This window comes from Rosa chinensis, chromosome 2 (genome assembly GCF_002994745.2).
Source record: "Rosa chinensis cultivar Old Blush chromosome 2, RchiOBHm-V2, whole genome shotgun sequence".
In the NCBI taxonomy this organism is placed as follows: domain Eukaryota; kingdom Viridiplantae; phylum Streptophyta; class Magnoliopsida; order Rosales; family Rosaceae; genus Rosa; species Rosa chinensis.
Window position 1 is genome coordinate 80,155,290 of NC_037089.1, and position 70,460 is coordinate 80,225,749.

At 39.4% G+C, this 70,460-nt stretch overlaps 6 protein-coding genes and 1 long non-coding RNA gene across 8 annotated transcripts; 3 read left to right on the forward strand and 4 right to left on the reverse strand.

Annotated features, from left to right (window-relative positions):
- The first annotated feature begins 30,591 nt into the window (after positions 1-30,591).
- On the forward strand, positions 30,592-33,302 carry LOC112190949 (cytochrome P450 85A). The gene is made up of 9 exons (XM_024330467.2): positions 30,592-30,856; positions 31,013-31,334; positions 31,424-31,573; positions 31,677-31,928; positions 32,013-32,099; positions 32,193-32,271; positions 32,666-32,772; positions 32,864-32,982; positions 33,089-33,302. Exons 1-9 carry the CDS (start codon positions 30,630-30,632, stop codon positions 33,180-33,182), a joined length of 1,437 nt encoding a protein of 478 aa, XP_024186235.1. The 5' UTR covers positions 30,592-30,629; the 3' UTR covers positions 33,183-33,302.
- Positions 33,303-34,943: 1,641 nt separating this feature from the next.
- Positions 34,944-37,042, forward strand: LOC112190422 (probable UDP-arabinopyranose mutase 2). Of its 2 annotated transcripts, XM_024329854.2 has the most exons (5): positions 34,944-35,329; positions 35,865-36,115; positions 36,204-36,372; positions 36,465-36,805; positions 36,837-37,042. In XM_024329854.2, exons 1-4 carry the CDS (start codon positions 35,018-35,020, stop codon positions 36,789-36,791), a joined length of 1,059 nt encoding a protein of 352 aa, XP_024185622.1. In that variant the 5' UTR covers positions 34,944-35,017; the 3' UTR covers positions 36,792-36,805; positions 36,837-37,042. The 2 variants fall into 2 exon arrangements, with proteins under 2 accessions (XP_024185622.1, XP_024185621.1); XM_024329853.2 differs by having other exon boundaries at positions 36,465-37,042.
- Positions 37,043-37,289: 247 nt separating this feature from the next.
- Positions 37,290-40,568, reverse strand: LOC112190421 (protein COBRA). The gene is made up of 6 exons (XM_024329851.2): positions 40,269-40,568; positions 39,329-39,408; positions 38,720-39,176; positions 38,473-38,632; positions 38,088-38,359; positions 37,290-37,905 (listed from the first exon to the last, which is right to left on the reverse strand). The coding sequence occupies exons 1-6, from the start codon at positions 40,348-40,350 to the stop codon at positions 37,613-37,615; spliced, it is 1,344 nt and encodes a 447-aa protein (XP_024185619.1). The 5' UTR covers positions 40,351-40,568; the 3' UTR covers positions 37,290-37,612.
- A 2,164-nt stretch (positions 40,569-42,732) lies between these two features.
- LOC112190698 (solute carrier family 25 member 44) lies at positions 42,733-45,694 on the forward strand. The gene is made up of 6 exons (XM_024330165.2): positions 42,733-43,101; positions 43,432-43,813; positions 43,897-44,093; positions 44,640-44,778; positions 44,880-45,030; positions 45,265-45,694. The coding sequence occupies exons 1-6, from the start codon at positions 43,040-43,042 to the stop codon at positions 45,288-45,290; spliced, it is 957 nt and encodes a 318-aa protein (XP_024185933.1). The 5' UTR covers positions 42,733-43,039; the 3' UTR covers positions 45,291-45,694.
- Positions 45,695-45,718: 24 nt separating this feature from the next.
- LOC112185132 (probable methyltransferase At1g29790) lies at positions 45,719-47,395 on the reverse strand. Its single transcript, XM_040513616.1, has 2 exons — positions 46,348-47,395; positions 45,719-46,215 (listed from the first exon to the last, which is right to left on the reverse strand). Exons 1-2 carry the CDS (start codon positions 47,393-47,395, stop codon positions 45,986-45,988), a joined length of 1,278 nt encoding a protein of 425 aa, XP_040369550.1. The 3' UTR covers positions 45,719-45,985.
- Positions 47,396-47,705: 310 nt separating this feature from the next.
- LOC112188379 (uncharacterized protein C9orf85 homolog) lies at positions 47,706-48,878 on the reverse strand. The gene is made up of 3 exons (XM_024327483.2): positions 48,444-48,878; positions 48,274-48,321; positions 47,706-48,166 (listed from the first exon to the last, which is right to left on the reverse strand). Exons 1-3 carry the CDS (start codon positions 48,795-48,797, stop codon positions 47,975-47,977), a joined length of 594 nt encoding a protein of 197 aa, XP_024183251.1. The 5' UTR covers positions 48,798-48,878; the 3' UTR covers positions 47,706-47,974.
- Positions 48,879-69,342: 20,464 nt separating this feature from the next.
- On the reverse strand, positions 69,343-70,263 carry LOC112189529. The gene is made up of 3 exons (XR_005805969.1): positions 69,763-70,263; positions 69,641-69,673; positions 69,343-69,557 (listed from the first exon to the last, which is right to left on the reverse strand). It is a non-coding gene; the product is annotated as an uncharacterized LOC112189529 (long non-coding RNA).
- Positions 70,264-70,460: the final 197 nt, after the last annotated feature.

Consider the following 70,460-nt stretch of genomic DNA (forward strand, 5'->3'; position numbering starts at 1 on the left):
TTGTTGAATGTGATTTTTGTTTTTTTTTTTTCAATTGTGATATTTCGAACCATAATAGAAATAAAAATGATTTATGAAACCCTAAAACTCAAATATTGTGGTCTAACCCTAAGACCTTGAACCATACTAAATTTTATCTTATTAATTAATTATTCTCATTAATTTGAATTTATATTATGGTTCAAAAAAATGTTGAACAATTGAATTTCAATTGATTGATTGTAGATCAAACATTGACCAATATTGCTACAATTTATGTTAATCGGCAAAAACAAAATTGATGAGAATAATTAACCATAAACATCAAGTGATCTATATTGTATATTTATGTTGTTGGGAGATTAGGAATGAGAACCAACTCCTAAACAGACTAACAATCATTTATTTGAGTCAATTTGTATTAGAAGATACTGGAGCATTGAAGAGACAACAAGTTATTATTTTGTTTTGTGTTTGGGCTGCATTTATTTTATTTTTTTATATATTTTGTACATCTTAGGAAATCTGTAGAAGTCATTCATAATAAAGTATATAGATTTTCATGAATCAATAAAAGTCTGTTGTTAAAATCAATGGTTTTAAGAAATCCATAATAATCTATCAACTTTTTAAAGAGTCTGTGGACTTTTCAAAAAGTCTGTCATTTAAAAAAAGTCTGCACAAATCCAAATACAATACACCCTCATAAATAAATAAATTCTGGAGAGGATATTCTCCCCAAGGCAGGGCCAGTCCTGAGATTGAAAATGCCTGAAGCGAGTGATGCGCTGCAAGCAAGCGCATAATTTAACCCTGAAATATCGTTAGTAGTATAAGCAAATAGGGATCGTTCTATTCCGGGGATTGAGGGTACACCTGTCATTGTCAAACAATTAAACAATTAAAATTAAAACAAAGTATAATATTCACAAAGATATTCACAACTATAAACATTATTTACGAAAAAAGGGGGGATTTTGTTTTTGGATTTTCGAAAATAAAACTAAGTTAACAAAATAATTAAAATGCAAAAACATAAAAATACGAATGGAATGAGAGAACAAAGATCAAAAACCGAAACATATGATTAAAATTGATTCAAACCCTAATATTGTTCATCTAAGTCATGAGAGAGGAGTTGATCATGTGAAACGTTAAAAGCAAACAATTTCCCATATTTTACTTTTCAATGCTAATTAATCTAAGTGAAAGCACCTAGATTAATCCTATTAAACATGCAATCAAACCCTAGAAAGCTAGTCAATCATGTCATGTTTAACGCATTACACATAGAGAAAGGCTATCAACTCAAGTGTACAACTTAGTATGGAAAAGTCCACCTAATTGCAATCCTCTTTAATTAAATTCGGTCTTTGCACAAAACTTTTACTACTTTGATTCAAGTTTACACAAAACGAAAAGTCGATTTCATGTTCTTAAACCTAGCACCATTCATATCAAAACCCTACGTGTTTGCAACCACATAAGATTAAAATACAAAAGTTATCTATAACGCAAATTTAATTAAACAAACTCACATAAGCAACTCTCGAATCACAATATATGAATCTGAAAATTCTCAATTAATCATAAAGCAACATAAAAATCAACATATAGAAATCACAACTTTATCTCAAAACATATAAACGGGCTTTAAAATTTGCCCTTAACATTATTTGTTAACTAGAATTCATAGTTCTACAAATCTAAACAAAGAAAACCAAAAGAAATTACAAGGAAAAAGATAGAATTACACCATGAAGGGAGTGGATGATGAAGAGCTTGAGACATTGATCTTGAATCTTTAAAGAAAGACTTCACTATCACGGCACAAGGTGGATGATGACGGCTAGGAGGCTTCATGGCTTCTTCTTCTCTTCTTCTCTTTGCTTAAAAATGCAGAAACTTAAAACTAGAGAATGGAGAGAAAAATGGAAAGGAAATGGAGAGACAAAGAAGATGAGATGGATGAAGGAAGATGTTTTAGAATGAGAGGAGAAGGTGTTTATGTAGGGAAGAAAAAGAAGAGTGAAATGATGAGTGGAAGAAAAATAATGAAAGTGGAGTATGAAAGTGATTTGTAGAATATGGAAAAGAAAGAGAAATGATGAAATGAAAGCAAAGCATGAAGGTGCAGCAACATGGAAGTGATGATGATCTATTAAAGAGATTGTAGAAAAAATATATCCAAGGAAAAAGAGAAAAGCATCTAGCTTTCTTCATGTGGGTGGGAAACATGAATATGTGGTGTTGAGCTGTTTTCAGGTCAGTTTCTGCCCCTTTATTCCTTCAATTATTTCTCTATCAAAACTTCATATTGGGCCTCCGATTTCTTCATATCAAATGTTCCTCTATGAGTGTAGATCATCCTGACAAATTTTCAGAGCTTCAATCCATGTGGTTGGGCCGGAAATGCTGCTGGACCTCTTACAGGTCCAGTTTTCCGGTTTTGCTTCTGTAGAAAATTGGGCTGATTGTTTGAAGGCCTTCCACTCATATTTTGCTCTGGCACTCTTCATAAGAAATGATCCTTTGGGTGTCTAGAATGGATCTGGAAGGTTTCAGCTCATTTGAAGTTCATTTGGTCAGGCGGCCGCTCCTTCTTCTTTGCTTGGCTTGGTTTCTCCTAGCCGGAGTAGGAATATGTGTAAAATTGATCTTTTAGTACATTTCCATTTTTCTCCATCATTTCCAGGTAATTATGGACCTAACGCTCATTTCACCTTCATCTACTCCAATGTACCTAAAAATAGAAATTGAATTAAAAATCGATTCAGTTAAGGAATTAACTAAGCAAAATGTGAGGAATTAACTATTAAAATATCACATTAAAATGCTCCTATCAGCGAGCAATTAAAATGTAGCCTTACATGAAGTTTTCATAATTTTTTTCTTTAAATAGCTATAATCTATTTTTGAAATTTAGTGAGTATAAATATAATAACAACAAAAGAAATATATAAAATTTACATCAGTATTTGTAGATTTATAAATGAAAAAATTGTAGACCTGAAAACATACAAAAGGAAGAAAAAAATATATGAGACACTAATAAAAAAAGAACCTTAAAAACATGGGAAAATCGTCCAAACAGTGTCTGAACTTTTCCAGACTATTAATTTTCATACCTATACTTTGAAAAACATCGAAATGGTACCTGACGATTTAAGCCCGACACAATTTCCATACCTAACAATAGTAAAAATGTTACTTCGTTAACTTTTGAGGGGTAAAACCAGTACTTCATGTATTTTGGTACAGTAAATCAATTTTAAATATAATGAAAATCCAAAATAATCTCATGATTTTAAGATTGCGAAGACTCGAACCCATCCCACATATATGCAAACCAAAGCCCCAACCACCAGAATACTTGCACGGTATTAGCATGAGGCAACCAAAAATTGTATATGCATATCATTTAGTTTAAAAACACTTTCTCTTTGACCATTCTGTCATCTTCCTTCTCGTGTTTTGCAGTCTCTGAAAGTATCTCTCTCTATCCTCCTCCTTCATTCTAGATCTCCAGCTACAAAGTTTCCTACCATTAATTGGAGAAGGAAAACATGTACATCCATTTAAACTCTTCGATACAATACTAGTTCTTTCCAACACCATAAATCAACAACAATAACAAATCCTTGACAATTGGATTCTTCAACAAAAATCCAAAACTCTTCATTGATCTAACCACACCCAAAAGTTTACAAAATCCAAGTTGGGCATCACCATCAACACCGCAAAGCTCGTGAAGCCCTGAATCCAGTGGCCAGAGCACCAATCTCAGCTTGCAAAGCCTAAACCCGACTCCACCACTCTTCTTCTTCTTCCCAACCCAACAATCCCAGCCCCATTGCTTCACGAATAAGTCAATCCACACACCTCCGGTCAGAGAGAGAGAATTAGAGAGACCATATTCTTGATTAAATTGTCCTTGTCCTCATCCTCGTCCTCTGGCTGCTGATGCATTTTGAAGACATAAAAACATCCCTGTGCCGGAGACTTGATTCTCTGATGGAGGAGGGTTGGTCTGGTTCTTTGCCTTGACTGCTTCTCTGCTCTTCTTCCCCATTGTGGTTGTCTCACTGGTTTTGGAGAGAACCCATTAACTGGCAGCGAGGTGGGTCGGATTCCGGCGAGGTGGTTCTATGGGATCTGCTCTGGGGATGGATCGGGCACACTCTGGATTCAAGCGTGGTGGGGTGATCTGGAGTTAATTGTGTTGAGTTAATCGTCAGGTTTAATTTATGACATATTGATTGAAAAAAGAGAATGATTAATTGCAAACAATTGTTGACCCAATGGCTGAGATATTGAGAAGTGAATTAATCTGCCCGAGGTCGAACCATGGCAAGCTCTTTTTTTTTTTTTTCTCTTTGTATTTGTCTAGTTTGGAGAAGATGAATAGTAAAATGACGAAAATATCCTTCAAAGTTAACGTTTTTACTGTTGTTAGGTATGGAAATTGGGTCGGGCTTAAATCGTTAGGTACCATTTTGATATTTTTCAAAGTATAGGTATGAAAATTAATAGTCTGAAAAAATTCAGACACTATTTGGATGATTTTCCCTAAAAACATACAAATAGAAGAAAAACTTTAAAAAGCCCTCACTAGAATTCGAACCGTAGTTGAACTGGTTCAATCACTGTCATACGACCACACTACGCTAATGCAAATGGAACATGACTTACATGCAAAGTTTATACAAAAACTACATTGAAAATCAGATATTTAGAGGCCCTCCGAATCAGGCGGCTGCCTCAGTTGGCAACCCTCAGGCCAGCTCTGCCTCATGGTAAAAGTGTAAAACCCAATAACTCACTAAGGGAGTAGTAGTAAAGTATTTTACAACTACAAAAAGTTGTTTGGATTCTGCAATTCTTGTCAGATTCAAGGCTGTCTACTTTTGAATTTTGAGTCGATCAAATTCATCACGACTGTGGCCTAGTTCATTTTTCTCTACACATTAGAGTTATAGCATTGTTCCCGAAAAGTCTGAAGTCTTTGGTGCTAAGCTACTTAGTCAAGTTTAGACTTGGGTAGAAATTAAGGTTTAGAATAAATAACTTGTTTTAGTAATCCAAGATCCTGCTTTTTTGGCATCACCTGGATAAATAATCGTTGAATATACAAAGAGAATCACAAATAAGAAAGATTATATACGATCTGAGACGTATAATTGGTTAATTATAGGATTAAGTAAAGCTTGATAGGTGAAGAGCATGTGAGTTGGTAGGTTAGGAGGCATCCAACACATGCTAGCAATCTTTACAAAGCAATAGAAATTAGTATTGATCATATACTATATTTATAAAATCAATGTCTATTAGGCATTTGTTATATAATTAATGGATATGAATAATAGGGATATGAGATCTGCTTGATTACCTAATCTGATTAATATATGATTAGTTTCACTAGGTAAGTTAGTAACATGCATGCTTCGATGTTGCTTTGCGAGGGAGAATAATGGGCTTCATGTTATTGGTGTAGAAAAACACATTAGAGAAATAAAAGAATGAGCCAATGAACAAGAGGGAGATATCCGTGTTTTTTCTTGATTGGATTCAGACTATGTGATCATGGGCGTGTAGTGGATTTGATTTTAATACTATTTACGTACTCGTGTTGTTTTATGCCATTTTGACTATTGTGCTTTGTTCGTGGAGTAGTACTCTTGTCGTCAACGCACTACTAAAGAGCTATATTGATTAAGAAATGCACCAAACATCAATTATATATAATAATTTTCAAAGCATAGCTCAAAGTGTTGTATAATTGTGGGTGGGGTATTCTCTTATCGACAGCTAGCCTCTTGTTTTCTATAAAACTACATTGATAATACACATCGTAGCAATCTTTAAATTTGAATTCTCACAAAAAGTAACTAATCTCTCAAGTACATTGTAACTTCTGTTATTTTTTTACATTTTTAAACAAAAATATTAATCAAAACGTATAATTAAGTATATCATATATGATTACGAGATCTCAAAAGAGTTTTTGAAATGCATAGTCGTAAAACCTTTCGTGGTGTAATAAGAATATAAGATAAAGCCAACATAGATAGTCACATTCCTTCGCCCAACGGACATTTATTTTTACAATCAAATTTTGTTGTAAATGTTACTAGTTTTGTAAAAATTATGGAAATATGCGTTTGTTCAAGTTTATGATTAAAGGATAATATTAGACAAACAAAACAAGCAATTAGTTTCTTGAAGTGGCCTATATTACTCTCGCAAAAAAAAAAAATCCTAAATCCCACATATATGGTCACGATCAACATGGAATATATAGTACATGTACGTTTGTTCCGTTCCGGAATGAATTTGTTGTTCATCATAGCAAAAGTGAATTGGAATTGATGGTTTGGCATGGTGGTAAGGGGGTTGGGGTGAAGGATGGATCACTTAGCTATATACACATATCTAAGTGGCTGTCAGGTACTTGTCAAAACATGCACAAACGTACCAAGGACGATTACGATACACCCACGAGGGGGTAACATGCTCTTGGGGCAACATCATCATCCACCATCGTTTCCATTGTTGTTTGTTATACAACTTATAAGAAACTAAGACTACTCAAGAGTCCCAACCCTAATCTCTCTGTCGAATCGATGCCAGCCCCACCATAGTTGTATACATATAACAATGGAGTTTGATGCCCTAGCTCAAATCTCCATCCTTCGATCCCCATTGTGGCCAAGCACACCACCCGATCACGTGGGTTTTGGGGCAGCCCCGGCCTGGCATAACATATAAGGTTACCTAATGTGGACGTACCCTTAGCCCTCAAGTCTCGACTCAAACTCAAAGCAAAGAGAATTAGGATTAAAAATGCAAAGTGGGAATGAAAGAAACAAGAGCAAAGACAAAGATCCAATTATGCACCAAACAAAAATGTGCAAAGGACAATCGAGGGGACCCCTTTCACACATGGGGTGGGGGTGCAACTCTCTACCTAAAGCTTTCTGTGAGAATCTTTTTTTGCAAAATGTCGCTTGGAACCTCATACTACATGCACATATACAGTTAAGCTTAACTGATTAATCTACCTATCCTATAAAAAAAAAAAAAAACTGATTAATCTACCTACATATCTATCTGTTACGTTCCTGCGTATCATAGATCTTAAGTCTTAATTGATCTTCAACTTAACATAGTTCAATATATATACATTACAAATCAAAATATTTAACAACATAAGTATATTACAATGTAACATCGCAGATGATAATCAAATTGTATATTCATTCTATAATTATTTTTGCAAATATAATTATTGCAAAAGAATTTGACAAGGTTTTGATGAGCATTTAATAAAGTTTTGATCTCAAAGTTTTGAAAATGAAAACCTACAATTCTCTAATAATTACTCAAGGAACTAGATAATGAACTGTTTCCGTTTTCCGCTCATTGATTTCCACGCCAGAAAGAGAGGATCCACAAAAAATCTAGTGCCGGCCGGCCTATTAGTCATCCTCGATCGATGGATCACCACACCCATAAGTTAGGGGCTGTGAAGCTAGAGCTGGGGTAGCTCACTAGCTCGACAGATAATTTGTCTGGACTTTGTAGTGTATAAAGGTAGCGGATCGAGGCCGGGGATAGCTAGGGACGAACGCACGAGTTTGCATACCGGTACAGTGAGGTCTTCATTATTTGGCATTAGTGTTTTTGCGTGTTTTCTGGAAGAGGAACGTTGCTTATTACTGTGGGCATCAAGTAGCCGAAAGTTGATTGGAACTTACTATCTATAGTTTCTACACCTAGCTCATGCCTAATACCTATACGTACAAACGTCCAACTGAAACCATAACGTCCAACTGATACCTAATAGTCTAATACCTATACCCTATCTATACTCAGCCCATGCATGGCCTCTGATATTTACATGGCCATGACCAGCACGCGTGATCAGTTCGTCTGAGTAGGACTGCTGCAACTGACTAGTATTTCAGTTTGAAATAAGTCAATTAATTTATCCACAAACTATACAAGTTAAAGAAAGAAAAGTTACGAGGAGTGTGAAAACTATATAATGTATGCGACACTCGAATAAGGTAAAAATGCAGAATTTCACTCATTTGAGTTTTGATTTGCCATAGTAAAAAGTAGGATTAATTTCAGTTTACCCCCCTGAGGTTGGGGGTGTCATCATTTCACCCCCTCTACTTTCAATTTTAAATTTTTACCCTCAGGGGGTAGACTGAAATTAATCCTAAAAAGTAAATAAACAGACCAAGTCTTAGGTGGACATTTAGAAGCTAAAAACTGATATTTTACATTGAACTGAACAAAACCAATAAAAATTAACCGACATGGAACCGATAAAAATCAAACCGAACCAATATATTTATATTTGTATATGAAGTTAATTCCTATCCAAAAATACTTTCTATTGTAGCCTCTCAAGCACTATATCATTGTTACTCTAATTATATTTTCATTCATATATGTGTTTAATTTCATATTACTACTTTTAATTTCTTTGAGTTGTAATACAATTTTAGTTGTAGTTAATTTCATCTGCTTATTGATTTTTATATTTATAACATGCTTAACTTGTAGAATAACCTGTAGAGAGCCATTGTAACGAGGTTCACTAAAATGAGGATTAGTTGAGGATGTTTTTGTGAGACTCACTTTTCGATCAGATTTCCGCAATTCAACTGTTAGATGTTTAAATATTTATGTATAGATCATTTATGCAATTTTTCAACTAAATTGAAAATCATTAAGACATTTATAATTGTTATTTATTTATTATGAACATAAACGGTTCATATTTGACAAAAAATTGGTTTATTCATTGATTTGATCTCCTTCGGTACCTTAACGGTTAACAATTTGGAAGAAATTTTTTAGAAGTGATTTACTCATGCATACATAAACATCTAACAGTTGATTTGTAGTAGTGTAATCGAAAAGTTGGTCTCTCAAATTGTTGATTAGAAAGTCTTCAACTAGTCTTCATTTTAGTAGTTCTCATTAGAAATGCTCCCTAACCTATAATATATTCAATTCTATCAAGCTTACTGACCTGATGGATTTAAGATATTGTGAGAGGACAAATGCATCTCAAGTTCTCAACCACATGTATTGAATTAAAAAACTGAAATTAAGTTATTTGTTTTCAGTCTTCAGATTCACTTATCCCCTCATAAATTCATAATTATTTAAAAACTTTCTCTCATGTGATGAACAAGTATTTCAATTATAATTTTTTGATGTATACTATTCAATTCACAATAAAATTATGGATATTGATGTTGTTTGTATAATTACCAAGTATAGATCAAACTATTAAAGTCAACGCGGTTAAAATTAATCGAAACTAAATCAAATCGAACCGACCAACTGAAATATCAGTTAATCAAATTTTCTGTTGCGATTTCAGTTAATACCGAAAAACCGAATCAATATAATCGAGACCACCCCGAGTCCACCCCACTCACCAAGGATAGGTGACTTGTCCAAAGAGTAATACCTCTGTCCTTTTGGTAAATGATAGTACCCTACTGTCGAGTCGGGACAGAATTCCAGAACAGTGGTAAATTGGTAGGTAATCAGCTACACGTACTACTACTTATGGCTCTTGGTTCCCACGTCCTTTCACCAACGGTAACTTTGCCGGAGTAAGAACTGGAAAGATTGAAGACAAACTAGTCATGACTATTAATAGTCTTGTAGTAGAAGAGTAAGAAACAAAGAAGTGAGAAAGAGACAGAAGCAAAAAAAAAAAAAAAAAAAGAATATCATCGATCAGAGAGAGGAGTACGGGTAAAAGAGAACTCCGCGAGAGAGTCGAAGCAAAGAACAAATCCATCAATTCAGTGAATAAAACAGGTGCACGTGGATAGACCCAACACACGTGTATGCACTCATGCAATCATCTTAGAGAAGAGATAGAGAGCAGATAGCTGAGCTGGGATCGATAGGAGACGAATCGAAGAAAAACAGGTTTATGTGGTTAGGATAAAGACGTCAAGAACTAGAAAACAAACACCACCATCTCTCTCTCTCTCTTCCATCAAGGACCCGTGTGCTTCTGAATTTTATTATTTTTCTTTTTCTGCAATACAATTTAATGTTTAGATTAATATTTGTGCTCTTTTCCATATATTTCAGAGTTCGGGAACTGAGATTGTGAGTCTCAAGGAGGCAGGTTTGGTCCTCGATCCTCACTGCCATGGGTTTGACAATCGACACCGTCTCTGTTTAATTTACTGTTCTAGAGGCCATGAGGAAGAAAATGAATCGGGTGTTTTGACCACTCTTTTCTCTTTATTGGGTAGCTAGGTGAAAATTCTTGACTATTCAACTTCAATGTTATGTATTTCGTCACTGTATCTAATCATTGTACGTAGGTTCTACATGAAAATTTCAATTGAATTTAAAATAATAGTACATATGTCAAATTTGCTTGTTAAATTTGAATGACAGTTCAAGTCGATGTGTTTGGTTCTATGATGAGATTTTATATTTCGTATAATGTATGGGAAATTTTAGTGTAGTGGTGGGTATCTCATACCTACATTTACAAAAGTGAGAACAAATTTTGTTGTCAAAGTTGTAATTTGAGTCCTACTTTGTGTAATCTTAGTTCTAATAATGGTAATTACACATCTTACGACATTTTACAAGTTTTTGAACAAATTCGTTGTCAATATTGTAATTTTAGTTCTAATAATGGTAATTACACCTCTTACGACATTTTTACAAGTTTTTGAACAAATTCGTTGTCAATGTTGTAATTTTTGTTTAACTCTATGTAAATAGTGTAAATGAATATGATAACTTTTGTTCTCAATGTTGTAATTTTGGTTCAAATACTTGTAAATTTTTGTTCAAATAGTTGTAAATGAGGGTATCTCATACCCACCAGTACACTAGCTTGTCTCATAATGTATATTGTTGATTGATTGTTACTATGCAATTTTATTGAATTTAAACCGTTAATGCTAAAATATTGTAAACTGTATTGTAACCGAACAAGCTTAATTATAATGAGCTTTTGTCATGGATCAAAATTCTGCCTCTGCGGTTGGATTGTGCAACAATATATTGTTTCTTTAGTTTTCAAGAAAATTAAGAAATTTTATAAAAAAAATATAATATATGCACTGATCTTAATTGTGGTTTATAACTATTACAGTTTGAATCACAATATGATTCCAATTCAAGAAAATGGTCCACTAAAAATAATACTCTATCTTTGGAGTATCTTTCAAATAACATAGAACTCAAAGTGCAGTTTCTAAATGTAGTTTTTTTTGGTTGTTGCATGAAATGAATTAAGATAGACGTATAAAACAATGTCAAGCAATGTGTTAATGTCTAAAAGTCTAGCGGTGGCCAAACCTTAGTTAACGCTGATCCGGTGGGCGGATCGATACTTGTATTTATGTTGTGATTCCCGTTACCTGTCAAGTAAAATACAACGGGCGTCAGAGGGAGACCGCGCTGGGCGGTCTTCAACTCTCCGATGCCTAAGTTAGTCAATGTATTTATGTTGACAAAATAACCGTAGGTAAGTATTGAATGCGTGATTAATGAGGAGAGAGGAGAGAACCTTTTATAGGTGAGGAAGAGACTGATCTTGTCTTTGTTTTCGATGTGGGACTGATATGCTTCAGTTCTTAGTTTCAGAAGCTTCTGATGCTTAACTTGGCGCGGCGCGTGGCGGCGCGTCGGTGGCGATCTGGAGGCGGTCCGACGCCGAGGCTGTAGCCCGCCTGGCAGTGTGTTCGCATGTCATTCCTTTGGTTGGAATTAGTACCTTTGGCGGTACAATGAGCATGGCCCATTATAGCTAATTATGCTTGCAAATGTACACGTATGTACAAGTCCCCCAAGTCCCCAGTCAAGGAGGGCAATCTTGGTTGGGGAGTTGTTCGGCGGTTTGAAGCGTTGTCCTCCGCTAGACTTTGCAAGAGCATAATTAGCGTCAGTGCGTTGTCAACCGTTGGTTTTACTGAGCAAACGCTTTATACCCTTTCGGGTGGGCCCCTGCTGGGCCCCCCAGGGAGTCCCCCACTCCCCGGCGAAGATAGACCTCCGGATGGTCGTTGAATTGTTTGATGAGGGGGAGCTGCACGGAGCAGAGGGTGTTGGGTAGCGAGCCCAATGTTTTAGCACCCAAATGACGGGGGTCAAATTGCCTGATCAGGGCAGTCGTAGACTGTGACTAGTCCCCGTGTCCCGTAGGGACGGTCTGACGGTAACGCCGCGTAGCGGTCGTTGTCAGTGAGGCGTAGCCTCGGGATTTTCCGTTTGACGGACATCCCCCCGCTGGATGCAGCAGGAAGCAGCGTCTGGCAGACGTGCCTGGCGGTTGTTTTTGCAAGATGAAAAAGGGGTTCCGCCAGAGGTGTGTAGCGACAGACATCGCGCTTGCAGGATGGCAAGGGAGAAGTTCCGCTGGCGGGGTTTCGCTCAGCGGAGACTTCGTCGCTTGGAGGATGACAAGGGAGAAGTTCCGCTGGCGGGGTTTCGCTCAGCGGAGACTTCGTCGCTTGGAGGATGACAAGGGAGAAGTTCCGCTGGCGGGGTTTCGCTCAGCGGAGACTTCACTCCTTGGAAGGTGACAAGGGAGAAGTTCCGCTGGCGGATTTGCTCAGCGGAGACTTCACTCCTTGGAAGGTGACAAGGGAGAAGTTCCGCTGGCGGATTTGCTCAGCGGAGACTTCACTCCTTGGAAGGTGACAAGGGAGACGTTCCGCTGGCGGATTTGCTCAGCGGAGACTTCACTCCTTGGAAGGTGACAAGGGAGAAGTTCCGCTGGCGGGGTTTCTCAGCGGAGACTTCACTCTTTGGAAGGTGACAAGGGAGACGTTCCGCTGGCGGATTTGCTCAGCGGAGACTTCACTCCTTGGAAGGTGACAAGGGAGAAGTTCCGCTGGTGGGGTTTCGCTCAGCGGAGACTTCGTCGCTTGGAAGGTGACAAGGGAGACGTTCCGCTGGCGGATTTCTCGAAGTTGCCCCTTCGGTGGTTAATACGTGTCGCGCCCATAGCGGGTTAGCGTGCGTAGGCTTGTCTGCTAAGCATGTCCGTCTTCTAGCCTTTAATGATAGTAACTGTGGGTTTTGTAACCGAGATGACGCTTCGGGCAATCCGGAGAGTGAGTGGAGATGTACGACACGTGTACGGCTAACAAGGGATGTTGGTATGGAGCGGACGGTCGAGGATGCGTTGGGGCCTATATAAAAAGGGGGGAAATTCTGGGGGATTCGACACTTCGTGAAAATTTTGAAAGCTTAGCCATCGTTTGTTCGAAACCGGAGAAGGAGCCTACCGAAGTTTGGATAAACTACTCCCAGAGACGTTGGTCGTACCTGTGCACCACCGTGCCGGAGATTGCATCACTGAGGTTGGTATTCGGATCTCTGTCTTCTGCTATTTGTTTCTGCTAGTTTCTGGGTTTTGTAGTGTTTGCTTTTCTGGGTGTGCTCTGAGGTGTGAGATGGGGGTTTTTTGTGGGGGATTGAATGATGGTTGGCCAATGCGTTCATTGGTTTTAGGATTTGGATAGTCGAGTCTGGGTTGAGTGTGTTTGTTTACACTTTGGGGTTTTCTGGGTTTTGTTCTTGATTATTTTGGCTATAACTGATGCGAGAATAGGCTAGATCTATGTTTGTGCTAACTGATGTGGGTTTTAGGGTTTTGGGATGGCTAGCGTTATAGATATTTCGAGCAGTGAGGATTCCGGGTCTGACGTGTCGCTCAGCGCGGCGGATGGTGTTTTTATTGATTCGTTGCGTCCGTCTGCCCATGCAGGATCCTCACTGCCAGAACCGCTAGAAGTTGAGCCGTTACAGACTATCCCCTGGGAAGCAACTATGGCCCGTGGTTCGCGTTCAGAGAGCTCTAGGGCGGGTGAGGCCGCTGCCGCCAAGGTTAGGCGCGACGAACGTTTGGCAAGCAACAGTGCTGCTAGCGGCTCCGCCGGGGAGGAAGAGGCAGCGGAGCAAAATGTTGAGTCGGCGTGGTTCCTCCCGGATGGGACAGCCGTTGACGAGGCGGGAGGGGGATGAGCGGTGCTGCTGTCGCTCGACTGAAGCAGGCGTTCCACTTGCCGGGGTCGGTGAAGCTGCGACCACCGACGGCTGATGAGAAGGCGTCGATTCTCCCGACGGGGTGTGCGGCCGTGCACGAGGCCATATTCCGCCAAGGGGTGACACTTCCGCTAGTGCCCAATCTTCAAATCCTTGTTTGTGAGTTTGGCCTTGCCTTCGGTCAGATCTGTCCAAACATGTGGCGGTTGATGTTGGCGATGAACTCCTTGTGGCGCTTGTCGGGGTGCGAGGGGCCTACCGTGGCGGAAGTGCTCCATTTCTACGAGTTAGTATATGTGAAGCGCCAAGGTTGCCACGGGCAAGTAAATTTGAGTCGCCGGCAGGGAGCGCCCAAGCTGATCGAGAATCTGAGGGACTCCATGTCCTATTGGCGGGGGACCTTTTGCGTCGCTACCGACGGTTGGGAGTACCACGCTAGGTCTAACGAGGAAGGGCCGTCATTTAGGATTAAGTCCGAGTTCCAACCTATTCGAGGTTGGTGGCCTGTGTCCGCTGAAAATGTTTGGCGTGCATACATGCTTGAACTTGTATTCTTACGACGTGTTTGTCTTGTGCAGCGGGACTCCGGTATACGCTGACGCGTGCAGAAGAGTGCCGGGTGGCGAGGATCAGAGGTTGCTGGCGGAACCGAAACCTACTTGATTTCCGCTTGCTAACTGGTTGGGAGTTATTGGTCGACCTGCGACTAACACGCTCTATTGGTGAGGATCCTACCCTGTCGTTTCGTTTTATAATTGAATTGTGTCTGACTGGTGGCTGGCTTTCCCTTCTCTCTTTTTTTATAGAAACTCCGCCGGGCAACAAATCAAGTCGCGACGCGTTCGAGAAGGCGATGGATCGGGCGGAGATAGAAAACTTTTTGGAGGCCATGTATGCTGAGGGGCTGGCGGCCCAGCAGACCGTGGTGAACCCGGAGACGTTGGCGTTGAGTCACTCCGAGGTTCCGGTGGAGATGGCAATGCCACACCAGTCTCACCTTGGCGAAGATGGTCTGCCTACGGTGCAGGCGGGGACTCAGGCGGATGGCGGGGAGAGGGGAACCGTTGCTACCGGGCAGCGGGAACGGATGCCTGCCACCAGGCGCGGTCCTCAAAAGAAGGCGGTACCTTCAACGGAGACTGCTACCGAGGCCAGGGGTGAGCCGCCAGTGCGGGTGACGAGGACCGCTGCTGGCACACAAAGGGCGCTGGAGAAGAGGCGCCGGCAGCCTGACTCCCCCGCCGAGGAAGAGGAAGAAGAGGTGGTTATCGGGGTCCGCCAACAAAAGAAGGCCCGACAAACCGCATCGAAGGTTGCAGTGGCGGAGGGAGAGGCGCCCCCCGTCAGTGATCTGGACTCCTTTGCCGAGTACGCGCCGTTCATGACAGAAGGGGAGCGAGAGTTCCTCTTCCATCTGTGTGAGCGGCTGGGGTTCGGGGGTCTGGCGGGCATATCGCGCCCGACGGCAATTGACCAATCGCCCTTCAGCTCTGCGTTTGGTCAAGTATCGGCGGGGTTACACGATATGTTCGTGGCGGCGTCTAAGCAGCCCCGGATTGAGGCGGAGCTCAGGGGAGAAATCGAAGGTCTTCAGAGGGAGTTGGCGGAGGCCAAGGAGAGAGTGGCGGAGATCCAGCGGGGATTGGTTAAGGCGGAGTGCGATTATGCGGACGCCCGTGGCAAACTGAATGCGGCTATCCGGCCGGATCTGGAGAGGAATGAAGATGTCTCCAAGTTGGAGCAGGAGATTGGGCTGCTGAAGGAGAAGATAGCCGCCAAGGACAAGAAGCTTATTATAGTGCAGCGGGAGTCTGCCGCCAGACTGGATGAGATGAAGCGGCTGGATGGTGAGGTTGGTCGCCTGAAAGCTGAACAGAGTGCCTCTGCAGCCGCCGCCGTTGAAGCGTACAAGCTGTCGGCGGAGTATAAAAAGGCGATGACTGAGGCGGCGAAAGCTGGCGCCCGAGCAAACGTAGACATGTTGAAGCGGAAGGGTGCCATTGATTTTGTAAAGGCGTCACAGCCTGACGTGCCGCTGGTCCAGAGTGCCCCGGCGGAGCCAGAAGTCGTGCCTGCCCAAGCTGCAGGTACTCATTCAGGCAGCGGGGAAAGTGGCCCGCATCCGACGGAAGGGTCCCAGCAAACCCCCCAGCAGACCCCGTCGGAGGTGTCACGTGCCGGGTTTCTGGAGGCACACACCCGAGCCGACGGCACCCTAGAGACTCCCAGTCCGACAGCCCGAGGGTCCGATCAAGCGAGCCGATCGGTCGCGCCGCCAGCCGTCGAAGCAGCAGAGGCCGAAGCCAATCGCTGAACCTATCTGAGATCTCCGAAGTTATTTTTTTTTTTTTTGTGTAGCCGCTGAGGCATACTAGCTTGTACCGAATTTTGTGAAATGAAGTACATTTCTGACTTGGTTTGCCATGATGTGTGTGTAGTACTATTGAGTTATATTTTCTTTTGTCGATCAATGGAACATTAAAGGAATTAAGATTGGTCCAAGTGCACCGCGTAGCGGACGGAGTCCGCCGACGATTGCTGGCGTTGCCAGTTGCCCTCGGTGCTAGACTTGGTAACAATGGTCTGAATAATTCCTCGTTTCATTGATGGCTGACTGATCAGCGTACAACAGTGGGGTAGTACCCGTTGGGTAGCTTCCCTTAGCTAAACATTCGAACAAAAAATTTAGCTAAGTCAAGATGCGCATGGGTAGCGGTTTGACTATTTGTAATAATACCGAAGGTGTTCAGTATTCCAAGGGCGGGGCGTTGTGACGCCGTCCTTGTCCATTAAGTAGAAGGTGCCTGGGCTAACGACTTCCACAATTTTGTATGGGCCTTCCCATGTTGGGCGGAGTTTTGTCGGTGGCGGAATGACTTCTTTCATGACCAAGTCCCCCAGTTGGAGGTTCCGGGCCCTGACTCTGGCGTTGTAAAAATGTGATACCCGTTGCTTGTTTTGCAGATTGTGTAAATGGGCCTCGAGTCTTCTCTCTTCTAGGAGGTCCCTGTCCAAATTGACGCCGGCGCTGTTGGTCTCTGGGCAGTAGCCTTCGACTCTAGCGGTAGGTTGGGTAACTTCAATGGGTAAGACAGCCTCTGTGCCGAACATCATACAAAAAGGAGTTTCTCCGGTGGCGGAGGTTGGAGTTGTTCGGATGGCCCACAGGACTTCTGGGAGTTTCTCCGCCCATAAACCCTTGGCGTCGTCGAGCTTCTTTTTTAACAATTTTTTGATTATCTTGTTTGCCGCTTCGACCTGGCCGTTGGTCTGGGGGTGGGCGACAGATGCAAACCTCAGCTTGGTGCCCAAGTTGATGGTGAAGGAGATGAGCTCGTCATTGTTGAACTGTGTGCCGTTATCTGTGATGATTGTGTGCGGGACACCGTAGCGGCAATAGATATTCTTCCAAAGGAAGTGAATTACCTTGGCGGTAGTTATTGCCGTCAGTGGCTCTGCCTCTATCCACTTGCTGTTGTAATCGATGGCAACAATGATGTATTTGAACTGGCCCTTGGCAGTTTGGAATTTGCCCATCAGATCAAGGCCCCACGTAGAATGAATCCATGGGCCCACGATGATTGACAGTGGCTCTGCCGGTGCGTGTGGGAGATCTGCGAACTGCTGGCATTTGTGGCAAGACCTCGAAATCCGCCGGGCGTCATCGCCAAGTGTGGGCCAGAAGTACCCTTGTCGCATTGTGCGGTTGGCCAGGGATCTGGCGCCCGAGTGGTTTCCGCATTCTCCGCTATGGATTTCAGTTAGGACAACCCTTCCCTCCTCTGGGGTTAGACAGCGGAGGTTTGGATGGGTGAATCCCTGGCGGTAGAGTTTGCCGTGCTGGATGTTGTAGCGGGTTGCTCTTCGTTGGAGCTGCCTTGCCTGGACCTTATCTTCTGGCAATGTTCCGCTGCGCTTGTATGCGATGATCTCGTCCATCCAGCTGGGGTCGACCTGAATGTTGAAGATTTCCGCCAGAGTCTTTGTGATGCTTGGTTTGTTAAGATACTCCACCCTTGTGTCCGCCGGACTCTGATGTGGTTGGGCGGTTGCCAGTCTCGCCAGGGAATCAGCCTTAGCGTTCTTTTCCCTGGGGATTTGTGTGATTGTGTGAAACTTGAACTTTTTTAGCAACGTTTTGACGTACCCCAGATACGCCGCTAGCTGCTGGTCCTTGGTTTGGAAGCTGTCGTTGACCTGGTTGACGACTAGTTGGGAGTCGCTGAATATGTTGACGCTGTCAGCTCCTGAGTCAATGGCGAGGAGTAGGCCGGCGATGAGCGCCTCGTACTCCGCCATATTGTTTGAAGCTTTGAAGTTGAATTTCAACGCATATTCTGCCTTCAGTCCCCCGGGTCCGGTTAAGATGACCCCGGCGCCGCTGGCCTTGGCGCAGGCGGAGCCGTCCACATGTAGGTCCCATCCTGACTGTGGGGTAAGTACCCCTGTACCGGTTACCATTTCTGTTCCGGGCTGTGCTTGAGTACCGGGTTCTGGCTGACGCTCAGTAAGTTCAGCGATGAAGTCTGCTACTGCCTGGCCCTTCATGGCGGTTCTTGGCTTGTACTCGATGTCAAATTCGCTGAGCTCAATCGCCCACTTGCTGAGTCGCCCTGAGTGTTCAGGGTTCTGCATCACCTGTCTCAGCGGTTGATTGGTCAACACATGGATCGTGTGGGCCTGGAAATACTGCCGAAGGCGTCTGGCGGCAACGATAAGTGCAAGCGCCAGCTGTTCCAACGGTGGATACCTTGTTTCTGCTCCGTTCATACCTCTGCCGGCGTAGAATACTGGGAGTTCATCCTGACCCTCCCGCCGAACAATGGCGCAACTTATTGCCGTTGCCGAGACCGCCAGATATATGAATAGTGTCTCTCCTTGGACAGGGACAGAAAGGAGAGGGACTGCCGCCAAATACTCCTTTAGACCTTGGAACGCCGCCTGACATTCTGGGTTCCAGTCAATGACCTTCTTGTGAGTTGTTTTGAGGAGTTTGAAGAATGGGGCGCACTTGTCAGTAAGTCGAGAGATGAATCGAGAAAGGGCGGTTAACTTGCCCTGGAGACACTGGACGTCTACTTTATACTTCGGGTCCGACAGGTCAAGGATGGCCTGTACCTTGTCTGGGTTAGCCTCGATACCTCGCTCGCTGACGATGTAACCCAGAAATTTGCTGGCGGTGACTGCAAAGAAACATTTTTCTGGGTTGAGGCGCATACCATAGGCCAGGAGGATGGTTACTATGATCCTGAGGTTTGCCACATGTCCGCTGGCCTTTATGCTCTTGACTAGCATGTCGTCCACATAGACCTCGATGATTTTTCCCAGATGCTCAGCGAACATTGCGTTCATCAACCGCTGATAAGTTGCACCGGCGTTCTTCAGACCAAAAGGCATGACATTGTAGCAGTAAAGGCCTTTGTCGGTGGTGAAGGTGGTGCATTCTTGGTCGCTGGGGTGCATTTTGATCTGATTGTATCCAGAGAAAGCATCCATCATGCTGAGGAGTTCGTGTCCGGCGGTTGCATCGACCAGCTGATCGATACGAGGTAGCGGGAAACTATCTTTTGGGCATGCCTTGTTTAGGTTTTTGAAGTCGACGCACATCCGCCACTTGCCGCTGGGCTTCTTCACCATTACCAGATTTGAGATCCATTGGGGGTAGATGACCTGGCGGATGAATCCAATGTCCCGTAGTTTGGCGACCTCCTGTCCGATTGCCCGGTATTTTTCCTCATCAAAGGCCCTCCGCTTCTGCTTGATAGGATAGAAAGAGGGTTTGATGGTCAGTTTATGGGTGATTATTTCAGTGGAGATGCCAGGCATGTCTGCATAGGACCATGCAAAGACGGTGGCGTTGTCACGTAAGAACTGAGTGAGTTCTGCCTCCACTTCTGGGTCTAGCTGGGAGCCTATGCGGACTGTCCTCTCAGGATGCTCGTCTGAGATGCAGACGGCCTTCAGTGACGTGTCCGGGTTGACCGGCTCCTTCATTACATATTTCTTCTCTTCATCTCTAGGATCCTCAAAGATATTCGGTGGTGGTGGGTCATTACCCACTGCCAGGATTTCATGGCGGCGCGTTGACCGCGCTACAGATGTTGAATAGCATTCTCGTGCCAGCTGTTGGCTTCCCCTCACACAGCCTGTGCCATTGGGCGTGGGGAACTTCATGAGAAGCATGTATCCGGCAATGATGCACTTGAGCTTATTAAGCGCTGGTCGACCAATGATGGCGTTGTACGAACTGGGACAGTCGACGATAATGAATTCCGTGTGCACCTCCGCCATACAGGGACTAGTGCCAATAACTAGTCGCATGTAATCCGACCCTAGTGGTTGTGTGATGTCTCCGGAGAAGCTGAGCAGTGGCTCATGATCCTGGAGTAGTTTCTTGTTCCGCTTGAGGTGGTCGTAGCAGCCACTGAAGATGACGTTGACAGCGGATCCGCTATCTACCAAGATTCTCCCCACCGAGAATTTGCCAAGAATGGCATCGACTAAGAATGGGTCGTCATGGGGTAAATGTACTCCGCGCTCCTCCTCCTCTGAAAAGGTGATAGGTTCCCATCCTGACTTCGGGAGTTTAGCGGATCTTTCATAGCGGATGTTGCAAACCTCCTTTGGGTGGTTAGCGCGTGCATAGCGCTTTCTTGCCCTGTGAGACATGCTGGTGATTGGAGCACCGCCATCGATGGTGTTGATGCGGCCCAAGGTTTCTACGTTGGCAATCACTGGCGGTGGTTGGCGTACCTTGAACTGCTCCAACTTGCCATCACGGTATAAAGTCTCAATGGCTGTTTTGAGGGCGTTACAGCTGTTTGTATTGTGGCCGCTGTCCGCGTGGTATTTGCACCACTTGCCGGTGTTCCTGGGTTTGCCCGTTTTTGGGTACTTTGGAGGGGGTGGCGGTGGGATCTGATCCTTGCACTGATTATAGATATCTTCATATGAGGCCGTTAGGACCGTGAAAACTGCATACCGCTGTGAGGACTCCGTCTGCTTGTTGTTGTTGTCATGAGTTGGGCAGTTTCCCTTATAAAAATGCTGTCCCTTCTGCCGCTTGGTTTGGTGGCCGCCCTGCTGCCACTCTCTTTTCTTGTCAACTGGCGGAGCCGAGGGGGGTTTATCAGCGGCTTCCTGGTGATTGGAAGATGGTTGTGCTGATTTTGCTGGCGTTGCTGGTGGTGGTGTTTCTCCATATGTGATGAATTCCGCCTGGGCGTGAATGACCGCCTCACTCATGACGTGGTCGTACGTTGCATTGGGATGGTTGTAATTGAGGTGATAGAGGAACGGTCCCTTGAGGAGTCCCTTCCTGAAGGCTGCCGACGCCATAGTTTTGTCCAGGTCGCGGCACTGAGATGCTGCCGCTCGCCATCTTGTGACAAAGGCCTTCAGTGACTCGTCCTCCCCCTGTTTGACGCTGAACAGCTGACTTGTGTTGTGATGTCCGGCAGACAATAGGATGAAGCGGGAGAGGAAAGCATGCGACAGTGCATGGAATGAGCCAACCGATCCTGGCGGACATTCAAAAAACCAGTTCATTGCTTCGCCGTCCAATGTTTCGCTGAACAGATGGCACAGGGTGGCGTCGTCGAATCCCTTGTTGTTGGTGACCTTCTTGAAGGTGTCCATGTGGACAAAGGGATCGGTCATTCCGCCATATGGCGACATTTTTGGGGTCTTTGCATATGTTGGCCTGACGGCCTGTAGGATCGCGGCGGAAAAGGGGCCGGGTCTGGAAGTGAACAGCGGGTTCCGAGTTGATGTCGGGACGCCCGTCTCCGCCCGGATTAACCTTTGCTCCAGTTGGTGCATCCTTTCCAATAACTGGGCGGTTGTATCGCCGGCGGAATCGGCCTGACTCCCCCGCCGAGTTGGCTTGCGCCTAGGTATGGGCGGATCATCCTCAGTCCTTGCCCTGACATTCAAGCTGTTGGCGTGCGGAAGGGATTCCGCCGTTTGTTCTAACATTAGTTGGGGTATGGGCGGTGGTCCCATTCCTGACAACCCTGGTGGGTTCAGCGGTACGTGCGTTTGTATGACTGGCCCTGGCGCAGCCGTGCCGGCGCTGGGTCGACTACGCCTGGTACTGCGTGACTGTCCGCTCTGTGCCGGGCGGTCGGTGGCCGCCAAAGTGTTTTTTAGTTCCTCAAAACGTGTCATGAGCGCAGCCACCTGTTTTTGGGCTTCGGCCTTCTCTCTACGCTCCTCCTCACGCTCCCTGTTTGCCTTATGAAGATCCGCCAGTGCTATCTCGTACATGGTGACGAGATCCTGGCCTGACGGGCGGCTGCTGCCTGGGTTTGCCTCACCGCCGGGATTGGCCGGGGTTGTGAATAGTGCGCGGTTAACGCCGATCGCGGGGTCGGAGGGCTGGGGAATGGCGGGGAGCTCCGCCTGCTCTTCAGCGTTTCCCCCGCTGTCGTTAGTCATGATGATTGTAGCGGGATGACCTTTAGTTCAAGGATTCCCACAGACGGCGCCAATGTTAATGTCTAAAAGTCTAGCGGTGGCCAAACCTTAGTTAACGCTGATCCGGTGGGCGGATCGATACTTGTATTTATGTTGTGATTCCCGTTACCTGTCAAGTAAAATACAACGGGCGTCAGAGGGAGACCGCGCTGGGCGGTCTTCAACTCTCCGATGCCTAAGTTAGTCAATGTATTTATGTTGACAAAATAACCGTAGGTAAGTATTGAATGCGTGATTAATGAGGAGAGAGGAGAGAACCTTTTATAGGTGAGGAAGAGACTGATCTTGTCTTTGTTTTCGATGTGGGACTGATATGCTTCAGTTCTTAGTTTCAGAAGCTTCTGATGCTTAACTTGGCGCGGCGCGTGGCGGCGCGTCGGTGGCGATCTGGAGGCGGTCCGACGCCGAGGCTGTAGCCCGCCTGGCAGTGTGTTCGCATGTCATTCCTTTGGTTGGAATTAGTACCTTTGGCGGTACAATGAGCATGGCCCATTATAGCTAATTATGCTTGCAAATGTACACGTATGTACACAATGTTTCTTCTCATCACAGTCCACAAAATAATTAGTAAATTTTGGTAAATTATGAATAATCCGCTAAAAATGACAAATTTTAAAATACTGTATTCTAAAGAATGATTGAGATTTAAAGTACCGACATGCACTTGCACTAACATGAATAGACGACTTGATAACATTAAGTAGACTTTTTCGTTTAAAAAAGGAAGAACAAGAAAATGATTGACTCAAATATCAATTACTGAGAGCACATAATAGATGTTCACCTGATAACTTGCATTACCGATGCATAGAAGAATTCCCTTTATCATACTCTTTCTCCTCGTTTGTGTATATATACTTTGAAATACATGGAATTATGAGCACAATAGAAGTAACGAGCAAAAAAACTACTAGGTACATAATTCCCCTGCAAATGTATGAATATTTGAAAATTATTCTATACACCGACAGTGCAAATGAATAAACACTTATAAGAGTTTTATTGCTTTGCATAGTTCTAAATTCCATTCCCATGTTTCTTATATTTTGTAACCAAAATATAGATAAAATTAGATATACCTGTACAATACAAAACATTATTTATATGATTGTATCTCGAATTGTGTACATGCATGTCCACTCTGGTACAGAGATCAATAATTTAGATGATCTAAATAATGAGTTGCCCATTATTATTTCCTCTCTGGCGCCAGAAAAGTAGAAGCAAACAAAATAGAGGCCCTCGTGCAACTAGATGCTTCAATGAACATCACACCTTTTCTCCTTTATCATAACCAAAAAGAAAAATGATTAATATAAATGTGTGCGTGTGGGTAAACATTCCTTTTCTTCTTTCTTCTTCTGCCGCCTGCAAATCTATGGAGCCAGCCACGCATATAGATTTGAATCATTGAGATGCATGTGTATGTGTATATATATCAATATCATAGCTTTCTCCATCGATCTCTCTCAGAACAGTGAACAGTCTCCCTCTGATATATAAATACATAACCTTTTGCAGCTCTTCTAGCAAGCAACAACTCAGGCAACCTACCATTACGTACGTACCATAAGTATTCTATCTGCAAATCCGAGCAAACCCTTTTTCATTTTGATTCACACAAAAATTCCTATTGTTCATTCGTTCATTCATTCATAAATCGCTTTCTCTCTCGTATAATTTGTAGTCTTTTATTTTTGTTAATTTTCGATAGATTTTAGCTTGTTTTCGTCGATATATCCATCGATTCAGTGCCCTGTCGGCAATGCAATGTATTGCTACCTCTTAATCATGCAAAACTAGAGGGTGCATGGATAACAGCTTGAGAACCATTAAGGGGTGCTTACTTTTCCATTTGTCACATGACAAAAAAAAACTGGCTAGTTGTTCTATTGTAAGACGTGCATAAATATCCCAAGTGCATGTACGAAAGGAAAACTCCAAAAGGGTACTCGTGAAACCAATCCTTTAATCTTATGAAAGGAATGATTGAATATGAAGCAATGCCTTAATCATTTACTTCACTGTTTAACAAATTGATATCTTCATGAGAGATGTTATCTTAGATTAATGATACTTCGGTGCGTATGAGAAAGAAATTATGTAACTTTATATAAGATGAATCTTGAAAATTTTCCTTTATCTAATAAAAGACAAAAGCTAACACATAAATAAAACATTAATACATAAATTATTGTAAAATGCTTCTCGTTTTTTCTTATATTTGTCTTTAGGGTTATTATCATAAATGATACCTAAACTTATTCTCTATCTTATTGATAACCTGAACTTCAATTTTAATCACAACTAGTACCTGAACTTTTCGATTTCTTTTTAAATGATACCTATCACTAACTTCCGTTAATCAAACGTTAAAAACTGATATGTGACTCATTTTTCAAGGATAAATTTGTAAAGTTGCTTTTAAAAAAAAAATTACTTATTTTCACTTATATTGTGGCCATAAAAAAAAAAAGAGATTATCAAAATGAAAAACTTTCAACTTTAATTAAAAATATGAATGAAATGAAAAAAAAAATTACGAAAGTTTCAATAAGCTTTGGGTTTTAAGTGTTTTATAGTTTGTCCAAAAAAAAAAGTTTGATAGTCTTATTTGAAATATTTTATATATATCTATAAAACAAATTAAGTTTTGATGAGATCTTGTTTTTAAATTTTTATTTCATAAGAAGGTAGAGATTCATTTTTATTTCTATTTTTAATTGAACTTCTAGTTTGATTAAGATATTAATTTATCAGAATATTATTTAGGAATTCTTTTTAGTAAACAAGATTATTTAAATAGGTATTTTCGTCAAACTACTCTTGAATATAGGTCATGTGCTTTGCACATGTCAGTTTTTAATGGAAGGTTAACAGAAGTTAGTCATTTAAAATGAAATCGAAAAGTTCAGGTACCGGTTGTGATCAAAATTAAAGTTCAGGTAGTATCGATAAAATGGAAGATAAGTTTAGGTATCATTTGTGATAATATCCATTATTTTTATTTGAGAAACTTATACAAATAATTAGTCTCCGAAATCTTCAATATCGAATGTAGGGTTAGCACTTTCCGGCGTTTGTAGCTATATGAATCCATAGTTGAGCTTATGATCGAGTTTTCAGGATCACAAACGGCCCTATCGTAATACATTTATAAAGTTTTCTCTCTTGGTAGTTTTGGAAAGTTCAGGGTAAATTCATAAATGCTGGTTTTGTGTCAAATCCCTTTCCAAGGATCTCCATATGGATCCATACTCGTCTTCAAGTCACCATCACCATCAAAATCACATTGTGTGGGCACTCCAGGACAAGCCATCAGCCTCAGACCAACCAAAGTCAAAAAACAAAATGAAAGTCGAAGAGATAAACGGAAATTACAGGACGAAACCTGTCTCATTTGAATCATATAACACTGAATGTGTAAATTGATTAGACACATGATCATATATCGACACCTACACCTACACCCACACCCACTGTACGGAGCCGCCTGAATATCGAAACCAGACATCCATATATGTGTGTGGTGTGTATCTATATATATTAAACGATCATCAAGATAAACCCTAAGCAACAAGCACTTTGCAGTTTGTCAATATTTGCATAAAAAACCAAAGGAAGAAGAAAAGATCAGCATCTGTTCGTGATAAGGAAAAGGAAAAGTTTTGGACTTTTAGTTTGTTTAAAAAAGTTGGGAGAAGTTTTTTTTTTTTTTTTTTCTATTACAAAAAGTTGAAAGAAGTTGCAATAATGGAGAACTAGGGTTTTGGAATCATTTCCAAAACTAGTGAGGTTTAGTTACCCCAGCGTTTTCATTTCTGGTAGTTTTTTCGGGTCCAAAGTTTCTGTTTCTGGTTTCTGTTGCGTTCTGGGTTTTCACAACCCGACCATGTTATTTCGAGGTTTGCTCAGAGGTCCTCTTCTTCTCTTTAATGTCTTCACCTCTTTACTTCAATAGCAAAAGACAAAATTGTTGCACACAAACCAATGCACCGTTTATAGTGCTTTGATCATCTAAATGTGATTTAATATGGGCAGCCAATTAACTTAAGACAGCTTTCAATATATTTTCACAGAGTAATTGAGCTGTGTAAGAGAGAGACCCTTTTAGTTGTGTAATAATGAAGAAAATTTAGAGTAAATATGCACTCTTTGTGTTCTGTGCTTCTGTGTTCACAACTTCGCATTAACAGTAGGAGTAAATTGTTAAATAATGGTCGGTGGCATGCTAAATGCTTATGGTAATTTTTCTCAGTTAGATTTTAGGTAAATTTGATTTATTTTTTTCTCAATCATTGAAGCAACGAGGTCACAGGGTTTTCATCATATAAAAGGGTAGTTATGGAATTGGAATTTCTTTTTCTGGTCGCAAGAAGCCAACACTTCAATGATACTGAATCAATTGATGTGATTAGCAGAAAACTAAGACTTCTTTAGATCTTTATTTGAATATATAAAGCAATCATATTTTGGAACAATCGTAGTCAATATCAATATAATTCAGTCTTTTATTCACGTTCACATATAATCTCATTAAGACTAAAATTAAAATGAAATATAAAGCCTCATATAAAACACCGTACACGCCTAAAAATATTATCAAAAAAGCTTACAAAATGTATCAAACTTTTCCGGTAACACTTTATGCTTAAAAGTGGCCACACTAAGACTAAAACGACCATTCCTTAGGGTCGAGGGTCTACCAAATTAACCGTTCAAAAAGTCAGTAGTACGGTAGTGTATCCATAAACTTCAAACTGCAACAGGGGGAATAGGGTCCAAGTTTGAAACTTGCAGTTAGAATGTAACCAAAAACACAGAGACCTGTCTTGTTCTCTCTCTCCACTTATTCACATGGTAACCCAAAGGACCTGTCTTGTTCTGGTTTTTGTAATTCCATTTAGCAGATCTTGTTCAACATGTGAAGGGATTGGAGTTTGGAGTCACTTCACTATTTGGTCCAATTGGGTGCTGTGCATGTGCCTCGTCACATTTTACATCTATGCCTTTCAAGTTTCAACCAGTAATACTCAGAATCAATTTTTACCTTTCTATTGTGAGCAAATCATTTTTAATATATTGGCTTCGAAAGTTTCAAATTCTCTGATTTCCAAAATTTTAACCTTGGAAAGTGTTAAACATTTCTGCCATTCAATTTTTCTGAGTAGAGGTAGAGGGTACTTTTACCTTAGACTAGGGTCCCTCAAATTGCATAGGGTGCATGGATTTGGCCTATATGTTCCTCCCTCCCTTCTCTCTCTATTCATATGGTTGTTGGGACTTGAGGCTTGTGAAAAAGGCCTATATAGAGAAAAGTTTACAAATAGTATCCCAATTAAAACACATTCATTTTGGTACATCAATTTAAAAAATTATCAAATTAGTATTCCAATATTTAAATCCGCCATAATTTTCATACATTTTGTTTGTAACGGTGTTAAATCTACTACCACACAAACTATTTTATGGGCAATCTTGTCTTTGCATTTTCTCAAATATTTATTTTCCTCTTCTTCCCCTCCTAATCACACATATAACTTGTACCAGTGAGTCAAAGAGTCAAATAAGAAAATATATACACATGTAATCCATTCCAGCAAACATGTCATGGTCTCTCAAAAAAAGAAGAAGCAAACATATCATGGTCAAACACTCAAATATATACAATATAATATCTTGCAATGAGTTTTTGCATTGAATTAAAACTAAGAAAATTGTTGAGTGGAAGGAAAAAAAAAGAGTTGAAACGTGAAGAGATGAAATTACCCTAAGAAAATTAGTGACTTGACGGCGTTATAACTGCGGGTACTAAAAATAATTTGGATTTTAATATTAGGGTACCAATCTAATAGTTTTTAAACTTGATGTACCAAAATGATGAATGACTTTTAGTTTTGGTACTATTTGTAAAATTTTCTCCTATATATATGGATTCAAATTTGCTTACCACCAATATTTTAGTGGTGATACTACCACTCAATATAAAACTGTCATGTGTTATAAAACATCATGATTAACTAATTATAGTTAATCATGATGTTATATTTGTGTTATAAAACATAATTATAGTTAATCATGATGTTTTATTAAACAAATAAATTTTAAGTATTAAATTAATTCTACATGACTTTACAAGTTTTAATTGGGTGGTGATATCACTACAAATTAAAAATGGTGAGTAAATTTAAATTCTATATGGGTGCGGCTATTGCCACCCTACCATTTTATTAATTCACCCTACAAACATTTTAATTATTGAAAGACTATATTATACAAGTGTAAAATGACTAATAAGTACACTAATTTTCTAAAATCTAAATTTGTAAAGAAAACTAAATACATAACCAATTAATTAAATACAAAGACTATTTAATTTCTCATTGGATAACATTAATCTTTTTCTTCTCTACCCAAAGAGTTTTTCTATTTGAACCTCCAAATTTGCTCACTTGACCTCTATGCTTTTTACACCTCTTATCAAATTTCCAAATACTAAATTTACTCACTAAACCTCACTAAACTTCCTCAAATAACCTCACTCATATAATTTGCAAACAAATTATTAATTATCTTTAAAATAAAAAATTTAGTCATTTCAATGATTTAATCACTCTATAAATCTTAACTAAATATACATTTCTTAATCAAACTTGAGTTTCAAAAATTAATGTCTAATCAATAAGAAAATGCCATGAACTATTGTGTTTTTTTTTTCTATTTTAGCTGTGCAAAAAAAAAAAAAAATCATTTTGTTTTTATTCTAAAAAAAAATCATTTGTTTTTTAATGTTTATTTATTTTTCTGTATTTTTTGTACCACATGATTGATTATTTAAATAAATTTTTTCCCAAAATATAATGGATTGACTTAGATTTAGGTCATAAATCATAAGAGGATTTATTTTGATTTCCCTCACCAATATGCGTTCAACATATATATCATACATTTTTATGTCACATGATCTTAATCATATTTTTAATTCTTATTAAATATATCTGAATGCTTTAATGAGTATGTAGTGAAATTGGAAAATGAAAATATATAAGGAAAATAATAAGGAATACAATATGATATTATTGAATTGGAAAGTTTACAAAAAATAAATATAATATTTTTTGGTATAATTATTGTCCTTAATAGTCATTTTATAGTAGGTTATATATGTTATTTAATCATTCATAATAGAGTGAGGTCAAGTGAGTAGATTTGGAGGTCACAATAGAAACTCTCCTACCCAAATTTGAATTTATTACTTTTTTGTTTTTTGTTTTTTTGTTCTCTCCTCATGGTTAATTCTTTATTTAATTCACAAAACCATTAGTGTTAACTTCATTAAAATCTTTGCAATATTCTTTATAAACACTTAAAGTAAAAAATTAAAACACGAAAAAAAAATCAATATTTTCTTCATTGCTCATAGTTGTTAACTTACTAATATTTTGAGATAGATTGAAATAGACAGAAACTGAAAGAAAAAAAAAAGGAAGTAAATCAGATTATGATTTTATTTGGAAACTTTAATATATTTTAGTTTTGTTATTAGTATAAATTAAATGAGAGATTTTTGTTAAAAAAAATTCTTTTTTAATTGGATATGTCATATAAGAATATTTTTGGAAAGAGAAATGGGTTAGATAGTAAATTTAATAATGGAAAGTAAATAGGGTAAACAAAGTAAATGAAAGTAAAAAATTAAAACACGAAGAAAAAAAATCAATCTTTTCTTCATTGCTCATAGTTGTTAACTTACTAATATTTTGAGATAGATTGAAATAGACAAACATTGAAACTGAAAGAAAAAAAAATGGAAGTAAATCAGATTATGATTTTATTAGGAAACTTTAATATATTTTAGTTTTGTTATTGGTATAAATTAAATGAGAGATTTTTGTTAAAAAAAATTCTTTTTTAATTGGATATGTCATATAAGAATATTTTTGAAAAGAGAAATAGGTTAGATAAGTAAATTTAATAATTGAAAATAAATAGGGTAAACAAAGTAAATGATAGGTCACAATAGCGGAATAGCCGCACCCATCTTATATATATATATGCTATGCACACTTGGCTATCTCAAAAACTAGAGCATGCCCATAAACCATTGAATGCTCTCTCTCCTTTCTTCTCTCTTCAGAGCATCAATGGCTGTGTTTGTGGTGGTACTACTCTGTGTGCTCTTTGTGCTCTGTTTCTGCTCTGCTTTGCTAAGATGGAATGAGGTGAGGTACAGGAAGAAGGGTCTTCCTCCAGGCACAATGGGCTGGCCAGTCTTTGGAGAAACCACAGAGTTCCTCAAGCAAGGACCAAGCTTCATGAAAAACCAGAGAGCTAGGTGAGATTATGTTTCCAACTCTTGCTTTTGCTCACCAGGTGTTAGTGTTAGTTACTCTGTTTCTCCTCTGTATTTAGTAGCTTTGGTCTTTTTATTTTCTGAACTCTGGTTTTTTTTTTTTTTTTTGAAAAGCTGAACTCTGGTTTTTTGTGACAGGTATGGTAGTTTTTTCAAATCCCACATACTGGGGTGTCCTACCGTAGTTTCCATGGATCCAGAGGTGAACAGATACATCCTAATGAACGAAGCTAAAGGCCTCGTTCCCGGGTACCCTCAATCGATGCTGGATATCTTGGGCAAGTGTAACATTGCAGCTGTTCATGGCTCCACTCACAAGTACATGAGAGGGGCATTGCTTGCCCTCATTAGCTCAACCATGATCAGAGACCAGATTTTGCCCAAGATTGATGACTTCATGAGAGCCCACCTCAGTGGTTGGGGGAACCAAGTCATCAACATCCAAGAAAAGACCAAAGAGGTTTGTGTGGCAGAGAAGAAAATCCATGTGAAGTTTTCCACACTTTGTATTGGTGCAATTTCTGATGTTGTTTCAACTGTTTTACGCAGATGGCGCTTCTTTCGTCGCTTAAACAGATTGCAGGCATTGAATCAAGCTCGGGTTCTCAGGCATTCAAGGCCGAGTTCTTCAAGCTTGTGTTGGGAACTCTCTCATTGCCCATTGATCTTCCTGGCACAAATTATCGCCGCGGATTTCAGGTATATTATGTCACCAATCACATTATTTTTTTTGTAATATGGTCGAGTGGTTTGTGAGATTTATGGAAGATGTAATAATTGAGAGTTGAACCATGTTATGCAGGCGAGGAAAAATATTGTTAGCATGTTGAAGCAACTAATAGAAGATAGAAGGGCTTCTTCAGAGGAAGTCCACCATGACATGCTTGGTGGATTGATGAGAAGTGATGATCAGAACAGATACAAACTCACTGATGAAGAAATAATCGATCACATCATCACGATTATGTATTCGGGCTATGAGACTGTTTCGACCACATCAATGATGGCGGTTAAGTTCCTTCATGATCATCCACAAGCGCTTGAAGAACTCAGAGTAAGTTAAAGAATATGGTGTTCTTTGAATACTTGTTACATTTCTCATGTTTCTTTTACTGACTTCAAATTTTACTATTTACAGAAAGAACATTTGGCAATCAGAGCCAGAAAAAGGCCCGAGGATCCCATTGACTGGAATGACATGAAATCTATGCGGTTTACTCGTGCGGTAAGGGATCATTTCCTAGCTTTGTTTTCATCATTTGCCCTATGAATCATAGCAATTTAGTTAATAAACTCTTGCTGTTTTTTTTTACCGCAGGTGATATTTGAGACCTCAAGATTAGCTACTATTGTAAATGGGGTTTTGAGGAAAACCACTCAAGATATGGAACTAAATGGTGAGTAGTCTAAGCTGGAAAGTTTCACAAGCATATAAGATACAGATATAAATAGATATTTCGTATAGTTCTGGGTTGTATTATAACTATGGGCTCAAGAAACTATTTGCAGCTAGCATTACATTATTGGCACTTTTTGGCAAAATTATGTTGAAGCAGTGGATAGACATGACTCAATGATTTACAATGGCATTTTATACCAAAACAGCTAGACAATACATTAAAGAATAATTCTTCAGAACATGGAAATACCCTTTTTTTTTTTCTGACATCAAGAAAATTTAAGTTGCATTTTCAACATGGTTTTCAGTGGCTGGGAATCTTGATAAGATTTCTGGTGGACCATTGCTTGGAATAATTCCTAATCAGAGCTATTCTTGGATTGCTTGAACAGGGTTTTTGATACCAAAAGGATGGAGAATCTATGTTTATACAAGAGAGACTAACTACGATTTGTTTACGTACCCTGATCCATTAACCTTCAATCCATGGAGATGGATGGTGAGTTTCACTGTGACTCTATTTTCATGGAAATGTATCAGATTCATTTTCTAGTCATGGTGGTAATAATTTTCTTGACTTGAAAATGCAGGATAAGAGCTTGGAGTCTAACAACTTTATATTCGGGGGAGGTACTAGGCTGTGTCCAGGAAAGGAGTTGGGAATAGCAGAAATTTCCACATTCCTACACTACTTTGTAACTAGATACAGGTTAGTGACTAAAAACCCAAATCAGAAATCTATAATTTTCCGATTACAATATAAAACTATCATTAGTTTTTTTTTTAATGGTTTTTATTTGATCTATTATTTGCAGATGGGAAGAAGTTGGGGGAGATAAACTGATGAAGTTTCCAAGAGTTGAAGCGCCAAATGGACTGCACATTAGGGTTTCAAATCTGACTAACTAGTTTGTATAAACAAGTATATAGCAGTAGCATATCAGAGTGAGAGAAAAAAAGAAATGATGGTGTATGATAACGTGCTAACACATTAGAAATCAATGAAAATCAGCATTTTCGTTTTGTCAACTATTGTTCTGATGCAATCACAGAGACTATAATAAAAAAAACCTCTGCGTGGTGCTTGGTATGACAGTCTAGAGCAGTAGAATTGAATTCTTCACGAAAGTTCTACAGTACCAACTCCAGATCCCGGTGGCGTTAGATTAGGGATTAGGCAATGTGCCAATCCAATGGCTCTAACTCCGGAGTTTTCAATACTCCAGAACACTACATAATTTTTTTATGAATATTGATAGAACTGTGCATATGGAACTTAAAATAGTTTACATACCTGTGTTTGGGGTTTGAGGCTTTTGACACAATGTAGCTTCAAAAGGCTTTGAAGTGAAGCAAATCAAATATTAGAGACTGCAAAATAGCCAGATTCTAAACCCTATTGCCACCTCTTTGGAATTTTCCACCTGTGATTTGAATAGAAAAGTTTTTTCAGGACTCATGTTTTTCTTTGATCATCCGACACTCGTCAAATAAAAGATACAACTACACTTTTGGGCCTTATCATGATTGCAATGCGGAGAGGATGGAGCAGTCTCGTTTTGGGCTGATATCAAGCGTAGCCCATAAGATAAAGAAATTCAGTCTCTGTAAAGCCTGTATACTTTGTTTTGGGTTTATGAGTCACTATAGTATTAGGACAAGGTTTTAGAGTTTAGGATAGCGCAAACGTTACGGTTTGAACATTTTTTATGGTAGGAATATAGGTTTCTATCACTTAATGTAAAACGATAACGGAAATTCCCTATTGGGTTGATTGGAACACGAGAATGGGAAACAGAGTTGTCCTCCTTATGAAATGATGAAATGAGTTAAAAACTTCTATTTCTGCCGTTCGTAAGTAGTCGGAAATTGAGAATAGAAAATGATCAGAATGATGTGAGGAAGCATTTAAAGGATTATTATGATCTGTTCGATTTTCGCAAACAAACTCCAACATGAACAAGTCTAAGGTCAAATATGGAATCTTTACGGGCCATGTAATTCTGGTTCTTGGGTCTTATTTTGGGTCGTTAAAAGCTTGCTATGAAACGTAAAGAAGAAGGTGAGGGTTTGCTTAACATGAACTTAGCCCAAACCAATGTGAGCGCATGTGAGCCACCACACCTCCTAAAATCATTGCTTGAATTAAGGCAGTCCATTTCACTAATTCACTCCCTAATCCCTATAACTGTTATTGGACACAAACTAGCTCTCATACTGTCATACACGCTTACCATTCTAATCCCACACGCTTTTCATATTACTTTTTCACTTTTTGAATTAGTAACGTTTACGCCCGTATAAGTTGAACGTCCAAAGTCCAATCTCTAAAAGAAACGTTTGGCAAAAGCAATCTACTGTTTTTCGTTACCCTACAATATAATTTCAATTATTAAATCGTTCTCTTTTAAGCTCTAATCCGTAGCCTAAACCATCTTTGTGGTGGAAGATGCAAAGAACTTAGACCTTGTTAAACACAAACTCAACCTCATAATCTCCTAGAGTCTTTCCTAATCAATCACTCTCCTCCCCTTTGAACAATTCCATTGACCCTCTAAATCTCGGACACGTTCCCCCTTTCCCTACTAACATCCCATCACTCGTGCCGCACTCCCCGCCCCCCTCGCACGTGCAACCCACGTCTCCCTCCTCCTTTTATATGAAATAGTTGTGAGAGACTACCCCAAACACTCTCAAACTATCCCGATCTCTCTCTGTCATCTCTGAGTTTCTCTTCGACAACAATGGCGACTCCGACCCATTTGCTTAAGGATGAGCTCGACATTGTGATCCCTACCATACGAAACCTCGATTTCCTCGAGATGTGGAGGCCATTCCTCCAGCCCTACCACTTGATCATTGTCCAGGACGGCGACCCCACCAAGACCATCAAGGTCCCCGAGGGATTTGACTATGAACTCTACAACCGTAACGACATTAACAGAATGCTTGGCCCTCGCTCCAATTGCATTTCCTTTAAGGACTCCGCTTGCCGTTGCTTCGGTTACATGGTCTCCAAGAAGAAGTACATCTTCACCATTGACGATGATTGCTTTGTAAGTCCTCCTCCTCACTATTTTCTGTGTTTTGTTTGGTTTTTCGAGATAGAGATTGTAATTTGTATGTGATGTTTGTGCCCTTTGATTTGTATGTGATCGCTTGATCGAAGAGATCATGAGGTGAATGCATTGTAATATTGATCGCATTCTCTTGGAGATATAGGCTTGATATGTAGGTTGAATTGTGCATAATTCAAATTTGCAAGATTGTTTCCCAAGTAAGATTTGAGTTTCTGATACCATCATCACACCATTCTAAAATTTGGAAGTTTTAGCATTTAGGTTTGGTTGCACTGACTTATCTGTTGGAACTTTGTTTGTATGCGAAACAGAGTGTTGGTTTTTGTATTATAATGCAACTTGCTTCTGTATTTTGCTCTCTTATTTTTGAACTACTTTGATCACATTGTTTGCACTACAAGTTTGAAATACAAGTTTTATATGTGAAGGTGGAGTCCTTCGATTTATTGGCATCTTGTGTCAATGATCTTGGTTCTTCTGTGTAATTTTTGCTATGATCTAATGTTCTTAGGTTGCACAAGACCCATCTGGCAAACTAGTGAATGCACTGGAGCAGCACATCAAGAACCTTCTTTGCCCATCCACCCCATTTTTCTTCAACACCCTCTATGACCCTTTCAGAGAGGGTGCGGATTTCGTCCGTGGATACCCTTTCAGTCTCCGTGAGGGTGTCCCAACTGCTGTTTCTCACGGTCTTTGGCTCAATATCCCCGATTATGATGCACCTACTCAGCTTGTGAAGCCTCTTGAGAGGAACACCAGGTAGGCGCTTCCTTAAATTGCAAGTATATATTGATTTTTATATTTATATATACTATGTGATATAATGGTGAAAATTATGCTTATGAAGGTATGTGGATGCTGTTCTGACAATTCCAAAGGGCACCCTGTTCCCCATGTGTGGTATGAATTTGGCTTTCGACCGTGATCTCATTGGCCCTGCAATGTACTTCGGACTCATGGGTGATGGCCAGCCAATTGGACGTTACGATGATATGTGGGCTGGCTGGTGTATCAAGGTCCCTTTTCCTCTTTGTTTACGTTTCATCTGGATTGTTATGCTACTATTGAGTATTAACAAGCAATATGTGGTATGTGACTGAATGTTTAGGTGATCTGTGACCATTTGGGGCTGGGAGTGAAGACAGGTCTGCCTTATATCTATCACAGCAAGGCAAGTAACCCATTTGTGAACCTGAGGAAGGAATACAAAGGCATCTTCTGGCAGGAAGAGATCATCCCTTTCTTTCAGGCCGCTGTTCTCCCCAAGGACTGCACCACTGTGCAAGCCTGCTACATCGAACTGTCCAAGCAGGTGAAGGACAAGCTCGGCAAGGTAGATCCCTACTTCGACAAGCTGGCCGATGCCATGGTCACATGGATTGAAGCTTGGGATGAGCTCAACCCAAGCGGACCTGGTGCTAAAATTGCAAAATAAATTTTTGTTTTAACATAAACTGAAAATTCGACCCAAAAAAAAAACATAAACTGAAAATTGATTCAACTGCTATTGCTCTTATATTACTGTACTTGGCATTGTCATTAGTTTAGTCACTGTATCTTTTATCCTCCTGAGCCATTTTGGTCAGGGCTTGAATTTTCGGCAGATGTAACTTTATTTATTAACTTCGTCCAATGAGGATAGTGCAATAAAAAATATATGTAGCTGGTTTAGCATTTCATTCTACACATGAATGTTTGTCTTATGACTATGACAGAAAATTCTTTAAAAGTCCTGTTGGAAATCCTGGATTTTGATTTCAATTACATTTGTTGTTGGTGGCAGAATAGCATCTACAGAAGTGTAGAACTGTATTTCTGGATTTTGAATGGTATAAAAGAACACTTTTGTGCTGCAAAATTTTCGATCTAAATGCAGAAATGTAATGACTTCATGAAATGATTGAAATCCATAAGATTATAAGAGACATGAGAATCACAATGGGAACAAAACAGAATCACTATTTCACTACTACCATTAGATTCAACTCCTTGTTAACCATTGTAGCGGATTTACTATTACAATTACAATTTGGAAATGTACAATCAACAGGATCCCCACAGGAATATACATACAACAGAACGGATAGAAGTAACCCACCTCATGCAATCCAAAACGTCCGCATCAGCAGCACAATTGAGCCCATCCAATTTCATTATGGAAGCACTTCACCAAAATGCAGGAAAACTAATGGCTTGCATAAATCTTAAGGTCAAACTAATCCCTAATCTTAGATTGGATGCATTTGTGAGACAAGATTAAGCATAAGCATATGTAAATGCAAAAGTCGATGCACAAATCATGATTAGTGTCAGCAGAGAGATATACTGTCGAGAACCAGCATTTGGCAAATATGGAAAGGCGTCTGGAGGTGGCATTACACAAGTATCACCATTGAAAGAGATTCTTCTCGGGAAAGCCCAACCCTTCTCAAAAGTGAAAGTTGCTGGATTCTTCCGGAAAAGCAGCTCTGACTGCACATTACCGACAGGCCCCGATTGCATCAGCAGATCGTTGTAGAACTTGATTCCCCACAGCATTGCAGTATCATCTGTTAGAAAGAAAAACAAATTACAATTCCCCACTTGGCAGCTTCCAATATGTATAAACAAGGATGAGCAACATGTACAGAAGTTCTAGAATATCATCAAACACTTCAAGTACAAGTCAGCTCTCATAATACACTGAAAGCAAAGAACACATGAACAAAAAAAGTAACTAATGATAACATACTTATGGTTCCATAAGGGGTCAAGGACTTTGAGTTGAAGCTGAAAACTTGGGTCAGATTGTCAAAGTTTGGATGCTGGATAACCAAATTCCAATCTGAATAATTCCTGCTGTAGTCAAAGTTTGTAACTGTAACCTTCACTCGCCAGTATTCTCTGTAATTCAGCTTGACATGCCAATGAACTCTGATCGGGCACATATGGCGAGTACATCGAACCAAAGGCGAATTTTTTTCAGCAGCTGAAACAACTGAAGCCAAATATGGAGACTTTGGACTGCAAATATAAAGACATAGTAAATGTCTTATGGAGGATATAAGAAAAAAATATCGTCTTTATAATCAGAAAAAAAAAAGTTCAAATGAAAGCATATGGTTGAGGGAGCTCACTCTACACAGCTTCCTGGATGAGTTATGTTGTTTTGACAGCCACAAGAACATATTGGGCAGGGCACTACTGTGTCATTGTAGAACGAAGACAGTGAGACACAGCAAGCAGGAGTTTTCTGAGCCAGAAACTGTGAATATGTGCATGTCAACTTCCATGTCACTGCGACGGATTAGTTTAAGGTTAAAACAAAATATTTCTTAGCAAAATACTGCATTTTAGGAGATATCTAAACTTATAACAACTTACTCATGACTTGAGAGACTCGCCTTTTATCTGGAGAAAAGTATTTAGTTGGTTTGACAACTCTTGCAGCACCACAAGTGTACCCTGGTCCAGGTCCCATTAGAGTGAAGTTTTTTGGATGCTTAACTGTTCTATTGCTGGTTCCCGCTTGACCAACACTTAGTTGAAAAGAAGCTGCAGCGTTGGCTGGATCCTGCATCCATGAACTCAGCACTCCACCTTTGCAGCAATTGGAATATTGCTTATTGTACGGAGTTCCAGGGAGTAGATCAATAATGGTTGGTTTCTTTTTACAGCAATGCGGGGGAGTTGTCTTAAATCTTGAACAGTCCCCTTGCTCGGTAGCTTGTCCTCCGACCATGTCCCAAATCACCTCCTTCTTTGCCCATGTCCATCCTAGCGACCACCCTGGTGCTTGAATGTGTCTATACTGCTGGTAGTTATAAATGGTAACAACAGCCTGTTTATATAAGGTGTGTTGCTGGTTAGATGTTTACCTTATTCTTAAAAAAGATACAGATATTTACCCTATCGTTTTGAAGACAACCATTATGCATGCAACTAATGTGAAAAATAAGTTTCCATTAGCTCAAAACTCAAAATCGTACTTACAACATAGCCATCAGGGGTCCAGCTTATAATATCCCACTTAATCGTGATGTTGCCATTGGGATCAAGAGGATCATATGCATCTGGAAATAAACAAGGAGGAAAGAAACAAAGAAACAATGAACACTTTGAGGATGTTAATCTTGAATGAGAAGTTTCGAAAGTTAACTGCTCCTGAATTAGCTAAACTGACCAAAATATCTTTTTCCAGTATTCCTTCCTCTATAATAAATACTTGGAATTCTGACAAAGAACTCCAACTGGTGAAAAGCTTCAGTCTTTCTATGATTCACTAAGAGAGTAATGAAAACGAGATCGGTTCTTTGGTGTGAATTAAAAAACAAGAACCGAGCTATTTCCATAACATGTCATATGCAAATGCGCATCTTTAATACTGCATCAAAAGGAATCCAGGTCGCTAATGAGACTCAAAACACAGAACAGAGGATCCTGCTTTCTGTGTGACTTGAAATGATCCCAAAATGAGCACAGGCTAGGTTTCTCTTCTCCATTGTTGGTAAACAAGAAAACAAGAACAACCCTTTCATTTCAAACTCTTGAGAACTAATGCAACATGCAGAGTAGACTATATATTCTACACGAGCAATAAAAAATTTTGAGCTCAACAACACATCCACTCAAACAACACCAAACACAAAAAATTCTTAATTTCTTTTTGGTTGAGATCAAATTCTTAATTTCACTACCAAAGAAATCAAGGGAAACTGAAAGATTGAACCTTTTTTATAGTCATAGAAAACCCATTTCATCATCCGTCAGACTCAATCCCCTAAACCTTACCAAACCTCACAACTACACCCTCAACAAACCCAATTCACCAAAATGACCACATTTAGGCAAAACTCCACAAACAGAATCAAAAACCTCATAAAGATTCCAGCTTTAGAAAGATTGAACTAGGAAGAGGAAGATTTGAACGAACCTGTTGAGCTGAAGCTGAAGCAACAAAGCCCAAATAGAAGGACAGTGGCAAAACTGGTTAACTCGGACAACAGAAACCCCATTTTTCCTGTTAGATTGTCCTCGAATGTCTGTGTTCAACTCTTGGGGACCACAATCACAAACAGAAACAAGCAAGAAAGAGATGAAGAAAGAGAATGAAAAGAAACTAGTACGCGGAAGCTGGTTAGTGTGTGCCAATCACTCTGCAAGTCTCTGCTTGCCAAGTGCCATTGTCGGGTAAAACAAATACCAAAACTAAAAGTCTTACGATAAATTTTTCCTTTTGTTTGATAAATAAAATTAATTGCGTCTTGCACTAAAATATTAATATGCGTTACAGTTGTGAAGCTTCTTGATAACAATTCGCAGTTTCACACTCACGGACTCGCCCTAAAAAACGAAAAGAAGAAAATGGAAGGAAAAAAAAATGGTTTTGAACTGTATTTGGCAATTGGAAACCTCTAGAAAAATTAGTGCAGTCAAATTCAACTGTATGTGATTGATCCATTGTCGTCTTTCCACTATGTTTCTTTTCACATTTTCCATTTCAGACTATGATCTTAGAGTTCCAAGCTATCGAAAAGCTTCCACTTCTAATAATACAATCAATGATATAGCTTTATTAGATTCATGTTCCAATGAATGAATCCAATCTAATCTAATCTATAGTAATATGGTGGCGCATTTTGTGGCACCATTTCTGTTTTACTTATTGTGTGACAATGACTGGTTCTACATGCTGAAGTACAACTATTAAGCTTACATTATATTATTATAATGACTTTCCAAAAAAAAGCACTCGATCTATTACATACTCCATTCTTTCTTACAAGTATTGTATAATTACAATAAGGATAAGATCACAAGTCAGGGCATGCCAATCTTCTCCCTTTTCAAACTTTGTATGACAAGGTTTTGAGAAGGCGGTATTGCAGAGTTTTTTTTGTAAATGTACTGGCAAGCATCTTCTCACTTAAAAGAAATACAACACTACATTTAATAAGGTAAAGAAAATAGAAAAGTTTTACGATACATTGATGTACCGATACGTGAAGTATATTTAATTTGTTACAGAGGTGGATTATTTCAATACAGAAATATAATTGTTTCAAACTAGTCTATCACTGTATGAAACCAGTTTACCTTTGAATCGAATTAATATACTCGATGTACCGGTACAGTGATTTATTATAGGTGAACCCAAGAAATTGATATAAAAAGTTTATAGAACATTTAAGGGGAAATCATGTCATGATTTGTGGATTATGTGTGAATGCTGGTTTTGGGTCATGAGTTTGGAAAGTTTGATAGGTAAATTATGACCGCTGCACTGTGATGCATCTTTACCAAGTAATTGTTGTCGTTAAAGACTCTCATAAAAAGTAAAATATAAAAGAACACACCTCTGATGGCCATAATAAAATAAAAACAAAAACACTTATGTCAGTTTAGCAAGTAGTACAATAATAACACACCCTTAGGAGTCAACAATAAGAATCGTTTTTTAGAGTACACTACAAAGCTCACTCTTAAAACAAGCAAACCACCTAGCACACTCTTATCACATGTACCTTTTAGTAATACGCTGAAACAAAGAAAAATTAGAGCTCAAAAGAGGATTAAATGTGACAAAGAATCCTCTATCTTCCTTTGCGATCTTTCCCACTCAAAAAAAAAAAAAAAACTGTCCACCCTTTCTTCTTTTTTTTAAAACAAAAAGAGAAAGGCACAACACTAAACTAAAAAATGAAAATATGAACCCTATATGGACCCAAAACCCAGCCAAAATGTTCAACAAGGCCCAACTTAGAGAAACCCTAGCATCCCAATACCAAGCCCAAACAACCCAACTAAGACAAACTCAAAAGGAAAAGTCAATCTCTGCCAAGTGCTGCCACCGCCACCCTTGTCATCGAAAATCGACCATGTGTACGACTATGTACCCGTTGGCATAGCCACCACCACTGAAAGCAGCAATCGTACAACCGACCAACCAAGGCAGAGAATTTGTAGTTAGTTCTGACTCAGAGCAGACCAGTGCCACTTCTGTGCAATCCAGACCACCCCAGCCTGCCATCAAAAAAATATAATTAAATAACTTTTACCAACGATCATTTCTTCATCAGTCATTATAGAATCACTTATTCTTCGATTGCTATTGTAGAGTCATCTCTGACTTTAATATTTTTTTGTTGTTGTATTTTTGTAGAATCAAGAGTTATGAAAATAGATGTTATTATATAACCCAAAGAGATCGTCTTAAAAGTTAAAAAAACTTCTCTAATAATCATTAAATAATTATAATAATAATGAAATTCAGTACATTATTACTGATATAATTGCACCCCAAATAATTCTTATTCCACTACTTACCGGCTCATTTTTGAAGCCATTTACTAAATATTAGAAACAAAATTGCAAAGTATGTGTAATGTACGTAGTATATTTAGACAAATAGAAAATTGTGAAGCAGCGCCCGGAAAAAGGAAAGGAAAGCAGCCCCCAAAAACAGACGAGTCAGCGATTTGACTTCCCTCCTCCAATTCCAAGCAAATTCCGAATTCCTAGTTTCCGATATGCCCTAACACAGAAAAGTCCTCTTCTTCAACCCTAAAACCATTCAAACCTAATTACTTTTCCCACAAGAATCCGGGTTTCCCATAATATGGGACATTAAAGAATGCATTTTTAGACTCTCATATTCTTCTTTCCCCTAATTAATCTTCCATTTCGACGACGAAGACGACCTCCATGGCTGCTGCATCTGAAGCTAGCGCCCAACCCATTGGCGCCACCGAGATTAATTGGGACAAGTATGTTTCTTTCTCTCTGTTTCATCAATTCCCAAATCCCCATTTTCATTGATTCGTATCTTGTATTGAGTTTAATGTGTAATCTTGAATTAAAGGGGTTTCTGAAACTGGGTTTGTGTTTGATATGGATTTGGGTGCTTGAATTGTTGAATGTTGGGTGATATATGTGTTGGGTTTGATAGAGTTTTATGTGGGTGGAGCTGGATTGTTGAACAAACTTGCTGTGGAATCTTGAATTAGTTGGAGGGATTCTGAAACTGGGTTTGTGTGTAATATGGGATTTGGGTAATTGATTGATTGAGTGTTTTGTATCCCAAACTTATGATGCAGGCTAGATAAGACTAAATTTTATGTGGTTGGAGCTGGATTGTTTACAGGGGTCACAGTGGCACTGTACCCAGTTTCTGTTGTGAAAACCAGGCTACAAGTTGCTACAAGTGAATCTGTAGAGAGAAATGCATTGTCTGTAATCAAAGGCATTTGGAAAGCGGATGGTGTTCCTGGTTTGTATAGGGGATTTGGCACAGTCATAACTGGGGCTGTTCCGACTAGGGTTATATTCATGACTGCTCTCGAGACCACAAAGGTGGCTGCTTTCAAGTTGGTTGAGCCATTCAAATTTTCTGAACCGACGCAGGCCGCTTTGGCTAATGGACTGGCTGGAATGACTGCTTCGCTTTTCTCTCAGACCATCTTTGTTCCTATTGATGTGGTAAATGCTAGTTTCCTTTCTAGAACATGGTTTGTTTGAGTTTTGTGTCTGGGGTCTGAAGCTGTTTGGTGGGTTTTGTGTAGGTTAGTCAGCGGTTGATGGTGCAAGGCTATTCAGGGCATGTGAGGTACACTGGGGGGATGGACGTTGCTCGTCAGATTTTGAAGACCGACGGCATCAGGGGATTTTATAGAGGATTTGGACTTTCCATTATGACCTACTCTCCATCCAGTGCTGTATGGTGGGCTAGTTACGGTTCAAGCCAGCGCCTAATCTGGAGGTGAGATGTGATGATTTGTTACCTGTTAAATAATAATGCTGGAAGAGCTTGTCTGTCCCAAATGACTAAAACTCAGTCAAGTTATTTTAACTATGGGTATGTGCTGTTCATATTTTGTACCTTTAGAATTTATGGTGGCCATTTTATTATCATTTCTTCTGTTAAAGATATGAGTTCAATGTCCTGTGCGGCCTTTACTAGGGAATGTCTCACTTAGATTTACAATTGGAGAACGTTTTGGAACATGATAATTATGCTGGTAGTAATCATCATGCATTGTGACTTTGTTGGTTGTTAACTTGTTACTTGTTAGGGCTTTCTTTTTCTGTTTATTTTAAATAAGCCAGCTGGTTGTATAGGAAGTCTGAAGTCCAGTATGCCAATTGATTTTCTTTGAGTTGATTAATGGAGTTCATTCCTTTTAGGCATAAGAAAAGTTAAACGAGTTTAAGTGAATCAAATACTCTTTCATCAACAGTTCAAGTTCTTAATTGCTTGAAAAAAGATATATATCTCACTATCGCATTATTCCTATTCATTGAGCAGTTTCTTTGGCCATGGCTCAGATGAAGCTCCCCCTAGCGTGGGGAAAATAATGTCAGTTCAAGCTACTGGTGGGATTATTGCGGGTGCAACAGCTTCCTTCATAACAACCCCTTTGGACACAATAAAGACACGCTTACAGGTATTATAACCAGTTGATATATGTGGTTACCTTGCAGCTTGCTATCTTCATTTCTCCTATCTACTTTGTGTCTTCTTCTCATAATTGTTGCTGTATTATAGGTCGGACACGAAAAGAGACCCACTACAAGTGAAGTTGTTAAAAGCTTGATTAGAGATGATGGTTGGAAAGGTTTTTACAGAGGGCTAGGTCCAAGATTTTTCAGCATGTCCGCATGGGGCACTTCGATGATATTGGCTTATGAATATCTGAGTATGGACTCTTACCTTTATGCTGCCTTATTACACTTGGGTCTCCTTCTCAAGATATTTTTGTTACATCATGTTTACCCGAAATGGTTCAACTTCTAGGTTCAGTTTACTTTTAACATATAGTATAGGGAGTAAGAAAAGTTCTGGAAATACCAACTTCCTGTTATTTGGGTTGCTAAGCACGATTTACAGAAGCATATTTAATATTCTGATGTCTGTTTTCTTGTTCTTTCAGAGCGAGTATGTGCAAAAGATGAATAGATGTCAGGCTACTATCGGTCTACAACCTTTTCTTCTCTGAACTCTCATGCAAGTATAGATATTTGGTTCCGGGGTTGGCTAGTAATAAGCAATCAAAAGGCTGTTACTTTGATTTTGAATCCAGACCCGAGATTTTGAAAAACTCATTATGATACTGACCTTCAGAGAGATCTTGTAATTCTTTGAAGAATTTTACCTAGATCCTTATATTGCCCGTAGGATTTAATTGAATTGATTTGAGCAATAGCAACCCACATTTTTTCTTCTGTACCGCAAGTGTATCTGAGCAAGAGATTTTGACTACTGATTCAGTTATTTCACATAATTTCTTCTCCTGTATTGTTATCTGGATATTGAATTTGTTCACCAGAAAGATTATGATTATAGAAAATGTTCAACATTTATAGCTCAAATGTTTGATTCATGCTGTTATCAGTTATCTACAAAGATTACTTTGTTAGAATTTTTAGTTTCTGAACCATAAAAATTCCAAATTATGTACATGGGGTTTGAAACCTAGAACTATTTTCGTCAACTTTTGGCTGTCTTGCAATGAGTCGGATAAATATTTTCAAGACGAAATAGATCAAATCTCGCTGCAAAAATAGTGAGAAGTAGTTTGCACCAATACATGGACAAATCACGACATACCATTTAGATCTAGTGGCTTATTAGACTTGTCAGGCCTGCTAATCTCAACCTCTAATTGGCTTCTCCAATACAGCTGAGAAGAAGAGCTCATCTCCAAGCTTATCATTCTTGGGTACTACCCTCCATAGTAGTGGCTTGTAGCCTAACCTGTTAAACTCCTCCAAATACAGCTTCATATCCTCTTTATGACAGAAGAACCTGTCTATCCAAAGAAGACCCTTTGGCCGAAGGACGCGATCCCAATCAAACAGAACAAATTGAAGAAGTTCAATTCCTATCCAGCCATCCAAGAACAAAGTGGAATGGATAATGTCAAGGGTATTGTCAAAGAAAGGCAATCTTGAGCCAATTGATGTGTAAAGAGGAAGAAGGCCTCTTAAGGCTATGACCTCATTGAAAGGAGCACCTAAGTTTAGTGTACTTGATGCAATGGTGACATTTTTTTCCCTCATCACAGCAGCAAAATTACCAGTTGTAGGGCTATAGTCTAGGCCGATTCTTATCTCCCCCGGCTTTAAGCTAAGGACTTCATCAATGGTGAACTCTGCTGATACAGACTCATTCGTAGGAACATTCCACCCGTGTTGTGAAATGTTGAAACAGCTTGAGCATTTGAAGAACCCTCTTCTGTCTGCGGTTTCTTTAGAAACAAGGCAAGAGTAGTCTTTGCACTTGTAATTGTTCCATAAGATGTTGGCATCACTAGGTTGAGTCCAAAGGGAGGCGTTTATAGGAAATGGCTTAGTGTAGTGTGGAGGTGATTTTGTGAAGCATCTTCTTCTTGGCAATGGATCACAACCGTGAACTATAAGCTTCTGAGCTATTTGCGAATCATCTGGACACGCACTGTGAACCTTGTAACTCATAAACCGGTCCAAGTTGGAGGCCATTTTGGCACAAGCCAACCCAATTGATGGAGTTAGTGCATCCACCCCAAGAAAATTTTTCTTCCCAACTAGCCTGTTTGGTTTTGGTGAAATGTAACTACGAATCTCACCTGATTTGAAGACATTCCCACTCATAAACTGTTCTTCGGCTTCACCTTCTTCAGGATCACTGAAATCTTCATCCACATTGCTTACCTCATTATTAGCAGAGGGAGAATTCTTACTGCTCTCTGATAAGCTAACAGCAATTTTGTCCAAAGAAATGGCAATGTAAAGTACCTGCTCTGAAAACTTTGCGATCACTTTTGATTCTGAAGTTTCATCATGCAGCTGCTCCAGTAAAAAACCCAGTTTGATCTGCAAACGAGAGATTTCGCTACGCAGCGAATCAGGTAAAGCAATTAGGCCATGGGAGAGAGAGATGTTGGAGTTAGTAGCAAAGATGCATTTTGGATACGAACTATTGAAGCCGAAAATGAAAACTGTAAGGGGGCTGACAAGGAGAATAGCACATAACATTGTGGAAAGAAGGCATTTGAACTGTTTGGAGGCGCCTTCCTTCTGCATTTCTAAGATGGTTGTTATCTTTCTTGAATTTCTCTGAAAACTGACAACCATTTGAACGTTGACTCGGTCTTGGAGCTCTCAACTTGAAGATCAGTGAAGTTAGGGTCTCTGACTTTTCTATTGCATTTTTTATCTTCTCTAGGTCTGTACCATACTTTATAGTCAGTTTGCTTGAACCCTAAGTTATACCTCAGCATCTTGATCTATGATATTATTAAACTAAAATCATTGCCATATTTCCCCGGCAACAATTTTGCCATTTCAAATCCAATAGTATTGATAAAGATGCACAGCAATTCGGCAACCATATAGAGAAATGGAGACTCGTGCAGATTTTCATGAGACTAAAACAAGAGCTGCTTCACAATAGAAACTCATATCGAACTCAATCGATAAATAAACACATAACAACATTTTCAGAGTGCGTAAGCACTTGTACAAAATTGATGAGTCCAAACATTATACGAAATCACTTCTACTAAAAATCTATTAAATTCTTCAAGATCTTCATGTGGTTGAAGATTGTTAATTCTCATTTTGTCCAAAATGTGACTGATAGTACAAAGACCTGCACCTATGTTAATTACGAACACCCTCCTCATCCTCCTCTTCTTCTTCTTCATCATCATCATCATCACCATCAGAATCACCCTCATCATCTCTAGTTGCCTCTGCATGTTCCTCTAGCAAAGCAGAGAGCGCCGAATCCCCAGCCTTGTCTCCCTTCTCTTCTTTCTCAGTCGCAGTCTTCATCGATTTACCTGCATTCATCTGTTGCAGTACAAATTTGAGACCACAACATCCACAATTCCATCAAAACTTACACATACACGAAAAACCTCGAAAACCAAACAGGGTGTACATATCAAAGCACATACAGCTCTTAGCAGAGTCCTCCTATCCCTCTCTCTTGCATTCTTGATAGCCTGAAAAACAAATTCACAATCCAAACCCATCAACACGAATCACAAATTTTAACATGCTTCGGATTATCACACTCGCAAAATTGTATCAATTAATTCATGAATAATTAGAATCCAAACAAAACCTCCTGGAGCTCCTTCTGCTCGGCTTCAATCTCGGCGGGGTCTTTCCCGACGATCCGCTCGTTGCGACAACAACACTTGGCGCAGACGCCGTGTTCCTTGGCGCAAGGCTGACAGAGCTTGTGGTGGGACTGGCGGACGGCGCGTTTGGTACAACGTTGGCACTTGGTCGGTTCCGTTAGGGGCTTGTACTTGCCGTACTTGCGCTTCCACTCGATCTGTTCCTTGCAGCGTTGGCAGACGCCGGTGATCTCCGACAGCGGCCGGAACCGGCCTCCGACCTCGGTTTCGTTGATTTTGACGCCGGCGTTGGGTTTCCAAGCGAACTTGTTCTTGTGCCGACCGTTGATCATCATCACTACACAGCAAAACCCAAATCGAGACTTGTTCTCACCTGTCAATGGCTGCCTCCGAAAAACAGAGAGGGTGATTTTAGGGTTTAACGTCGGTTTTGAAATCGGGTTTTTCCGACCCGAGTGTGAGGTGGGTAAATGGGATGTGATGAAGGTGATTTGGGCCACGGTTTGGCCCAAATAATATTTATCATGTTCTCAAAGCTTGATTCAATCTGATTGCTTTCTTCAAATCTGATTAAAATTAAATTTGTGTTAGTCTGCTGAACCTACTACTATATTTATGAGTTTATTGTGTCAGTCTAGTCAAGTACCATTTGGTCTAGACTGTCTCTCATTTATAAGTGGGAGGTAATGATTTGGACTCATAATAGACTAGATGTTGTATATAATTTGTTTATTTGATAAAAAAAAAACATTCTACTACTATTGAGCTGACTTAAGTTTATGTCAGCTAGAGCTTAGCGGTATGTGTTATGTGAATGGCAGCAATGTCATCACTATGCAAAGCTCTCCTAGTCTTCCCAGGACTGACATAAGCATACATAATGGCATCAATATTTTGACTATGATAAATTGCAAGAAGGTGACCTATTTCATGTCCAACCACCCATATATATCAAGTCAAACGATATATGCAAGAAGGTGAAAAACGATACTCAACCGAACATTTGAAAGTCCACTTGACTCAAATACTTTCCTCAAGCAAAACACATTTTTACACAATAATCAACACATCATGATAATTGTATGCTCGTATGTGAGCCCCCGAAAATTTTGTTTAATTTTTAGATGGTAATTTTTCACCAATAAGATTTTCGCAAGGTGATTTAAGTGAAGAAATCGATTTCGAAGATTGTTTTGGTGTCGAGACCACCTATTGGGCTTTATGATTTAAGTTAGGGCCGAGGTTCTCTCATTTGGGCCTAGAAGCTTACAGAAGTTTAGTGAGGTGACCGTTTGTTGAAGTTTCGAACACGATAAATTGAGTTGTAACAAAGTTTTGGATTTTTAATTTTTACGAAATCGAGTTTTGGGCCTAGGACGAAGTCGAGAAGTAACTTAGGAAGTTTCCGACGAAAAATGAATAAAACAAAATGTTACGAGCCCAAAATCGAAAGCATTCAGCTAAGAGAGTCTCGTAATTCGTCACAAAGGTAAATTCGGTATTTCTCACACACTAATATAAATAGGATACTTGGAAACCCTAGAACCAAAAACTCTCCCCCTTCTCCCTTACAACCGCGTCCTTCTCTCTCTCTTCCCCGACCTCTCACTCCCTCTCTCTTCCTCTTCTCTCTGCCATTGCCGGATAACCCCATTTCCGGCCACCACCTCACTTCGCCGCAAACACCAATCAGTCCCACATCTAAATCTGATCCAAGTCCAACTAAAATCATCACCATGCATCACCGTTAGCCTCCACACGCAACCAACACAGCTCCCGTAGCATTGTCCAGCCAAAGCTTCCATTTTCGGTCGTCTATTCAACAAGCAGCCACCATCACTTAGTCTAGCTGACATCGATCATCCTATTCCAGAAATTCCGTCGCCCATCAACGCCGTACGCTCATCGTCGGAGTCCACGGCCCTGCATGTCTTTGCTCTCCAATCTCCGGTCATATTTAGGCTACACGACTATCATAGATGAAAACAGCAGGCCTTCTTCTACCAAAACCCCATGGTTCAAACCTCTAACTCCAGCCAGAACCACTACACACGTCGTCGCCAGTGCGTGAGCAGCCATGGCGCCGCCATGTATACCACCGACTTAATCCCTTGTTCTGGTAAGACGTTCTGTAGCCCTGTTCGTTGGCTATTTGAATTTCAATTCAGAAAGAAGTGGGTTTTCTAACCTTGGGTTTTCTGGGCTTGAGGAAATAATGGAATTCAGATTGGAAAGGGAGGCTTCTGGTCTTGGTTTTGATTTGAGTCTTTGATGGGATGATGAAGAACTGAGAAAGATTGCAAGAAGCAGCACATTGTGGAGATTGTGGTCTCGGCAGAACTGATAGAGGGTAAGAGCTTTTGAATTATGGATTTGATTGTTGTTTAGGACATTGAGATTAATTAATTAAGGATATTGTTTTGTGGAGGAAATGAGGTCTGAGGAACAGCAAGCTTTCGGAGAAGGGAAGTGCTGGGTCAGTTCCATTTGTATTGAGGAATGGTAAGGATTCAAGAACTTTGTTTTGGAACAAATTTGGTTAAGAGTTGGACTGCTGATCTTGTTTTGTTTGTTAGGGATAGGCCTGGGCATTTTAGTCCGAAAGCCCGAAAACCCGAACCGAATTGATCCGGACCTTCAGGTCAGGGCCAAAGTGTTGGGCCAGGGTTTGGCCCAAATAATATTTATTATGTTCTCAAAGTTTGATCGATTTGGCTTATCTCAATTTGATTGTTTTCTTCAAAGGGAAATTTTTAACAATAGTACACGACAAATGGGTGACTCTGAAGTTCGGTACATTAAGTTTCAAAACAATCATTTTGGTACATGAACTTGTAATCTTGACCGAAAATATATACATGTCGTTACGTAAAACGTTGGTCAATGTAATGTTAATGTCAAACATTGAGGGGCAAATCAGTCACTCCTTAATATAATATTAATAGATTATTAATATAATATTAATGAAGAGAGAGAAATTAAAAAAAATGAGAGAGTATTGTTGTCTCTCTTTTTCATCCTGTTCAAACCCAGCAAACTCACGTTGGTCAACGTAATGTTATGAACCTACTCTTGCTGCCAAATCAAAATACTCAGTAGCCAATTATGTTAATGTCTGAGATTTAGCGGTAGCCAAACTTTAGTTAACGCTGGCCCGCGGGGCGGACCGCTACTTGTGATGCTTTTGTTGTTTCCGCTATCTGTCAAATAAAATACACAGAGTGTCAGAGGGAGACCGCGATTGGCGGTCTTCTATACTCTTATGCCTAAGTTAATCAATGTATTTGCATTGACAGAATAACGTTAGGTAAGTAGTGAATACGTAATTAATGAGGAGAGAAGAGTTGACCTTTTATAGGTAAGGAAGAGATTGATCTCTTCCTTGCTTTCGATGTGGGATTGATATGTTTCTACCCCCAGCTTTTGATACTTCAGCGAGGTGACTTTGGCGCGGCGTGTCAGCGACGATCTTGGGTTGAGCTGGAGCTCAGGCGATAGCCTGTCTGGTAGTGTTTTCGTAGGTCACACCCTTGATAGCTGTTGGAACTGCTGGCAGTATCATGAGCATGGCTCATTATAGCTAATTATGCTTTAGGAAAATGCTCATGTAAGTACAAATTATATGTCCACTAGGAGGTTATCTAAGTCATATGAATCATTTGTGAATCAAATATCTGCTGTATTAGTACCTAACAAAGTGCATGATGCGTTGGGCAATCCAAAGTGGAGGTAGGCAATGGAGGAAGAGATGAAGGCGTTGCAGAAGAACAATACTTGACAACTTGTGCCCCCACCACAGGGCAAGAAGGTTGTGGATTGTCATTGGGTGTTTACCGTGAAGTATCATGCAGATGGATTAGTGAATTGGTACAAAGCATGCCTTGTAGCAAATGAGTTTACTCAGACGTATATTATAGACTACAATGAAACGTTTGCTCCTGTTGCCAAGATAAACACTATTTCTGCTTGTTTAAACTGGCCACTCCGACAGTTTGATGTTAAGAATGTGTTTCTTCATGGAGAGTTAGCCGAGGAGGTGTACATGAGCCTTCTACCTGGGTATGTAGTTGCTTCTCCTGGTGATTTTGTATGCAAATTGAGAAAATCTCTGTATGGTCTCAAACAGTCACCTTGTGCTTGGTTTGGAAGATTTTCACAGTTCATGCGGAAGGTTGGTTACAGACAGAGCAATTCAGATCATACCTTATTTCTCAAGCATCAATAAGGGAAGGTAACAACTCTAATTATTTATGTGGATGATATGGTAATCACTGGCAACGATATTGTTGAGATGGATAGACTGTAGAGACAGCTAGCCTCTGAGTTTGAGATGTAGGACTTAGGTGAACTTAAGTACTTCTTAGGAATCGAGGTAACCAGGGGGAGCGAAGGGATCTACCTACGCTAGAGGAAGTACGTTCTTGACTTATTGACAGAGACCGATTTGTTGGATTGCAGACTTATGGATACTTTTATTGAGCAGAACCATTGTTTAGCTGAGTATCCAGATCAGGTACCTATTGATCGAGCTCACTATCAGAAGTTAGTTGGGCAATTGATTTATTTCGCTCATACTCGACCAGATTGCATATGCAGTGAGTGTGGTGAGTCAGTTCATGCATAACTCGAGTGAGAGTCACATGGATGCTGTTATGCTTTTGAAGTACTTAAAGTCAGCTCCAGGAAGGGGAGTGATGTTTTTAAGCACAACAACATTCTTGAGGTTTGTGGCTTCACAAATGCAGATTGGGCTGGAAATATTACAGATAGGAGGTCGACATCAGGTTACTTTACCTTTGTGGGAGGTAATTTGGTTACATGGAAGAGTAAGAAACAGAAAGTTGTGGCACGATCTAGTGCTAAGGCCAAGTATAGAGGTATGGCTCACGGAGTGTGTGAATTGCTATGGCTGAGAAATCTGTTACGTGACCTGGGTTTCAAACTCAAAAGTATTATGCAGTTGTATTGTGATAACAAGACTGCCATTGATATATCACAGAATCCAGTACAGCATGATCATACTAAGTATGTGGAGGTTGATCGTCACTTTATAAAGGAGAAGCTAGATGCCAAAATTATTAGCTTCACTTTTATTCCTACTGAAGAGCAACTTACAGATATACTTACTAAAAGAGTTTCCAGAAAGGCGTTTTATGACTCACTAAGCAAGTTGAGCATGGTTGATGTGTATGCACCAACTTGAAGGGGAGTGTTAGTGTGAGTCAGACTTAACATTAGGAGTAACATTAGGAATGTAATATATATTGTAATTATATCGTAGTTAGTACTTACCTATTCAATGTGTGGTAGAGAATAGAGACGTCAGTAAATTGTATTCATGTAATCCTCTTTATGTACATCCACTGTGAGATGAATAACATATCATTCTTGTTATCTTTGACTAGGAGAACCTACTATGTGGGTTGTAGTTGTTTTGATCAAACAGTTTTCTGAATTCCAAGGAGATCAGTATCAGAAGGTGAGGTCCGACCGGTGGTTGGAGATTGACATGGGTGAGTTTTATGTCGAGGAGCTAGGAGAAGATGGGGCTGAGTTGGCAAATACTTGTTTTTTTTTTGATGACATTGGCAAATGCTTGTTTGGAGATCAGTGATCATTGGAAGAGTAGTCTTATAGTTCAAGACATTGAGGTCAGGCCCAAGAGGAAGTAGTAGTAGTTAGCTAGTACGCTAGTCCAGCTCATCTCATCATCATCTGTGAAATTGGTTTGATTCTTCTGCATATTTATCTAGCAAGACCAAGACAAAAAAGAAACAAGTTGCGAAGTCTATTATCAGCTTTGCTGATTTCATCGGGAATCTGCAGAAGAGGCAAAGACTTACCACCCGCAAGTCTTCTTCATGTCCCAAGAATGCACGATTGTGCTACAAACAACAATATACTACGAGCTGGTTTAATCATCAGAAAAGTAGGTCACGGGCTGCTCTGAACTAAAAGGCAAATCCCAAAGCACCGGTCATTATTATTGAATAAACAGTGATGTGACGATTTTACTCCCTATATTTTTCAGGATTTACCCCTCTCTCAAAAACAATTTTGTTCTTAGGAGCAACTAGTATACGCTAATACACACACACAAGACATGCCCAAACAACCTGCTAAGCACGGCAGAGGTAGCTAGGTAAGTTGTTTTATCCAATACTGCAATAGGTGAGGCCAATTAGCTAGTTAAACTTACAAAGTGATTACTGATCCAAGAATTGATCGAGCATCAATTTCGAATTCCACATGGAGTTCTGTTAGGACATCAATTTCGAATTGAGCAAGCAATTAGCAAGTACGAAAGAGCTAATTAGTTAATTAACTAGTTAACTACAACTAAGGTGTATGTGGACTAAATTATACCGGAATCGAAACCATCTGAGGAGACTAATATAATCACTCACCGGATGGTCTAGTAAAAGGCCGAGCCTTTTGAGTCGAGTGACGAGGTGGTGTAGCCGTGTAGGTGTTTGATGAGTTTGAGAGGAGGGGAAAGCGAAAGCTATGGCGGCAGAGTTTTATTAGTTATGTAGGTGATTAGCAAGAGAGAGATGAAGATGATGGTTAACGCTGACTAACCACATATTGGGACCGTTTGATCACTTGGACGGCTGCGATTGCCACCTGACCCGTAATTCATTATTGGTGTGCAGGTCACTCGCCAAACTTACTGCGAGATATACCAGAATTTCTCGGTTAATATCCATGTACAAAAAATGCAAAGCACCCGAGGGATGTGGATGGAGTGATGGACCACCAAACAAATAAGTGGTTGTTTAAGCTAGCAAACAGAAATTAAACACTAGCCGCCAACCGACAACCGCAGTGCTCAACAGACTGGCCAATTAGACGGCGATGCTTAAATCCGAAAGGATAAGGTGTTGCTTTCAACTTCGCACTAAGAGGTTGCAAGTGGCAAACAGCACCACTACTCTATAACTTGAGTAGCTTGCTTTATATATCTACAATAATCGAGAGGTTCGAAAAGGAGGAGAGGTGTTCATCCTTATAAGCTTCACCCAAAGAAACCGAAGTGGGAGGAATTATTATGGCTCGGCATTCAGGAGCTTTAGTAGTGTTGGTGATGATGATTATGGTCAGCTGGAGCAATTGCATGATGAGCAACAAGAGCATTGCGTCTACCACTGCTGGTAATAGTACCGCGGCCGCCTCGTCAGCCTGGTGTAACGGACGCATAATCGACGGCCAGTGCATGCTTGTTGCAGACGCGGCCTACAGTGGCGGCGAGCACTTAGACCTGAACCTGCTAGACGTGAAGGACATGGTGGTGGTGGTGGAGTACTATGATTCAGGTGAAAGTAGCAGAAGGGTCTTGGCCGGGGTGCCTGGACAAGGTAACTCGTATCTTTCTCTAAAGCCTAACGCGCCTGTGAATGATGCAAGAAACAATAAATATATCAAGCAAAACTGTGGCACGTACACTCGCTCTTGTTGATGATGTTGCTACCGATCGAGTACCGATGATCGATCTGCAATTTCTAGTTTTATCAAAACTATCTGCAATTCTTAATGTATTATTACTCATATGTGTATATTGGTTAAGGTGCTAAATGATGTTTATGGGAGCTTGGACAGACCATTTGAGTTGTGGCGTCTACATCACTCCCTCTTGCTCATTCCTCTTTCATATTGAGGTGGCTTAACTTATTTATGTATGTCACGATGATTGAAGATCGTCTCCACATCTAGGTTTCTCCTAAATAAGCGTGAGATTGTTTATAGGGTTAATTACATATAAGTGCATATTTCAATGTTTTTTTTGTCATAAGGCCACCAACTGTTTTTTTTTTCCTGATAAGGCCACTAGATTAAAAAATGTGTTTTTTTTCCTGATAAGGCCACTAAATTAAAAAATATGTTAAATTTTGGATATAAAAAACCAACATATTTACATAACTGCCACTAGAGTAAAAAGTAAACAATCATCCTCTCTTTCTTCTCCGGCAAGGTCTCCGGTCAACCTCCGGCGAGTCTCCGGCCGACCTCTGGCGACCACAAAAGTTACTGTTGCTGACAACAAAAGCTACTGTGGTGAGATTTCCAGCAACCTCCGGTGAGACAGCAAAAGCTACTGCATGTCATCAACAAAAAAGCTACTATTATCAGCAACCAAAGCTACAGTGACAAAAAAAGCTACTGTTACCAAAAAAAAAAAACTTTTCTCCCCAAAACCATAATCTACTATCCTCACCAACAAAAGTTACTTTTGCCAACACCAAAAACTACTCTAACCAACAACAAATGCTACTCTCACAAATACCAGAAAGCTACTCTCACCAGTACCAAAAGATACTCTAACAAACACCAAAAGTTACTGTCACCAACAACAAAAGCTATTATCACCAACATCAGTGAGCTACTCTTATACTAAAGAGCTACTTTGACCATCAACAAAAGCTACTATTACCAATACAAAAAGACCATTTGAATAAATCAAAATGAAAACAAAAAAACTACTAACATCAGATTGAAAATATACTAACATAGAGATAGAAAGCTACTGTTACTGTATTGAAAAACCACTATAACAGTCATAGAGACTTATAACTTGAAATCAATCAAAAAAAAAAAACTACTGACATCAGATTGAAAAGATACTAACATAAGGGATAAAAACCTACTATCACTGTGTTGAAAAACCACTATAACAATTACAAAGAACTGATGACCTGAAATCAATCAAAACAAAAATAGAAAAGCTAGATATACTACTATAGCCATAATATGCAATTTGACAAAGGAAAAATCATCAAAACTAAACACAAATTGCAATCTCAGTCCATTGAAATATGCATGCAACTAAAAATTTGAGTGAAGAATATCATCGAACAGTTGGTGGGCATGGCATTACCTTCTGCAATTCGTCGAAGCACTCCTTAAGCCAGCTCAATCATTTCTCTTCCAATTGAATCTCCAAAACCAAAGCATACTTACATTAACAATTATTATTCAATTCAACAATTATTCAAATCAGGCCATTCACATCATAAGCTTCCAAGTACAAAACAACAAAATAGCACACAATACTACAAATAAGATGGCAAAGCACTACAGTAAACGAGACTAGAGCAAATTAAAATTGGAAGTATCATATCTGAGTCCAAAACGCTCCTCACAAGAAATTTGAACGAAAGAAACAATGAATCTCAATACCTACTTGCAATATCAGCCATATTTCCGTCACCGTCGTGGTAATTGTTAACCTGACGCGGCGAGTCACTATCTAAGATCGGCTACGCTAGAGATATTGGAGATTTCACGGTTGACGGCAAACCACTGCAGGGATTCGACAGCTTCTCTTCTTTAAACTCGACCTCACCTCACTCTCCGATCCAACTGAAGTCTAATTGACTCGCACGAGGTCGAGTTCACAGAGAAACTAGAGAGAATCAAAGAGATCTGAGTTCACCTTCAGTGAGGTAGCTCCGATCAGAGCATCTTCATCATCGTCTTCTTTAGGCATGGAGGGGCCGTTTCGAGGTTTTGCATCGCTTTGATCGATCAGAACCTGATTTGATGAAGGCCGTAGTTCTTGGCCGCTGCTGCTGGAAGCCAGAGAAACCAAAGCGACGAGTGGTTCGTCAGAGGACGATAAGAAAGAGATAAGGGCTTTCCCCAGGAGAGAGAGAGAGAGAGAGAGAGAGAGAGAGAGAGAGAGAGAGAGAGAGAGTGATTTATCTGATATCAAGTAGTTTTCTTAGGTAAAAGGGTAAAATCGTCAATGGCAGAGAAATTTGAGAATACAAGTGGCCTTATATGTACAAAAAAAATTAAGTGGCCTTATGACTAATTAAAGTTTTAAAATGACACTTGTGTGTAATTTTCTATTGTTTCTACTGTAATTTTCAATTTCTATAAGTTTTTAGGATAACACATAAAGGGGAGCTCTTTTATTGAGGATCATTAAATTGATGACTCATCATCATTAACGATATGGAGATCAAATTTTCAATTACATTATGGCAAATCCACCGTTAAATATTTATATATATTTGAGTAGATCACTTCTGAAAATTTAAATTTTCTTCCAAATGACTAATCGTTAATGACAGAACGTAACCCAGATTTCACCCAGAATTTACAAAACTCGAATTCGGAATTCTTAACGATTTCAACGTCCTCAAATTTTGTTTAACCTTCACAAGTCCCCTTTCGACATCTTAATCAATTTAATTTCGACTTCTCAACCATAATTTTAACTAACAAATTTGAAATAAATTCCCTTTCTAATTCTCCAAATTCCCTCCTAGTATTCTTTGATCCATTTTCAACTTCTCCTACTTCTCAACAATTACAACACAAAATAAACCATAACAACAATTACTTTAACCAAGAATTTCAATCTTAATATTCTTAAAACAATGTCCAACATCGAATTTATGTGAAATCAACGATTACCAAGCACTCCCATACACTAGGTATAATTCAAAAACCAAAATAATTCGCACCACTACCCCAACACCCATAACCGGCCAAGCAAATGACACCAACACGACTTCCACAACAAGCCCAACAACAATTATACCTGTAACAACAACTAATTTCAAGAAATTTGCCAGAAAATTCAACCCAAAAGCAAGGAACTCCGGCGCCACTGTTCACCTTCAATATCTTGCTCCACCGGCCAAATCGAGCTGCACAAAGGTTAGATATATCTTGATCTGTTTTTACTTTTTCTCTCCTCTTTCGCAAAATGGAAACCCATTTAAAATACCAACTATGAATAGTAATTTCTATTTTCGGTCATAAGTTTTCTGTCCTATTTCTGATTTGAGCAAACAACATATCTAAGAACTCAATTTAATGTGATTTATGACATTCACAAGGAAATTCCTAATTTAAAGGCCTAAAGAAAAAGTCACTCTTTGTCCATTAAACGGTAAAATGTAACTCACGACCTAAAAACGTCCTTTACTAACGGTAAATAACAATAAGCTGAGATTCTGGGGTAAGGGGTATTATAGTTTAGGTGCCGAATTAGATCAAATTAATGGACGAAAAGAATTTATCAAACATGAACCATTCATGTTCATAATAAATAAATCAAGATTATGAATGCCTGAATGATTTTTAATTTGGTTGAAAAATTACATAAATGATCTATAAATATCTAAAAATTGAACAGTTGATTTGCGGAAATGTGATTGAAAAGTAAGTTTCACAAAAAAGTCCTTAAGTAGTCCTCATTTTAGTGGTCATTTTTAGAAGGGCTCCCAACACTTAAAAATTTCACATGCCTTCTCACATTTGGATTAAGCTAAACATGCAAAAACTTAGAATAAATTATTTGAAACACGTCACACATGTACGTAGTAGCGTCTTCTATACTGCATGCGATAGGGAAACATCTAAGTAACTGTATGTAACGTCCCGAACCTAAATTTACCATTTACAGGTTGCTTCAAACATAATGCTTTGATGATGTTCTCCCTCAGTTGTTAAGGACTGTCAGTAATGAGTGGAAGTAAATCTACCTCCTAAGACATTGAATTTAGTAAGAACGTTATGAGAATTATTCAGATCACAATGATTGGCTAGATTTCAGCTAGATGATTGACGTCTCTTATATGGGTTGATCTCCCTGTTCTAATTGGGTCAACTCTTGGATCAGTTTTGAAGCTAAGTTCTATATAATTTGAGCAGACTTGCACATCTTTTCCGTGCCTTATCATCGCCACTGCTGTATGATTGATGTGCTATTCATCTTCGTGAATGTTTACTATGAATTGGTGTGTTCACCCATCTCTACTTCAACAATATGAAATTTCGAGGATGAAATTTTTATAAGGAAGGGAGATTGTAACGTCCCGAACCTAGATTTACCATTTTACTAGTATTTCGATCGGTAAGCGACATTCACATTTACGTTTCGATATTTTAGGGGCCCTAAAAGTTGACTTTTTGTTCGGGTCAAAATTTGAGAAAATTTTCTTCATGAAAGTCATAGAGGAAGTTAAACAGAGCGCCTGCATATGTGGTTAGTAAAAATCGGAGTTCTTATGTGAAAGTTATAAGCGAAAAGGTAAAATTACTGTTTATAGTAATTTCCTATATATATGGGAAGTTACTGTGGTAGGTCAGATGGGTAACTCTCTCTCTCTCTCCTCCCGTTTCTCTCTCCCCGACCCCGTCGGCAATTTCTGACCGTTTCTTCCTCGTCCGGCCATGGATTTGGACAAGGCTGGCGGCTATGGAACCCTCTCTTCCTCCTCTACACATCTGTGGTATTTTGGTGGCATGATTTAGGCCTTAGGAGGTGCAGCAAGGCGGTGTTTGAGGTGGCCATTTTGGGTCTCCGGCGATTTTTCATTTTCCGGCCATTTTCGGCCGCACCATCATCCATTTCTTGGAGTTCTCTTCATCCTAGGACGAACCATGGCAGTGGGTAGCGACAATTTTGCTTGATTACGGCGAATCGACGACGAGGACCTCCACATCGATTTGAGGTAAATTCGAGTATCTAGACTTGAAATTGAGCTTGGCCACAGTTATGAAAGATGCTTAAAATGTTGAGTTGATGATGCTGGTAAAATTTGGTAGCCAGATATGGTGGTTGATCGGGGGCGCGTGGGGCCCAGCGTAGCCACCTATGGCTGCGCGTAAAGGAACGTCCGGCCGTTCCTGGTGAGTTGTTTTGGTCTGTTGGATAGTATATGTTGTTACGATTATATAGATAGGTGTTTGGTGGAAATTGGAGGAGGTTTGGGTATTAATAGGAATTTTCAAAAATTTGGAAAGTTTGGATTTTGATTTGGAAAGATCCGACCGTTGGATCGATCCTATTTTCGATATGTTGATGTAATTATTGATTGGATATAACGTATGAAGTTTGGGCTCGTTCCATGTTGATTTCGAGTATCCAATGATTTATTGGTTTTAGGGTTTTGAATTTATTATCGTAAATTAAGTCTCGGTTCTTGAGAAACAATTATTTATTATATTGATTGTTCAGGACGACGGATATGCGAGTTTGACGACGGGATAGTTGGATGGCCGTTGTAGCCACAAACCGTGAGTGAAAATTTATTTTAAATTAAGAGTTAATTAGATTATAGTCCAAAAATTAGACTCCATATTGGTTGTAGTCCGCATCAATTTTTCTTGTTAATTGCTGTCCAATGACTCAGCTGCCACCTCAAATTTATTTCCTTTTCCATCGTGCTGACTCAATCGATATTGATTTTTCTTTTTTACATGACTAATATGTCCTTATTTAATGTCTTTGCACATAAAAAGCAAGAATTAATAGGATTAAAATTAGCAATCTGATTAGTAATTTAATATCATATTTGATGCATATTATTGATTTGGTATAAAATTATGGAATTGATATGAAATTGAATAAGATATTTAATGTAAATCATTCCTAAAATTGTTCTAACTTAAAAGATGTCTTCCATAAGTTAAGAATCTTTCTAAAGCAATATTTTGATAATATTTTTCTTCAACACAAAAGGTTCTATGGTCGTGGCTCTTATATGTAATATCAAGTATTTTATGAACGTGGTTCTCCTTCTTTAGCGTATAAGCTTTCTATAGTCAAGGTATTTTCTTGTTGGCCCTAAACGATTGTGGTCCTTTTGGTGTAAATCATTCCATCGATGGTAGCTATTATTTTTCTTCATTTTTTTTTTCACATTTCTTTCTTAACTTACATTTAACCTGGAAAAGAACATGCGTGTGTGTGCGTATATTGTTGGTTGACAAACCACTATTGAATCTTATTCTAAGGTAAACATTACGTAATTTTTGTAGTATATGTATTAAGAGCTCAAAATTTCAGTATACCTCATATTAGGTATAGTACATGGCTAAAATTTTACCTTTGTTTTAGACATATATAGTGAAAAATATACCTCTTTATGAGGTGAAAATAATTATACCTCTATATGAGGTCTAGATTTGCATATTGTTTTTTATGTTGATTTCGTGTTCTATAATTATATATACCTTATAGGTAGGTTTATTTAATGTTCTTCACTTTCCACCTTTTAGTTAGGTTTATACTAGAATACCATATTTTCTATTTGCGAGGTAAAAATATATGCCTTTCTATGAGGTAAAACACTCATGCTTGCATACTTTTTGGTTAAGTTGATTTCAAGTTCTTTAATTATACCTCGTAGTTAGGTTGATTTGATGTTTTAAGTTTTATATTGTTTAGTTATGTTCATTTTATATTTATTCATGATTTTGGAATGATTATGTATAATTAATAATTTAAATTTCAATCTTTGAAAAATTAAAAATAATAATAATGAAAATTTCACAAAATCAGGTAATTTAAATTTGTTTCCTTTCTTGACTTGAAGGGGCAAATTTGATAGAACAAATAGTCAATGGACCGCAATTAACAAGGAAAAAGTGACCGGACTGCATCCACTATTGAACTACGAAATTGGACCTTGATTTAAATATCTCTTAAATTAATTGCGCATGCAATATATTATTATTATTTTTTTTCAGTTGAGATTTAATTTATGATTTGAGTTATTGAGATTTTATGCTTTATGAATTACGAGACTAGTGAATTTCCTTCCCGAGGGCTTTCAGTAGATTTTCGAGCTATTTATTAATGGATTATTGAGTTGGGGAATGATTTTCAGAAAATGATTGATTAAGAAAATACTATGAGAATTGTTGATTTCGATTATTGATTTATATGACGATATACGAATACGAATGATTTATCAAATATTAGAGCACGATGGAATTATTGAGATTTCTTGAGTTTTGAGCTCCGCACTTATCGGCTTTGAAGTTAATTGAGATTTCTTTCCGAAAGCATTTACTGATTTACCGAGTATTTGATTTATGCTTTCGAGGATTTATTGAGATATTGAGCTTTGGGTTTGAGTTATCGAGATATTCTTAAGTTATGCTTTTGGTGAATTATTGATGATTTATTGAATTAATATCAAGTTTCTTTCCGGAAGCAATTATTTGAAAGAGGTTGATTTTAGTTTATTGAGGAGGTAAATAAGTTATCGCATGCATGCATTACCTGGTCGGAAGTCCCTTCCAGGTAAGTCTGGTCGGCAGTCCCCTCCAGACAATATTCTGGTCAACAGTCCCGTCCAGAATTTTTCGGTCGGCAGTCCCATCCGATGCGTCATCTGGTAGGCAGTCCCCTCCAGATGACATGAGGTAGTTAGTCGGCAGTCCCCTCTAACCATCACCTCCTCGACTGGTCGGCAATCCCCTCCGATGAGTCACTGGTCGGCAGTCCCTTCCAATGCGTCACTGGTCGGCGGTCCCCTCCAGGTGGCATGAGATGACTGTTCGGCAGTCCCCTTTAGTCATCGCCTATTTGAGATATGATTTGAGATTTGAGTAATTTAATGAGATGTTTGAAATATCATTATGTGTTTGAGGGTTTGAGATTTTAAATAGATTTCGAGATGATTGACATTACATAATTGAGATTTCAATAAAGATGATGATTAAGAGTGTTTCTATGATTTTTACTGCATGCGAGGTTTTAGAGAATAACTTGGGAAAGCATTGAGTTTCACTTGTTCATTCGAAATTACTTATTTTTCGTCCACTCACTCTAACGGTTTTTAAATGCTTTTTCCCTGGGCCCTTCGGTTTCAAATGCCCAATTTGTAGGTCAGTTTAGCTTGAGGTCGAGCGTACATGGGGTTGAGGCATAGCTGTTATAGCTTCTTCATTATAAAAGTTTTGGTCCTTTATCTTGAATTCTATCTTCTTGTACGCCTGTGCATTAGATTGCTCTGATAATCCATGAGATTTAGATTCTTAAGTTCAGAATTGTTTTGTGAATTGAGAGATGTTGTGATTTAGGGAGCAGGGTGGCTTTAGAAGATTATGGGTGGATTATTTTTGAAGTGAAATGTCTTTCTACAGGTTTTTGGGTAGTCCACTTTTAGAGGAAGTTCAGTCAAATTTTTGGTAGAATTTCTTCTAAGGTGGGCCCCGCAGGGTCACTTTGGATTTCAAGGTGAAATCCGGGGAGGGTCTTGTGACTGTACATATATATATATATATATATATTTATACCAGCACATACTTGACTGTCATAAGGTTTGGTGCTATCACCAAACCTTGCAGAACCTCCCAGTACCATATCTGGGGCCGGGTACAACGCCGACCATGATTGTGTTCACAAGGGACGACACCTTGGGGGATAAATGCCTCGAACTTGCTCCGTAGGGATCCTCAAGGTATACACCAGAGCCTGCTACAACTGCAAAGGGATGAACTGCATCCCACATCCAAGAAATGGGAAACACCTTCCCATGATGATGTATATAAGTCAAACTTAACCACCTTCATAAGGGTAATAACTTCTCCTTCATTACTGTTACTCTGTCAAATTAGCAATAGAACCTGACTTCCGCATCGGAGAGGCATAAATCGTCCGGTACGGTTTATACCTCTAATGTTGTGTGTTCACTTTGACAGAGTCTTAGAGTTATCCTAGTACCCATTAGAGGGTATACCATTATGTTTGACGTACCTGGAGAGTCATCAGAAACAGTACCAAACTAAAAGGCTAAAGCTTTTTCATATGATTTCTTTGTCTTTTTTTTTTACTTAATGTTGATAAATATAATTTTTGGCTACTTATGCTGTTGGAAATACATATACTCTTGCTGGTATATATAGTTGGTGGGGTCTGTTTTTACCTAGTCATCTTCATCTTCATCTTTTAACTTGGGATTTGGGAAAACTGCTTGAGAAGTGTAATGCTTTATCTTTATCTTTTATTTAATTTAGGGGAGTGAAATTTGCACTCCATATTTTGCAAACCACACTCCCTTTGTAACTTTTATTCATGTAAATTACAAAGCTATCCTCGTCAACTTCTTAACTCCCATCTATGAGAGAGAACAATTTGTAGAAAGTTTCCTACACCTCTTTCTCTATCATCTTCTCTATCTCCCTGTTATCTTCTCAACCTTCTAGTCCAACCTATAATACCTATTAGAGAATAAAACTTGAACTTTTGTGCTATGGGTTTCAACTAGCCAAACTCTTAAAACCACCCAATACCCACAAAGGAACCCTGCAATCAACCAAATCCCAACTTATATACTGAAAAGAATTAACGTTCTCAACTTGATTCCCAACTCAAAATCTTTTGGGGTTTATTTGTCTCCCTCAAAGAAAAGAAATGCCTTCTCTTTCAGCCAATGATCTATCTTGATAAGCATCGATATATATCAATCATTAGTTCATCACATCTAATGTTTCTTCGAGTTCTTTAAGAAATCAACAACCTTTTGCAATTAAGTTCAGTTTGGCTTGATCATCAGCGAAAGTGACACCAGTTTCTAGAATTCTGATTTTCCAAACCTAAAGTTCCCACTAATCTTATCAGGTCTTCTAGCACAACCTGGGTTTATCGGCAAGGAAGATTGATCAGGTGAAAAAGGCAATATTGTGAACACCAAATTACATACAAGGGCTAGAATCGCCCTGGAAAATGCTTCATGGCTTAAATATCTCCAGGTCTTTGAATAGCTACAGAGGCTCGACTGTCATCTGCATTGCTAGATGAGCATATGAAAAACTGAAGACAAAAAGACAAATGAAAGAAAGAAATTGACTAGGGGTATTTCTGGAATAAAAACCAAAGGGAGTGTGGTTTGCAAAATGTGGAGTGCAAATTTCACTCCCCTTAATTTAAAGCAGTGAGTGATACGCTAAAATTAAGCGCTCAACTTAACCCTGCAAGATGTAGTCGTTAGCAATATAGAGTAAGCAAGGATCGTTCGATGCCAGAGATTGAGGGTAACCAATTAATCACAAAGAAAAATAAAAATAAACTAAGCTAAACTAATCAAGGAACACAAATCAAACAACCAAAGAAACTAACTAAAAGAAAAGAAAAGAAAACAAACGTAGAATAGGGAGAAGGAGAGTAGGAGAAACGAAAAAGAAAAAGAAAATAAATGTTTCGGGGGGTTTTTAGGTTTTACGAAAATAAGAGGAAAACAAAGAAAGCAATTTTGATTTTAAGTTTGAGAAAAATAAGATGGAGAAAACATTAGAGACTAGGAAATCCACCACCAATCATGAACAATGTTAAGTTAACCTAGTTTCAATTACTAAGGTGTGAACAGAAATCAACCAAGAAACAAGTCGGAGCAGATCATGTCCCTTATTAATGTTTCCCTAATTACTTAGTCTACGTGAACGCACAATAGCTAAGCCTATCAAACATGCAATCAAGGTATAGAACGTTATCCTATCAACAACACATATAGTGTCAACATATTTGAAGCATTAAGATCTCATGGAAACGATTGATTATAGAGTTGCAGTCTAGTGTGGAACGCCTACCTAGCATGCTCTTCTAGTTGTTTAAAACACTAGCTTTTGTTCAAAGCCTTGCATGATTAGAAAACAAGACGATTAGGTGAATTATTTACTAAACCTAGCTCCAACTACATGCATAAATCCTATGTTGGCCACCATAAAACAAACACATGCAAAAGTTTTCAATCAATCTGAGATAAACAACCAATCCTCACCAAATATCAAGAAACTAAATTTAAACAAACATATGTTCTACATAATCGGGGCTTCAAACCTTGCCCCTAACAAAAAGTGACTAGCCACACATCGTCTTAAATTCAACAAATAAAAGCATGAGTATTAGATTACAAGATTATAAAAACCGTAAAAGGGAGAGTATGAGAGCCACGAATTCACTTTTAGGCAGCCTTAGATGCAAGCACTCCTTCAAGATAGGTCACGGCAGAAGCTTGATGGAGATGGATGGTGATGTGCACGGTTTTTGCTCTTGAAGACTTGAGAATTTTAGACTTTGTGTACTATGGTTTGGGAGCAGAAGATGGAGCTGTAGGATAGTTCTTTTCAATGTGTTCAGAGCCTCTATATATATAGAATATACAGCCCAAGTTTTCTTTTCCAATTCTGCTTTGAAAGCCTCCCCTAGTTGCTTGAGGATTACTCTACTTTGTGCATAATTAAATGATTTTCAAGCCTTAATAATCTCCCAAAATCTTGATGAATCATTGTTGGACTCTCCTTCATATTTGCAGCAGCAATAACCTTCCAAAAATGCCCAATAAATCCGTCCAAAGAAGAATCTCTGCCAAACTGTCCTGTTTTGACTAGGATTCAATTTATGATTCTGAAGCTTCCTTCTTGGCCAAGGAACGACTTTGTCTTGACAAGTTTCTGGATGGTTCTTGACTTTCAAGTGCTCTATGACATCTTATCATCTAGAATGATCAATAAAATTCTAGAAAAACTCCAAGAAAATCGCCGGAAAAGATCTCCCAAAAAGCTTCGTGAAAAGCTGACAGTTTCTGCCTTATCGGGAAGCCTACTTTGCGCTTGGTTTCCTACTGCCTCGTTGACACTTCTGACCATTTATTTGGCTCTTGTTGAATTATAACATCATGTGTTTAAGGTTCTATGGCCCTTTCTGCAAAGGTGCAGCTGGAAGAATGCAAGAATCTTTCCTCAAAACCGTTCCCAGAAAGCTGATTCTGAAACTGCAGTTTTCTGCTTTGCCGCAACTGTTTTGTACAACTATTTCCGTGGGCTTCCCTTGTAATTTCTGGCTAAAAGGTTGATCAATGTTGATCCTCTGCATCAGTACTTCATGATCCATGGCTCTTTTGCTCCCTTTAAGCTCTTATTTATCTTGAATCACTCCATGAACTACCTAAAAAGAAAATAGAGTTAAAACTGACTTTTACAAGGAATTAACTAAGAAAAGTATAAGGGATTTCACACTATATTTGTCGCATTTATGCTCCTATCAGTGAGCCAGTGAAATTTCTTCAAGCCTCCATCATATTGTCAAGATTATGAAGTTCTCTGTCTCAATAATCAACATCATCTTGCACAACTTATTGTATTTCTTTCTCTTCACTGTATAATTGATAATACGCTGCTTCAATGGTTTTGCTCATAGGATTTTATATTTTCAGCTGGGCAATGTACACTACCTAATAATTAATCTCTGGTATACATGTTGATGATATTTTCCTGTTAGACTAGGTGAAGATGAGTATCATCAAAGAAATCATCAATAACTAGCTGGGATCCACAATATTTGTGGATATTTTGGTTTGTTGGCGCTTCATTGATTTTTGGTAATAGAGGTGGCTCCATATAATTGTGATGGAAAATGAAGATGATGTGCCTTACTTTGTCATGATAAATATTGGTTTCAAATGGTGTTGTTGGTATATGTTGAAACCAAAAAAAAAAAAAAATAGTGACGTTCAAGTTTTGGAGAGGTGGCTTTGCTGCATTATTTCTTATGATAATATTATGTTATCTTGGGGAATTCAAATGTAGTATGTTGCATCAATTATGCATGAAATGATGACTTCAAGATTAGTTGCAAAAGAAGAGGCCAAGTACGTTCAAACCAAATAAAGAGGAAGCTGATGAGATCAACCACAGTTAGAGTTGGAAGAGATAATGCAGTTTTTCAAATTTCAAGTTGTTTGGCTCATACATGCACATTAACGTCCACAACAGTTAGTTGGACTTTTCAAATTATGATGAAATCAAAGCCAAGATAGCTATCATCAATTCAAATTCCAGCAGCTTTGTGGGGCTGGCCGAACACCTACAAACTCGGTCAAACTGGTTTTGAATATCAAATCATTTCAATTTCAAACTGGAGTCATCCTCAGCTCCACCTTATCCATTACTTTCCTATAAAAGGAGCTACCACACCGATGAGAAAAAAGGGAGCAGCAAGAAGGACTGGAGGACAGAAAACACATCAAGAGAAAGGTGAAGCCCTGCTGCAAAAGAGAGAAGAAGTTTCCAGCAGTTCGAAGGAGGAGCCGGCAAGCAGACGCTAAAAGGTTAAGGCCTCTCTGCTACTTCTTGTTTTTTTGCAGGGTCTCTTTTACTGGTGTCGCTGTGGAGCCATGGAGATCCCCGAACGATCGCAATCTCGTATACGATACATGTGTATCAACGAGTGTATGACCAATCGGTGGAGTGTCATGCCATCCGTTCTGGAAGTCAACAACGGTCACCACCAAAAGCCTTCTACCTCCTGCAATCCCTTCCACCGCAACGCAACAAATGGCCTTGCACCACTGCAAACAAGCCACACAAAGAAATGATCAAGCAAGACAACCACACAAATCATCAAAGGTGGTGTCTGGAGAGGAAAGCTCACCCTTGATGTTCTCTTGGAAGTACTCCTGGTAACCTGCAAGCAAGGAGGAAATAAATCAGAAACCTGAGACCAAGATGTGAAGCAGAAGCTTTCTCACCTCTCTATGAGAATTTTGGACTCACCTTGTCCACCAAATCCCAGTGATGAAATGGCCTCTGCTATCAAAGTTCTTGCCTGCCCTTGCTGTCAAACTCCCTGCCTGCACTTGTACCTGCACAAGATGATTGCAAGGCTGCCTAGGTGATGGAGACAACGAATGCCAAAGCTCACAAATCGCCGTGAATAGAGAGGGCTAATTGACACAAAGGATTGCACGAACAAAGCAATCCCAGAAGAACATGTCAAAGCTTCTGCCTTTCGTGGAGCCACAGCTTGTATGGTGTCTGCAAGGCAATATTATAATCAAAGCAAAGAAAATGACGCATCTGCAATACATACAGAGACTCGGCCAAAATGAGGTGAATGAACTCAATTGTTCCTAGAGAAGAAGACGTTGAAGGCACATAAAGAGAAGGACAAGTGCTTTGAAATTATGTGTCAAAGTGATGGGCTACAGCTATGTCTCTTGAAACGGTGGAGACAAAACATAGTGGAGGCCATATTAATTGTCTACACAAAGTATTCAAACCTGACCATGTATGCTCAACTAGAAGACAAATGTGGCAAGGATTAACCAAATTATCCTTGGGGCCGTAGCATGATCAGTATAAAGACAAAGTGAAGAATGATGGCAAGATTAATTAAATAATCTCTTGAGGCCATGAAGATGAAGTGATTAACACACGTCAAGACAAAAATTCCATATGCAATTGTCAAAGCA

Bases quoted from the DNA above. Each gene is read 5' to 3' on its own strand.
- LOC112190949 (XM_024330467.2), top strand. From the start codon at position 30,630: ATGCTCTCTCTCCTTTCTTCTCTCTTCAGAGCATCAATGGCTGTGTTT. The intron at 30,857-31,012 runs GTGAGATTATGT...TTTTTGTGACAG, and splicing joins ATGAAAAACCAGAGAGCTAG to GTATGGTAGTTTTTTCAAAT. The intron at 32,100-32,192 runs GTAAGGGATCAT...TTTTTACCGCAG, and splicing joins CTATGCGGTTTACTCGTGCG to GTGATATTTGAGACCTCAAG.
- LOC112190422 (XM_024329853.2), top strand. From the start codon at position 35,018: ATGGCGACTCCGACCCATTTGCTTAAGGATGAGCTCGACATTGTGATC. The intron at 36,116-36,203 runs GTAGGCGCTTCC...ATGCTTATGAAG, and splicing joins CCTCTTGAGAGGAACACCAG to GTATGTGGATGCTGTTCTGA. The intron at 36,373-36,464 runs GTCCCTTTTCCT...CTGAATGTTTAG, and splicing joins GGGCTGGCTGGTGTATCAAG to GTGATCTGTGACCATTTGGG.
- LOC112190421 (XM_024329851.2), bottom strand. From the start codon at position 40,350: ATGGGGTTTCTGTTGTCCGAGTTAACCAGTTTTGCCACTGTCCTTCTA. The intron at 39,177-39,328 runs GTAAGTACGATT...TTATATAAACAG, and splicing joins GGACCCCTGATGGCTATGTT to GCTGTTGTTACCATTTATAA. The intron at 37,906-38,087 runs GTATGTTATCAT...TCTTTCTAACAG, and splicing joins GACCCCTTATGGAACCATAA to ATGATACTGCAATGCTGTGG.
- LOC112190698 (XM_024330165.2), top strand. From the start codon at position 43,040: ATGGCTGCTGCATCTGAAGCTAGCGCCCAACCCATTGGCGCCACCGAG. The intron at 43,102-43,431 runs GTATGTTTCTTT...CTTATGATGCAG, and splicing joins ACCGAGATTAATTGGGACAA to GCTAGATAAGACTAAATTTT. The intron at 44,094-44,639 runs GTGAGATGTGAT...TTCATTGAGCAG, and splicing joins AGCCAGCGCCTAATCTGGAG to TTTCTTTGGCCATGGCTCAG.
- LOC112185132 (XM_040513616.1), bottom strand. From the start codon at position 47,395: ATGCAGAAGGAAGGCGCCTCCAAACAGTTCAAATGCCTTCTTTCCACA. The intron at 46,216-46,347 runs GTGCTCCTTTCA...ATGGCTGGATAG, and splicing joins ATCAAGTACACTAAACTTAG to GAATTGAACTTCTTCAATTT.
- LOC112188379 (XM_024327483.2), bottom strand. From the start codon at position 48,797: ATGATGATCAACGGTCGGCACAAGAACAAGTTCGCTTGGAAACCCAAC. The intron at 48,322-48,443 runs GTTTTGTTTGGA...TTTGTTTTTCAG, and splicing joins AGCAGAAGGAGCTCCAGGAG to GCTATCAAGAATGCAAGAGA. The intron at 48,167-48,273 runs GTATGTGCTTTG...GTACTGCAACAG, and splicing joins GGAGGACTCTGCTAAGAGCT to ATGAATGCAGGTAAATCGAT.